The sequence below is a fragment of the Prunus dulcis genome, chromosome 6, assembly GCF_902201215.1.
Source record: "Prunus dulcis chromosome 6, ALMONDv2, whole genome shotgun sequence".
Lineage (NCBI taxonomy): Eukaryota > Viridiplantae > Streptophyta > Magnoliopsida > Rosales > Rosaceae > Prunus > Prunus dulcis.
Genome location: NC_047655.1, coordinates 17078589 through 17150677, shown reverse-complemented (window position 1 = coordinate 17150677; position 72089 = coordinate 17078589). Strand labels below are relative to the sequence as shown.

General features: G+C 36.6%; 4 protein-coding genes across 5 annotated transcripts; 2 read left to right on the top strand and 2 right to left on the bottom strand.

The window, feature by feature from the left end:
- Positions 1 to 11383: 11383 nt before the first annotated feature.
- Positions 11384 to 18347, bottom strand: LOC117632734. The gene is made up of 7 exons (XM_034366294.1): positions 18007 to 18347; positions 17557 to 17642; positions 16276 to 16422; positions 16075 to 16183; positions 13979 to 14102; positions 12586 to 12856; positions 11384 to 11818 (listed from the first exon to the last, which is right to left on the bottom strand). Exons 1-7 carry the CDS (start codon positions 18128 to 18130, stop codon positions 11711 to 11713), a joined length of 969 nt encoding a protein of 322 aa, XP_034222185.1. The 5' UTR covers positions 18131 to 18347; the 3' UTR covers positions 11384 to 11710.
- Positions 18348 to 41389: 23042 nt separating this feature from the next.
- Positions 41390 to 45272, top strand: LOC117632110 (UBP1-associated protein 2B-like). The gene is made up of 2 exons (XM_034365515.1): positions 41390 to 42946; positions 44970 to 45272. Coding segments are annotated over exons 1-2 (1410 nt in total). The 5' UTR covers positions 41390 to 41537; the 3' UTR covers positions 44971 to 45272.
- Positions 45273 to 60052: 14780 nt separating this feature from the next.
- LOC117630012 (transcription factor TGA1-like) lies at positions 60053 to 66157 on the top strand. Of its 2 annotated transcripts, none has more exons than XM_034362710.1 (9): positions 60053 to 60268; positions 61278 to 61446; positions 61540 to 61614; positions 62627 to 62686; positions 62770 to 62847; positions 62938 to 63001; positions 63715 to 63986; positions 64428 to 64655; positions 65544 to 66157. In XM_034362710.1, exons 2-9 carry the CDS (start codon positions 61288 to 61290, stop codon positions 65694 to 65696), a joined length of 1089 nt encoding a protein of 362 aa, XP_034218601.1. In that variant the 5' UTR covers positions 60053 to 60268; positions 61278 to 61287; the 3' UTR covers positions 65697 to 66157. The 2 variants fall into 2 exon arrangements, with proteins under 2 accessions (XP_034218601.1, XP_034218600.1); XM_034362709.1 differs by having other exon boundaries at positions 60081 to 60268; positions 62935 to 63001.
- A 372-nt stretch (positions 66158 to 66529) lies between these two features.
- On the bottom strand, positions 66530 to 71832 carry LOC117630011 (alanine--glyoxylate aminotransferase 2 homolog 1, mitochondrial). Its single transcript, XM_034362708.1, has 9 exons — positions 71444 to 71832; positions 70438 to 70668; positions 69931 to 70101; positions 69102 to 69245; positions 68807 to 68986; positions 68381 to 68606; positions 67749 to 67862; positions 67543 to 67629; positions 66530 to 67133 (listed from the first exon to the last, which is right to left on the bottom strand). The coding sequence occupies exons 1-9, from the start codon at positions 71717 to 71719 to the stop codon at positions 67090 to 67092; spliced, it is 1473 nt and encodes a 490-aa protein (XP_034218599.1). The 5' UTR covers positions 71720 to 71832; the 3' UTR covers positions 66530 to 67089.
- Between the last annotated feature and the right edge of the window lie 257 nt (positions 71833 to 72089).

The following is a 72089-nucleotide window of genomic DNA, read 5'->3' as shown; positions in this document are numbered from 1 at the left end:
CACTTGGGCCGCTATTATCGCCACTGCCACCACCCCGTCATCCATCACTATGCCGAATGTTTATGCCTTTATTTCTTCACATGCTTCTAGTTTTACTTCACCTACTGCTTCTCCTACCTCTATTGTGATGGTTCATACTGAATCGTCCACCAACCTACTCTTGGGATTCAAATTGAATGGATCCAACCATGCAATTTGGGCTTCGATGATCAAACTCTATGCTACTTCACAAAAAAAATTGGATTACCTAACTCGTGACTTGATGCCCTAGATTCCAAAGACCCACAATTTGGAAAGTGGAAAATTGATGATGTTACCATGAAAAGTTGGATGATGCGCACTATGAAACCTAGTTTGTTGAATATGTTTCATACTTACCTACTGCCGAGCAAAAGGGTTTATGTGTTCTGCTTTTATGTGTTCTTATATGTGCCCTATTTGTTAGGGTTTGTCAGTTGTTTCACTTGTGGTTTATGACAAGGCCTTCTCTACAGTTGTTCAATTGGTCAATGCCAAGTATGGTGTTCTATGACTCGCTTGTCAAGTTGGGTATGCGAAATATCTTTGCCTAACTTGAGGGGTAGTGTTGGCAAGTCCTTACTTAGTTAGGATGTTGGCACCTTACTATGTTAAGATTTTTGTTACTGACCCATTTATCTAGTCCTAATATAATTGAGATTATTTTCTATTGTAATTTATATTTATTTTCTTTTGTAATTTGAATTTATTTCTTATTTTATTTAGGGTTGTACTTCTTTATAAATATCTCTATATTGGAGAAGAATAAAGAGATGAGCATATATGAGCATAATTGAATAGTTGCCCTACTTTGTTTGACATGGTATGGGNAAGGCAAGGCAAGGCAAAGACAAGGCAAGGTCAATGGCGGCAATGACAACNACGGAAAGCAAAGCAAGCAAAGACAAGGCAAAGGCAANATCAAAGGCAATGACAACATCAACAGAAAAAGGCAACAAATTCTTTCATATCAACTTTAGCTAATTCACGTGGAGGAATGGACAACTTGGAGGAATAAAGGGCCTTGAAGTTGCTGAAGTTGATGAAGACTAGGATCAATATTTTCTTCTAATTGCTATTTATGAAGTTATGGGTTTTGATGGGAGGTTGGATGAGAACTAGAGCCATTGGTTTGAAGCGGAGAAATAGAAAGCGGTGAGCTCGGTGAGGACCATTACTTGAGTTTCGGAGTCAACGAAGACCGAGCCGTGGTGCGACCAGGCCGACTTGAGCTAGGGCAAGACACAAAACTGGCNAGTCAGCGAGTTGTAGATGACTAGTGACTTGGTGGACTTGGGCAAGTTGGGCAATTCGCCTTAGAGGTCGTAGCCAAGGGAAGAGGCCACAGGTGGAGGGAGTGGAATGGGAGAAAATCTAGGGTGAATATGAGCGATTGGTTATGGTCAGAGTCGAACACATAAAGGCAGGGAGGGGAGGACAGGAGCTAGTTGAAGAGTTGGAGAGTGAGCAGCAGATCATGACCTGATGGAGGGGAAGGCTCGAGAAGATCTGGTGGAGCGTGTCTTGCGGGAGAGCGTCCATGGCTGTGCGGTGGAGCATGTCTTGCGAAAGACTAGGATTATATGCTGGGTCAATTTTCTTTTGTAGATGAAGACAAGGATGAGCGACTAGGAGGAGGTGGTGGGTTGTCGTCGAGGTTGTGGTTGTTGGGCTTTTTTTTTCTTTTTCCTTTTTTGTTTCTTTTTTTTTTAAATATAAATTTTTTGACTTAACAATGTTCAATTAGAGTTCAATTATTGTCTAGGTGTCAACAAATTAACTAGGGTACAGAGAAATTGGGCTTAAAGATTTGAACTCTCTCCTACAGCCTCATCAAACTAATTAAATTAAAGATCAAGAGCCAAAGGTCTCATGAAATGAAGAGCCATAAACTTCCAAACATCACAAAGTCCTTCACAATTTAATTAAATAAACTAAATAAAGTTTGTTATGAAGTATTTCGAGATGTCAAATATCAAACATTAAATTTGAATATGATGGTTTATGTGGAAATTTGGTATAGAATAGGGTTTTATATTTCCCCCCCACATGTCAAATTAAAATATTATTTTATTACATAGTTTTTATTGGTTTATTACTTTCTAGATAAATTAATTGAAAAGAAATAATGAAATAATGAAATATTATCATAAGACCTAGAATTTTTTGCCCACGGGCTTAAAAGGAGTAGGCCTTCAGAGGAAATGAAGAAGCATGCTTTGGGCCTAAGAAAAGACTTTTGAGCCCATATAAGTGGCCTAAATGAGGAAAGAAGTCGAGGTCTTCAAATCAAGAAAAGGTTTGCCTCACCAAGAGAGCAAACAAAGGGAAGCTTGCTTAGTTAGTACTTACGTTTTGAAAGAATTGAGNTCGACCACAAAAGGAGATAGTCTGCTCTTGCATACCAATTATTTGCCTCACCCGAGAGAGCAAATGGCAAAGACCAAAATAATTTTGACCATAGAAGTACTTGCCTCACCGAAAGAGCAACAACGGGAGGCCGAACCAAGGTCAGGGATCCACGTTCAAAGATGTCAGAATCAAGCCAAAGGTTACCTTTTCCACCATCCATTCTAACCAATCACAGATAAAGCATAGAAAAGATGCTACAAAATCTTATTGGAGAGGAGTTGAAGTGCAGTCAGAATAACTTCCTCAGCCGAAGAAATAAAAACCTAAAAATAGAAGGGAAAAGGATGAGACAAGGGTCCAACACTAATCAAACAAATCAAGCCCAAAGGCTGCTCGATGCACTCTTTAACCTTTTATCATGTAGTTCATAATTTTTAATGATTTCCTTAGGATTTAGTGTAACTCTCGTTAAAACGAACTCAGCCACCGTTCTATGTTATTGGGCATTCCCTATTTCGATCGTTCATTCAATATATCAACAAGAAGTTCTTAAGATACCTGTAGTTCTTAAGCTATTTCTTGAGCATCATCTAATCCATCCAAATTTCTTAGGATTGTTGGAATTTTAAAAGGTTTTAAAAATTTAACCATTTTATTTATTTAATTATTTTGGCTGTTTTATTTTATTTATTATGGGGGTTATAAATATTTAATATTTAGGTTTTATTTCTGGTTGGTGAATGCCTTAATTTTATGGTTGGTGGACTTTTATGGTTGGTGAAGGTTACATGTTTTTGGATGCCTATAAAAGGCCACTCCTCCTTCACATTTGAGAAACACACAGATACACACATATACACACAGATACACACTATACACACAATAACACACTATATATTATCAGAATATCACATACACATTCTAATTCTCTCCTTGTCTACTTTTACATATATTCTCTACTTTATATTATTATTATTTTGGGCAATGGTTATGTGACTTGGATACCTATATCTGTCTGTGAATGTGCTCATAGCGGATCTTGAGTTTGTGTACAAGGGGTCGTATCTTGGAGTCTTGTAGACCGTCAGTACCTGCACATAGGGAGGCTACAAAGGCTTTAGGACAGCGTCTTTGACGTGCTTCACCGTACCAAACTCACCTTCTTACTTATTATTTATTTTCCTTTTACTTACCTATTTTTTATAACAATCTAAAGCCTTTGTAAGTTAAAGTTGTTTTCTTCCCGTATTCCTAGCTTTAATATCTTTTAACTCTTTGACTGAAGCTTTTGCATTTGTATTGGATTTTCAAAATGAAAATTACGATTTATTTTGGGTAGATACAGTTTGAAGCTTTCATATTGTCTATACAATTTCAACTACTTTAAATATTGTTGGTACATTTATATGTTTATAATTTGTTGCTAACGTTTGGGAAATTACTGCTAGTGTTTGAAAATAAAACCTACCAACTAATTTATGTGGTATTATTATTATAGCTCAACGTATTATTATTTTATGTGGTGTGTCCGTTTTCTACAGCACAATTGTTTTTAAAATATATTTCAGAATCTTAAAATTGTTAATAGCATTCAAAAGCTAATTAATGACCATTGAAATAATGGAAAATATATATATTGAAGTGAGCTATGTTTTTCTAAGCTACTGTTTGTTTTAAATAGCTTCTATTGTTTCATTATGGATTACTTTATTATTACTCATTAATCAATTTACGTTGAAACATCCAATATTGAATGGTTGAAGTGTTTAAAACCGAAACGTTGAAGTGTTTCAAAATCTTTGGTCTATTTTTCCTTTTAATTGAAATTTCAAAGCAAATATATATATATATATATATTTAGAACAAGTATATATATTTGATTTTATTGTGTTGGGCCTTTTTACATTGCCTTCATTCATTTTGGTTGCCATCAATCTTCTTTTATATAACGGTCCCTTATTTTTTTTGTTGGACTTAATATCATTTTATTGTTCTTACTTTTGGAAGTCCTTCATACCAACGTGAGAAGCAATTATAATATATTCTTAGCACTAAAGTTTAGTGTTTGAAATTACTGTTTTAATGTTGGGTTTTTATACACTATCTTTATGTGGTTTAATGCATTATGAAGGAATAAAGCATTATTGGTCAACAGACAATTAAGTTTTCTTTTATGAAGATAAATTTGATTTGAATATTCAATTGTTGCATCCTTGCAAATCTGTGTAGTATACTACTTACTTTGGTTTCAAATTCTTGAAAGAAAAAAGGTGCAAACAGTTTTTTTTAGTTTAATTCTGAATTCAAAATCTAATATTGCGTCAGTTTTAGATTTGGCCTATCTGTGTATTCAATTTTTATATTGATTCTTATTTTCATTTATATCTATTAATTTTTGCAAAAACGTGCAAAGAATTTATGTGATATTATTGCAAGTTTTATTGAGCCTAATTATTCTTTATTTTGATGGTTGTCATTGCTTTGAATTTGGGAGAAAAACCTACAGTTTTTTTTTTTTTTTAGGATAAATGTATCACTTTAACACCTTGGACGTTAGCTCCTTTTGATTCCAGAATTAGTTAATTGCTCTTAACTTCTTTTGGAAGCTTTTGCATTTCACATTCAATTACGATATTTTATTTCTTTTTTAATTTATGCAGCTTTAGTTTCAAAACTTTAATGTCAATTTCATGACATTTAGAGCTTTTATTTTGGCAGTAAAATTGTTGATATTGTTAGGTGATTATTGCCTTTAATGTTCTAATCATTTATGCAATTTAATTACATCTTTGTTTTAATGCCTTGGATTCTTTTTAAAGTTTCCAACGCCTATATATTTCGATTGTGCAATCCTTCATATTAGTTACTTGAGTTAATCTTGATACAAATATATTGAGTGAACTAATGTTCTTTTGATTATAAAGTCTTGACAGATGTCACATTGAGTTAATTGCCATGAAGTGTACACTGTGGAATCCTCCTGAGAAAACTGAAATGAAATAATAAATTATATCACTGTAAGTGGCATTAATTTTGAGTTTTGGTGTAAGGCTTTCAAACCCTAAATTTTTGAGGCATTTTTTTCTTTTGAGGCTTTCGATGGTTTTATTATATTTACAATGACTATCAAGATGACTGTGAGTACATATCTTATGAATTTAAAATTAAATAAATTTTGGTACAATCTTCACATATTTGAGAATTCCCTTAATTTGTGGGGGTTGAGGTTGTCGTTAACTATGTGAGTATTTGTTGGAATTTTTGTGGGTATTTCAAATACAAAATTAATATCAATACTTATTTTTTTAAATTTAATATTCCAGTTTTTGAGTGATTTGATTACCTCTTTAAAACTGAAGTTATTTTGTACATTTATTATATAAGTTTTCATATCTCCTTTATTCAGATTTATTATATTTTAATTAACGCTCAATGCTTATGTTATTTGCGTTTTGATAATTATTAATATTTTTATTTTAAAACGTGTGGACCAATTTGTGGAAGTTGAATTTTCCTAAATGGGAACTTTAGTACTGTAATTTAATTTGTTAGTAACATTAAGCAATTTTTGCTTTTATACTGGAAAATATTAGATTCATTTCCTTCTCTCTTTCCCATATTTTTGTGTATTTTCAATTTCTTTATGCTCTCATGGGAAAGATTCATTTAGTGACATAATACTTTTTATATTTTATTGGCAAACATACTGTGTCTGTATGAAATTTGTTTCATTATGCAAGTTTATTATGAGACTAATTTATCTTCAATTTGATACAAAAATATTTGCAACTAATGATGATTTTGGCATAAAATTTTGGTAGAGACTTCTTATTGTCTTATAGGTTCATATTGAGAATCGACAAGATACAATTTCAACTTGGATATGTGATCATGATTTCAACCATTTGGAGTGCCCAAAAGGGAGTAAGGGTATCCTAAAATACTCAGTGTTTATAGTTAAATTTATTTAATGAATTAATTGTTATATTGTTGTTCATAAGTGGTAGCAGGTGTACTCAAAGTTTCATGGACTTGAGAGGTACTCTTGATCAGAAGATTTAATGTATGATGTATTTCCATTATACTTAACTATATACCAATGCGTATTTAATTTCCAATTATACTGAGGTGAAATCCATTAATTATTTGTGTGCAAGATTGTGTAGGAAATATTTTAATAACATGCAGGTTTAAAGCGCGCTAAAATGGAGAACAAAGACATGACCTACATTATATATGCCTTGTGAAGGCTAGTTTTGATATGCATGCCTCGTGGAGGAGGCTATTAATGCAAAATGTCGAGGGGGATGTGCTTAAGCCCATAAGGGAGTCACCTAGGGAGGTAACCCAACTTCTGTGATTGGAGATCCCATGAAGGAAGTTCAATGTGGTAGAAACAATCCATATTGCGTGACTCATATAGCACTCATAAAACTATGGAGATATCCTTGAGATATTCTTCTGCTCATCCCTAAGGCAAAAGTGCTATTTTATGTGACGTTAGGAAGGGATTTATCCCTGAATGAGTTTCGAGGCGGGCAAACTCCCACAGGGTGCAGGTCACATGTACTCTTGGAGAACTCACCTAAGTGAGAGACGTCGTGAGGCCGCGACTATGAGAATTGGGCTATTCTCTAGTAACTCTCATGAGAATCAAGATTAGCGCATGGCCATAAATAGCGCTACCCCGCATCCAAGTCTCAACTAATACTATGTGTGGGATATGTTGAAGTTTGATCAAAGGTGCCGAGTTCAATACTATGTACACTCAGGTTCCTCAAATGGAGACTATCATCACTAAGTGAAGGTTCAAGCCCGGAAGGCACCTACACCTATTACATAGTATTATATTGCCCATATATATATTATATATTTTTCACAGTTTTTTTTTGTCATGGTAAAATTTTGAAAACCTTGTGGGGGATTGTTGGAATTTTAAAAGGTTTTAAAAATTTAACCATTTTATTTATTTAATTATTTTGGCTGTTTTATTTTATTTATTATGGGGGTTATAAATATTTAATATTTAGGTTTTATTTTTGGTTGGTGAATGCCTTAATTTTTTGGTTGGTGGACTTTTATGGTTGGTGAAGGTTACATGTTTTTGAATGCCTATAAAAGGCCACTCCTCCTTCACATTTGATACACACAATACACACACACACACACAATACACACAACACACAATAACACAATATATTATCAGAATATCACATACACATTCTAATTCTCTCCTTGTCTACTTTTACATATATTCTCTACTTTATATTATTATTATTTTGGGCAATGGTTATGTGACTTGGATACCTATATCTGTCTCGTGAATGTGCTCATAGCGATCTTGATCTTGAGTTTGTGTACAAGGGTCGTCATTATCTTTGAGTCTTGTAGACCCGTCAGTACCTGCATACATAGGGAGGCTACAAAGGCTTTAGGACAGCGTCTTTGACGTGCTTCACCGTACCAAACTCACTTTTTTACTTATTATTTATTTTCCTTTTACTTACCTATTATTTTGTTTTCTTCAATTTTATTATACCTTCAAATTTTTCCAATTTGTTTATATGTTATTTATAATATAAATATTTTGTATTTGGCTTTACGGAAAGAGGAAAACTATTACTTTTTATAACAATATCCGCATTTCTTAAGCTATCTGAAACCATTGAGCTATCGAGCTCAATGCCACCACCAAGCTACTGAGCTCGGTGACACTATCCAACCATTTGCTCATTCTAAAGGCCTTGTGGTCGAGGCCTAGAACCTGATAGTTGAGAATCTGTTCCTATCCCGGCCACAATCGCTCATACCCAATGCCACTCGTGACCGTGGTACTGGCACGCCATGCACACTCACACCAAGAATAACGTCTTTGTTACCACTTCCGCTCAGCCCAATCAATTATGCTATTCGAATAAAATTGACCTAGTTGGCTGAAAAGGATCATAGGTCAACATAATGTAGTCCTTTTTATTGTACCAAAATACATATTATAGTTCTATTTCTTGAAGAACAAAAAAAATGAGAGATATGAGATTGAACAAGGAGGATTGTTATTTTTTTTAGTAATGTTTGCTAAGCAACGAGATTTCTTCCTCTCTTTTTTTAGTACAAGCAATTGAGAAAGGGGTTCACATAAATATTCATTGGGTACCTGGGGTTTCAAACCTCTGGTCACATGAATAGAAGTGGAAGAGATTTCTTACTTTAGATCTTTTGTTTTGTACAACTAAAATATTAATTAAAAGAACAAGTTAACTTTTACGATGTCGAAGTATCTTTAGCAGCATTTTCTGAACCTTTAATTCTTTCAAAAATGCCAATAGCAGCAAGATAAACTTTCCGCACGATGTATGACGTATTTGTTCACGCCTAGCAATGTAACATTGAAGAAACATTTTAAAATTAATAAAAAAATAAAAGTCCAAATTACATATGCTTTGGGAATTTTGAATATTATAACTATCTTTTGACTAAATTACACATTGAGTTCATGTAGTTCCCGATCTCTTGGACCACAGGAGTCCAAGAGATTGTGGTCACCCACTGTTGGATATTAATCCAATGGTTCAAAATGATATATATAAATGCAATATGACATAAATGATTATTACCCGATTCAAGTGAACCGTTAAATTTACATCCAACGGTGAGTGACCATAAATCTCTTGGACTACAGGAGTCCAAAAGATCAGGACTGTTTGTTTGTATTTTCAATTTCAACTCTATAGTTTTAAAAACCACATCTATACCTTATATTTAAATTTAAGTTACATCTTTTTCGAGTGTCGGCAGCAGCAAAAGAGGAGGCAAACCATCCCAATCACAAGGTAAATTGATTTCAAAATTCCACTCTATAAATTCACAATTTTCATTTCCTTTTTTTTTTTTCTGATTTAATAGCAATATTGGAGTTTAAATCTCACGCATATGTAAAGAAACTTGCATCTATTTCAATGTTTGAAGCACTTTATGCAAGCTGAAACGGAACGCGATCTAACGGTGATCATCTTTCGAATGTGATGACACTTCGTGATATTTACCACACAAAAAAAAAAAGCGATAAATAAAAAATCATATTCATTCAAAACATGTTAAATAAAAAGATAAATATGTACAGATTATCTGAATTATAAAAAAGATCAAATGAAAACGAAGGAAAAGCTGGATATCATGTTACATGTTACATGTACAGCAAGAAAATAAATAAAAAGATCCCCCAAAAAAAAAAAAAAAAGCAAAGAAAATTCAAGCAGAGAAGAAGCCATTGGAGGCCTCAAGACCAATCTGGCTCTTGGGCTCCATAACCCACTTGACAAACTCCATCTTTTCCTGTCCAATCTTCTTGTGGAGGGAGTGAGCCATAACCGAAACGCAGGAAAACAAGTCAGTCTCCAGCTGATGATCTCCTTCAGCAGATCCAGCCTTCCTTGCATTCTTCACCCTCCTCTCATACTCTTCAGCTACCAAAATTGCAATATCTGCCATCTCTCTCTCTCTCTCTCTTTCTCTCTCTTCTGTAACTTGCTTTCAAAATGGTTTGCTTTCAAAGTGGTTTGCTTTCAAAATGGTTTTGCACAGACTGAATTTGATGGAGAAGGTGGTTATGTTGGGGCAAGTATTTATAGGGAGATGAGATGTAGAAGTGGCAGTTAAACAGATGAAGAAGTGGATAAGGATTAGAGGTAAGTGGGCTGATATTCCGACACCTTTATTTTATTTTATGTTATTTTATTTTTATAATGGGGGTGGTGGTGGTGAACATGGCTTTACTGGTTCTTCCCTGGTTTGGTTTCCCGTGGACTCTTTTTATATAATATTTTTGCCATTGGGTTCCCACAGATACCTTTGTTTTGATTGTTTAATGGTAGAGCGCCTGTTGAAATCAAAGCTGAAAGTGGAAGCATCCTCAACTCTCACCTCTGGAGTGCCAACACCTGTCTCATATATTAATTTAATTTCATATCAACTACAACCGACCTCGTTACAATTATATATATATTATTAATGTGGTATTTGAAGAAGACAAATGTCGCTCAACAAAAACCTAGTTGATTTTGAAAGTGGATTTATTGACCATTTGAGACAGATTAAATCCATTGCACCGAATATTCGGTGGATTCGTTGATTGAAAAATAATATGGATGTACTAAGAATCTAGCCCAACCATTGAAAGATCAAACAAGCCTAAAACCATAGGTTAAGGAAACCACACCTCTTTCACCAAAAAGAAGGAAACCACACCTCAAACCTTCCTTTGTCGGTCTTTGATTCTTCTCTTTTCCATTTCCCTCTTTGGTCAATCTGCTTTGTATTTTTCTTTCGGCCTGCTTTCTAGTTTTCAGTCTTTTCCTAGAGTTACGGTAAGTTATCTGTGTTAGGCTGTTCAGTTATTTAGGCGATGCGTCTTTAGTAATCAAATGCGTGGCTTAATTATAGAGATGCGTCTTTAGAACTTAAATGTGTGGCTTAATTATAGCAATGGGCCCGGAGTTGTATTTTGATCTTCGAATTCAAATATTAGCTCATGTAGTGCTCAAATTAAGTCTCACATTGCACGGTTGGTGACAAAGGGGTTTGTGTAAGTTTTTCGTGAGTTTTTGTAAGGGTTTGTAGGGTTTCGAAGATTGAGTACCAATTTAAAATCACCCTAAAGTTTAGGGTGTTTAATGTACTTAATCCTTTTTTTCTCTCGACTGTTATGCACCATATACCATCTGTTAGACTAAATCCTGATAATAATTAAATGAATAAAAAAGATTATATTGAAGCACATATAAAGATCAACCTTATCTCGGCCCCCTCGTTTGTTTGATTAGAGAAATCATACTTGGTTGAATATATCTACGGAGGGCACTGCTTCATCATACTGTCATACAATAGCTATACACATCAGATTTCTTATTGATGTTGCTTGCCACCCCCAAAAAAAAAAAACCCAAACACAAAGACAGCAGAAACGGTGTTGCGTTTACTACCAAGGGAAAATTCAGTCATTCCCCAAACTAAGAAATGCAAAAAGTTATTTAGTAGCAATTTATGGATTGAAAGCATCATTGATATACATGTTAGTTATTTGATATATCCTATTCTTGATTTCTTACACTGATAGAGAGGGAGAGAGAGGCAACACTTTTCACAAATTCACGTACAAAATTTTACAAATATAACTCAACCAGGAAGAAATGACTTTGGGATATTTCCAGAAACCATATACTCATTTTAGATTAAAGCGAATGAGACTCAGAAGCCCATAGCAAAGACTGACCCCACCAAATAGAAAGGCAGTCCATCTCAATATCATGTTATTTTGGTGAATAGTAAGAATACCCCTTCAAATCTATAGCAGGCCAAGCGTTTTCAGCTGCTGAATATGCTCAGGTGGGAGAGGTGGTGGAGACCAATCAGATCCAGTCATCTCACCATCAACATCCTCGACAACATATTCCTACGAGTAAATAAATTTTCAAATAAATATCTGGTAACATATGCAGTAATGACAAGATCCAGAAGCGTTAAAACATCCAGAAATGATAAATTGTTGATCTAGTGTATGCAAAAATCTGTTTAGCCATTCAGTACGGACTTGAGTAAACCAACTAATTCTTCGAAAACAACTCGCAGATCAAGCTAAGTAGAGGACATAAGATCCCAAAGTTAAATGTTTCTTGTTCCGTAAATGGGACAAGAAGACATGATTAACATCTTATCATACAATGGAGGGACCTTGGAAACGCATCTTAATCCAATGGAGGGAACAAGAAGACAAAATGTTTTCTTTTTGTGGCCATATTGGCCACCACTGTATTTTATTGTTAAAAGCAATAAAATTTTGTTTCTTTTTCAAAAAAGAAAAAAGAAAAAAAATGCATGTCAGTTGGTAAAGAAAGGACAGCCTCATAAAAGCAGGTAGATTCAAAGTTTAGTCATCCTTCGCCTTAGAGAATATATCTTTAACTAAACTATTTCTCATCAATCACATGTTTGATCATGTATGCTTAGTCTGCAAGAGGTGTCCCCTCTACTGAATTTGGCTACAATTTAGGCCCTAGTAGTTAGGACAAAACTTTGTTCAGTTGTTGAGCTTCACTTGTTGACTTAGTGCTCGATAAAATGGTAATTTATAGTGTTGCAGTGTGCAGACAATATAAAGCATGGCAAAAAAATATTTAATTAAAAAAAATAAAAAAAAGATAGAAGATGTCCCTAACTCACTTTTGTCAGCATCCTTTTTGCAAGTATATGGTAATGCCGCTGCCAAATCCGTTGTCCAACCATTGTAGCTACCAGCACACTGTAGAATATGCCAATCACTGTAAAAAGTCCCAGCACAATCAAAGCCATTATAAATAGTATTGGCAGCCCTGCTTCACCAGCACCTCCCAAGCAACCACATTCACCTGCCATACTTGCACAGCTACCCCAGCACGTGGTACAGTCAGTCCACATACAAAGTGTGCCTGGTAAATGACAGTCTGCGCATACACTGCAGGAATTGTGTAAAAATGAATGACCTTGTAAACATTGATTTCAATTAATACACCCTAATTGTCATACGAACCAATGAATGGACATTATCTCCTGCTAAGCAGATAAATGGAGCGAATAGATGTAGCACAAACTATTAAGTATTTGGGTTGTGGTAGATAATACAACATCCAACTCTTCAGGCAGTTAACCAAAAAAACAAAACAAAGAAACAAACACAAGACTTAAGTTCATGTCATCAGGTGTCAACTCACATTTCCAAACTTCCAGAGAGTTCATATTAATAATAATATAGTATTGAGCAGTAATTAAATATTTAACGCATCATGTTGTGCATGAACCAAACTCACCTCCACAATAAGATTTTGAGCACAAAGGAAGAAAGTTGGAAAATGTAATTAATTAAAAAAGTGAATACCTAATACAACATTTGAATCATGATGATTACAAGTAGAAAGTTTGGTCTATGATAATATGTATGAACCCTATCTGCAGTAAATAGAAAGCCAACAAAAAGTGGTAGTAACATGATTTTTGATGAAAAATATGCAAAATAACCATTTTAGTATACCGTAGAATATGTCAGGAAAACACATTTCCTGATCTGCCAATGAGACTGTTAAATGATAAAAGGTATCAGATATGCGTTTGGTCTTAAGAAAGCTGGTTTTAATAATGCGTGATTGCCCTTCTCTGACCCTTACTGCCCAACCTGAAAGTGGACAGCTAATGAGGTCCACTTATTGAACAGGGTTCAATGGTGCGAAAATTGTCAAAATAAAATTTAATAAGCTTGACAGAAATAGTTAACAAAAAATGTCACAAAATAACACAGTGCTAAATGGACATTCGTGCAAATCAGAACCTATCAAAATTGTTTTGGCCTCTCAAAGATAAAGGTTGTTGAAAAAAATTTAGTCCAAAGTGCCTTTGGTTTTAATTCGGTGCTATCAATCTATAGATCTATATCGTAGAAACACTCCCTTGTAAATATACAGGATTAATTAATCCATTCCATTTAGAGGTGATAATATGATGATAATGATGATCAGGTAAACAGTCAGAAGAATCAAATCATGTGTAGCAACTGGGTCAAAGATTTCCAAATGTAGACTTATACCCAGGCTGACAGCAACATAGGCATAATTCTCGACAAGGCTGAGCCAAATCATTGCGCACTCTTCGGTCATAACAAGTAATGAAGCACCCAGACAACCCAAGCAAAGCGAAAAACAACAGAGCTCCTGTATTCAACAATAGAAGTACGTAAATTACCAAAACTGAAAAAGCAAAGAGGTGTTACTGCAGAGAACAAAGGAGCAAGAATGTGCCCTAACGTTAGAGTAAATCTATATTACAAAGTTTTAATCAACTAATTCCCAAGCAAAAAAACTGAAGATATATAACAAGCAGCTACAGCCAAGATTTCATCATTGTCAAAGGAAACATAAATTTTCTTGATTTTCAACCATAAGAAATAAAAAGATCTCCACCAGCAACCACTTAAAACAAGGTACTACTTGTACTCATAGGTAGCAATGACACTCCACCCAAAGAAACTTCCACTACATGAAGACGAGTTTCCACAAGGATTGGAGAAACAGAGTAAAATGTAGAAATAATATACATAACGCATACAAGAAGTTGTAAGAGATAAATAAAAATCATTAAAGAAAAATTTATCTAATTATACATAATTGTAACTATCTTCAAAATGTTGTTATTTTGTGCAAAATAATAAAGTACCAATGTGATTATCTAACAACATGGTGTTCATCATGATCTTCCATAACAAATCTGTAACCCAGTCACACTAATGAATAAATCTACTTTCTCTTCAGTTTGCTCCTTCCTCCACTCGGTACACCATGCAGGTCACCTCCCTCTCTGATTTTTGACCGTTTTATTCTTGGGGGTAAAGGATTATCTGGTTTCAACATGGCTACAGAAAGTAGTACTAGACTGTATTTCCACATCCTTATTATATATTTCCTAAACTTTGACCGTCGTAAACTGATTCTTTAATTTCAGAAAGGTGACAAACACAAACTTTATACAGTCGACCATGATAAGATCATGACTTTGGCGAAACCACCTTATCAGAATTCTGAAAACATGAAAGCGAGTGAAACAAACCCATGTGCTCGCTTGGGAACTAAAAATATTCACCACTTCCTCACATAAATGGCAATTCTTTCAATCAGCATCCTTCAACACATAAAAACAATAAGTTCCAAAGAATCCAGCTGGTCAATTTTTAAAAGTCATATCCAGTCTCCATTTTTCCACCTCTATTTTACTGATCAATTAGACATCTTAAAATGTAGTGATCTTATTTCCAAACTTATCTAATATGACCAGGCCTTGATCAGTGTTTAAATACCCAAACAGGACCCACTGATTCTATGGCCCTCACTGGTCTAATATTGGTAGCAATACCGTAGTGGGCCATGAGGTCCAAAAGTTCTTATAAAAATTGAACCACGACCTCGCTAACAGGTATGTTAGAACCCAGGACCACTTAAGTGGTAGCAATACAGAGGTCCCTGCCATGGCAATTAAGGATAGAGTTGGAAAAAAAAAAAAAAATTTGATACATTTTTACCCTCCTGAAAACATGATGTAAGGATACATACATGCATATACAGACCAATATATATTCTTTATTCTTCTTATTCTTTCTCTTTTCTAACTTGCTTACTTGCTTACTGGGTTTTTTTTTCTTTCCCCTCTTCTCTTTTACTGTGTTTGGATGCATATTCTCATTCACATGCTGATTCAATATCATGTTACTAAATCTTCATGTTTTTTATTTTTGACTACGTCATTTTCAATTTAATTTTTAATTTAAAATTAAATAAAGACATGAAAATGAACCAAAGATGTTTTAAAAGGGTAAAATAAGTGTATTAATGCAATCAAATCAAATCTAAATATCTAACAGTATCTTAGAAGTGTGATCTTCCTCGTTTTTCTTTTGCTGGACAATCTGACGAACATAAGAATCTCAAAAACCTTTATCACAATCACAGAGATCAAGTTCTGAGCAGACATCGGTCACCAAAAAGAGGGAATTCGGGCTAAGATGCCATGCATATAATACCACAACAAATATATGGTAACCAACACGGGCAAAAAGACACATACACGTATAACAACATTGAATACTATTTATTTTTCTAGTACAAGCATTCACATAAGAACTTGAATTTTTACCAGATATATAGTAGAAACTAAGCTCACTGTCAAAGCCCCATGCAAGACGAAGCCAGAATTTCTGGAAACCATCTATTAGATACACCAAATATGCCAATGAAGCAATCACCTGCATAAATGAATAGAAATGTTTCAAAATGCACATCCAATTCCAGCTATCAAAGTGAAGAAAGCAACTAAAGTAAATTACTAATGACCTACAAGCTGAACGGCCAGAAATATAAAAATAATGTCTCTAGTGACAAAGAATCGGAATTTCAAGGTTCGCCATTTTCTATCAGCAATAACATGAACTCTCAAATGGTAAGGAGCCTTGCAGGTTGTGCAATGAGCAAATGCAAACCCTTCCTGAAAAAATTAAACCAAGATAGTCAGATACAGATGGGAAACCACTAACGAGCAGAAAAACCTGAACATGTGTATATATGCTGTTAGTTTGTCTTAATCAGCTAAATCCTACACCTGATTCAAAGACCATTAAAAGCCCACTTCTGAGTTCTCCAAAGATGATCTTACTGCAATACACTAAAAGTCTAAAACTTAGTGAATTAGTCGTGCAACAAGGAAAGAAAAACTAATTTGCTACCTGTTCCTACACCTGCGAGACACACTGTTGTAAATATCCTCTTAACACAACAGGAGATAAACGAATCATGACATTGCAACCCATCAATATGTCGATTCCATTTCATTATGCTAGAGACATTGATGTTGAAGGAACTTCACTTCAATAAACTTCATTTCATATTTTAACTGCAACAAGCACATTTTAATGTGCATAAATGACACATCATTCTAGATTCCAAATGGCAACTATGTGCATTCTGATTTTTTATAATTTATAAAGTAAATCTTTTTCTTTCTTTCTTTTTGTAAAAGAAACAAATGCGTAGACACGATTCTCTGTGTCTCTCTCAATAAATTCAAATTACACCCATGCTATAAGTTCAAACATAAGGACAGCACCTTAGAATCAAAGGGATAGTTAGGGCTCGTTTGGGAGTGATTCTAGATAGGCCAAAAAGAACTTATATGGAGAATCACTTCTCCATATAATCACTTGAAGTGATTTTAAGTGATTTTATGGAGGGACGTGGGAGATGCTTCTTCCCATAAGTGATTATGGCCTATCCAGAATCACTCCCAAACGAGCCCTTAGATGACAGCAAACACAGGATCTCAGAATCAATCTCTCTCTCAATAAATTCAAATTACACCAATACTAGAAGTTCAAAGACAAGGACAGTGTCCCAGAATCAAAAGGGATAGTTAGATGACAGCTAAAAGTGGGTTTTAGTGAATTCCAGAACATCCTCATACACCATGGCTTTGTTTAGTAATAAAAGCAAGAAGCAATCAGAAACGATATAGTAGATGGATGGGATCACTAAGCTTGCATGCCAAACTATAATAGTATAATATGGGGTTACATTACTAATTTTGGAAAAGAAAAAGAAGCAAAAATATAGATGGCAACCAAACCTTTACAGCTCTCCAATGATCCAAACATTCCCGGTGAACATACTTTGAAGTCCCTTTGCATTTGCAAGGAGCAATGAAGTCCCTACCTGAGTGGAAATAGAAAGCAAAAAACCCACTGATAAGCTACATTACTTTACTCAACACTTAGCATTTAAAAGGAAAAAAAAAGTACAGCTTTACACTTTTACCCTAAAATTAACAATAAATTTTAACTATGTAAATGAACCATCACTCTGAAAAGAGTTCTGTAACATTGCCATTTGCAAGACTAATTGGTTAGTTGACTTGAAAAGAGAAATGACAATTTTCCAAAATCCAAGCCAACAGAAATACATGAACTCAAATTTACAAATTCGACACTCCTCCTTAATCTTTTTATCAGACACCAAACACCCAATTGAGCGAATTGTCAAAACCTAATAAAACAGAAGTAAATTGGACAAGACATACCATCACTTTCAAGGCAAATTCGGCATTGGATTTGTTCACCAGGGCCCGCTTCCAGGTCGATCTCGCTGGGCTCGGCGACCGGCGCCGGAGCGATGAGAGGCGAAGCGTCTGAGTGATCCACCATTGAATTACGAGCGAGTGAACCAAACAGTGAAATTGCTCAAGGGTTTATATTTAGACTGATTGCATTAAGCAAAAAACCTAATTCCCCGAATTCTACCTCTGTTACTCGTCTGTTGAATGGTCTTATGACAACCGGGGGAAACAAAAAGAAAAGAGCAGAAGCAAAAAGTCTCTGTCTGTGAATGGTGGTCCTAGTTTGGTGCGCTTCCTAAAAATGATTTCTTCTTCTTCTTTAATTTTTTATTTTTTTATTTTGAAGGAGGGATCATTTGGTCCGCCGTGCACTCGGGTCAAAGTGAGTAGCTCGAAGCTCGATAGGCCAAAATCTGACTCAACTCATTTTAAAATTGGGTCGGATTTGAGCTTACAATTTGAAACTCTCGGCCCACCCGCCTATGCCCTTCTTTTTGAAAGTTTTAATTGATGCAATCCTAAACCTCATTTTATACTTAATTAAAATAATGTAATATGCAAGGTCTTGAATTCGAGTCTTATCATCCGTGTTATGTGTGTGAGTTTAATATGTTATCACCCATTTCAATAGGAAATGTCCTTAAAAAAAAAATTGTAATATGTATAATAAACTAATAAATTTCTTATTTTGTTTACACATGTTATAAATTAAGTTAATTTTGTAATGTTAAAATTTTGTAACAAATAAGCAATTTATACACTATATCTTTTAGTGCCCCTTTTTTATCAAGTTCAACTTTAATGGTTCAATAAAGAATTTGAAAGCTTATTTTGGTTTTATTAATTCTAATGGCACAAATTGCTTTAATTTTCATGATGTCAATCCTAGTTTGGGATAGAAGTAACACATTTTCATAAGATTCATTTTTAGGTATAATATTTTTAAAATATATTGGCTATTGCTTGGTCTAGGTTTAGTAAAAGAATTTGGCTATTATATATATATATATATATATATTTTAAAGTTATGTAGTAATCTTTACTGTTGTTTAAGAGAAGACTCTTTATCCATCAATTTTGACAAAAAAAAAAGGTGTTTAAAAAAAAGATTTAAAAGATTTAGGAAAAAAAAAATTAAATAGCCCAACCCGTTTAGGTCCATGGTGGCGCCCATTAGGCATGTCCAAGCCCGACTCGATGGGCAAGCCCTTTGAAACCTCATCCCGACTTGAAGAAAAAAAACCCTTAAAACTCGACCCGAACCTAAAAAATTTTATCTGGGCGCAATGACGAACCCCAAGACCATGGCTCTATATGATATAAATTGTGATAAATACCAAAATGGTCCATTTGTTTACTCAGTTCGTCAATTAACTTTAAGTATAGGTGCGATTTAGTTTGGATCGCTACACTCTCAAATTGTATTATTGTTGTTATGCCATGATCCATGTTTGGTGACTAGGATTGGATTGGATAACTTACTATATTTAAGACATGTTGAGTGAGGACATGAAGAAATGTTGTCCAAGTTGAAGGTAGAAGAAGGATCACTCATGAAGGAATCTTATCCCATGCAATCCACTCAAATAATAGGATAACAACACTTTATAAGTTATCCCTTCTAATCCCCTCAAAATGAAAAATCCTTAACATCTACCTGCATTTCCTCTTCCAACATAGCTTAAATTGGGTGAATTATCCAATCCAATCCAATACTAATCATGAAACCTTACATATTGCAAATTGTGAAACGATATAAATAAATGGGTCTGCTTCGGCCCAATTTAATTCCCTCTCATTTCAGTAAGGACAGATTGGTCCTTCTGCTCCCTAGTAGCCCCAAGTGGCATGCTCTGGGCTATGAAGTGAGTTTATGGTTCCACAATGTAGTGCCCTTCTTTTTGTAAGAAAGGAAGTCAAATTGATGTTACCTATGATAAGAGCGTGCAAATGAGTTGTTGGTGTCGAGTCTGATGATCAATGGTCTAGGCAGGGCATCGATTTTCAAAGATAAATGTGGAAGGTTTTTGAGTGTGTTAGTGTTGACTGCTTTGCATGGAGTGGAGAAGAAGAAATAGTTGGGTAGTGGGAACAGTTTTGGCATTGTGGGTGTGTAATTTTGGGTGTGGGTTTAGGATAACCATACAAAGGTATGGAAACTAAACAAAGAAAGATCCCTAAACAATAAAAAAAAGATCAACAAGCCACCTTCGAGAAACTATTTCAGTGCAGGGCAATGCAGGCACGTGAAAATTCGTCTCGGTAGACGTATGAATTAAATAAATAAGTCCAATTAAGCAAGAAAACATGTTCCAAGTTAATTATGTAGAGTTATGGGGAAGACTGACTAAGCATAAAGCAAGTGAAAAGACCATCAATCATGCACAATATCCCTCCCTTCTCATTATGTATACACAAGTTCAATAAAATTCCTCATCGAAAGAATATGAAAACTTATTGAAGCTAAAATACATAAACAACACATGCTTGCCTTTAAAACCAATTTTATGAAAGCTCTTAACCAATTGGTAGTATTTAAAGAAAGCATAAATAAGCATAGAAAGAGCAAGAGCAACATTGGTGAGTAAATAGATACCTCATCTAGTAAACTTTGACCTATGGCAAGTAAATAAATACCTAAATTTTTCAATAGTATAAACCACAGCTGGTACAAGTTATAATCTTGCTATGTACAACTCTATATGTGCACATACATACAAAGATACACAAGAATATACATTTTAGGTAGAATTCATGTTTGATTATGGAAATAAAATAATCATATGATAAGTCTTATATCAGTCTATTCCACTTTGAGTTAGTATGCATGCATGTAGTTTCCCTTGCTTGTCACATTAAGCCTCTACTTCTGGCACCTTTCTCCTCTTCTTACTTGGTTCATCTTCCTATATATTCTCCAGTGCAGTTGTACCATCCCCTTGTCAATCCCAAATTGTAACTTGTATTTAAAAAGAAAAACAAAATACAAAACAAATATCAAATAGACTTACGTGTCCCAGGTGCATGTTATGAGTAGGGTGGTGGAGCTCAACCTCATTTCATAGGTATAATTACAAGAATCGATGGAGATGGGGATGGTGTTCTAGCCAACAATCTCATCACCAAAGGCATTTTTGGTAAAATATAACGGCCTCATAGATCTAGACACTAGATACACATAGCTTCCTTATATCCATAATAGAGATTTGGAATAATCCAAAAATAGAAAAGATTATTTTGGAAAAATATGCAGTAGAGAGAATTGAAAAATGGACTATTTTGGAAACATGTGAGTGTTTATTTAGAGGAGATTTGAACTGTAATTGAATTAAGGGTGGCATATTTGAAATCTTTTATAATTGAATTAGGGGGGTGGGAGGTTTGAAATTGAATTAAGGGGTGTCTCGTGGGTGTCATCAAGGTTTCTCTCTCTCAACTTGCCTAATGTGATTAGACCAATTGACCACAATAGACTTGAGCCTTTCCTCTCAAGGGGATGGTTCCATATACCGTGTGTCTCCTCCAATGAGTAACCTAGTTGACTTCCATTGGTTGAGGTTGGGCCTTTTGTCTGTAGTTTTCCCATTTTTGTAGGTTCTTTCTCCTATACCCAAATGGTAGTTTTTTATGGCTCTAACTTTTTGGTACATTTCCCTCATTTTCTGCTAGTCCTTATTAGCTCCTTTTCTCCTTTACGCTTCTCTATCCCTCGGGCCCTTTGTCTTGTTACCTTATCTCTTTCCCTTGATATCCTAGTCATGTGTGGTCCTCACCATGAGCTCTGCTGATTCTCTTACCTTTCAGCTTGATGACTCTTTGAGACTTGATAAGGTCTGTTCAAATGTTGTGTTAGTGGGAGCAATTATTGCATATGTTACTCTTAATATTGGGAGTATAAAGGTGTATTTACGTCTACATAAGCTGAATTTAGAAGTCTTATGATAGCACACTATAAGAAGAATCTCTTTACTATCACCCCATCTAATGAGGGTGGTCTTTGGAGTATCATAAACTATTGCTTCAATGTGGTGGTCTGGTCTTTAAACCTCACGATTGAGGAAGTCCAAGACCATTTGGTACCCTATTAGGTTCAAGTTTCAACTCTTACTCTTGAAAAGATGAACTTAGCAAATGCAAAGATGATTGGGACAAGATTAGGAAGGTTATTGATGTGGAAGATCACATGACCCTTTCCTGAGAGGATATCTCAGAGTGAAGGTTGTCATTGATTCCCTCAAGCCTTTTCCGACGCAGTTCTAGCTTCCAATATTTTTTTACCAATCCGTCTGGGTGGAATATTTTTACTAGGGACTTATTGACTTATGCTACATGTGTGGAAAATTAGGCCATTGGGAATGAAGAAACGACATTGTCTCCCCCATCTCAATTGGGAAGTGAATGGCAGCCAAGAGCTAGCCGGTGTTGTCCTTCGACTTCCTGTTTCTGATATGAGGTTCCAGTTGACTCATTCGTATAAGACAAACATGCAATTTCTTCTCATGTCATTTAAACAACGTTGGAGCTTGACTAGTCTCTATCCTCGATAGAAACTCTGAATTTGACATCCTTGCAAGGTCCAGCGATCCTTGCTCTCTAATATGCTCCTCTAGATTGTCTATTTCGTGCTTGGCTCGAGAAAGGTATTTATCCACCAGGTTTCCTGGTGCTAATAGATGAGGCCTAACTTTGCCTCCACTAGGCCCATACTCTATTTAGTAATTCTAAAGTGTCGGTGCTTATACACCATGGAAGGAAACAACTCCCTTCCAATGTGGGACTAAATGCAAGTGTATTTTTCCTATAAAAACTCTAACAATTGTAACTCATATAAGGAATTGTAATTCTCTTGTAAACCTATTATTTTATTTTGTGCTTATATATAATGTCTTTGTTGCACTAAGATGGCAGAGAAGAATAGTAACTTCATCACAACTAAAAACGTTGCAAGTAGATCCCAAAAATTGTCAGCATTATGGAATTCTCAAACTATAGCTATCTTCATTGACCTTTGTATCAAATAGGTGGATCTATGCAATCATCCCGGTACTTACTTTAATAAAGTTGGATAGGCAAGGTTGGTCACCCACTCGCTCTCCCTCTTCCCCGTTGATTTCTTCTCCCTCTATTCACCCATGACCACCAGCCGCAAGCTCCAACCCCCAAACCCATCCCATAACCACCCTTTATCCCGGCCCGCAACCCCCCTCATTCCTCCTGATTTCTCTCTCCCCAACCCCCTCCCCCCGAGATTTCTTCTTCTTCTTCTTTCTCTCTCTCACCTCCAACACCCACAATTCCGAGCCCAAAATTACTCTCTTCTCTTCGATCATACATGTGTTGAGCATAAAGACGAAGACCGGCGATGGCAAAGATTGAGGGGTAGCTGAATCGACCGACACGACATACTGGAGGGTTATGTACTGAGGGTAGAACCCACAAAGTACAAGACCCTAAATATGATAATAATGTTGGGGGCAATTCAAAATGAACTATCGAACTTTATGGCAAGTGGCAACTTGAACCCTTGGATCAACCTGACGCTGTTAATAAGATTGTGCCAAAGGTGAATAGCTTCTAAAGTTTCCATGGATGTTCATTCATATTGGAAGTGTAGATGAGTTATGAATAAATTATCATTTTCTTCTTTTGTTTCTATTTTAATTTTTTTTTCCACCATGCAAGCTAGTACTGTGTTTTTCCTTCCATTTTGACAAAATTGTATTTATGCACAGGTTATATTTTCAGCATTCTGCTAATTAAAAATGTTGTTATTTAATCTATGCCTTTCTCACTCCTCTTTTTTTTTTTTTTTTTACATTTTCTCAAGAATGAATATTAGTAGTACCCACTTCATTAATAGTAAGTTTGGTTGTTCTTCAATTCTAAATGGAGCTTCTTGTTACTGACAAATTCCATTTTTGATATATAGAATGACCACGGTAATGTCGACACGCAGGAAGTAATTGCGATGGTAGCTGAAAAGGCAGATCCAGATCTTGGCGGCGAAGTCAACACTTGAGAAAGGATTGAGGGCGGCAGAGAAGGGAGCGTGGGGATGTGGGACCGGGTGGGGGAGAAGGGACTTTCTTTGCCATCTCCGACATTTTTTCTAAAGTCTCAGCTCCTGAAAATACAAATTTTTTTTTTTTTGGGTGAGTTTTGGGGTTTGATCGGATTGGAATTGGAATTAAAAGTGTGCCTTTGTTTTTCTGATTTTTTGGGTGAGGGAATAATGGTGGGCTCGAAATTGTGGGTGCTGGAGAGAGAGAGCGAAATTGTGGGTGCTGGAGAGAGAGAGAGAGAGAGAGTTGTGGTGGAGGGAGGGGTGGCTTGGTGTAGGGAGGGTGGGGGATGCGAGGGAGAGGTGGTGCAAGTTGTGGTAATGGGGGAGAAAAATTAACCTTTTTTTTTATAACTATGTTTAAAAATTCATTATAATATTTGTATGTGTCATAATACAAGCATAATCCAAATATGCAATATTCCAACTTGAGGGTATTAGTCCTGAGATGGAGGAGAAGTTAGATATGATGTTTTTGAACATCACAGCCACTGATAAGCATTCTTGGGCACCTTTATCTGGTGTACTTCTATTTGAATGTGATGATTATGTCAATCCACTTGAAGTTAACGATGATTCGAAGGAGTTTGTGTCAATTGAAACCACTCAAACTACAAACAATGTGCCAAGAAAGAGAACTAATCAATCACTTGAAATTCAAGATAATAATTAGAAGAAAGGTAAATTATGGGAGAAAATGAGAGGTGCTGCAAAATTTCATTGCAAATTGAACGTCTGGTTAAGGTGGTTAAGAGTATGAGTACTGGAACATCAATGGCTAATACAGTTTCACAAGGAACTAGTATTGTTGAAGTGATGAATGATGTTGCAACTTTACCTGGGACAGAGTGTGGTAGCAAGTTGTGGTGGTTTGCAACTAAGTTGTTTTGTGCTCAAGATAAGATAGAGATGTTTATTGTCATGGAAGATCCTGACCTCAAGCTTCAATTTCTTAATCATGAGTTAGCTGAATGCTAGAATTTGATAGTTTCGTGACTTTAATTTATGTTTTGTTGTTGTGTTGTTAATTTATTTGAATTTGTCAGTGATATGTTAATTATTGTCATATTTTATGTTATATAAACATGCATGCACAATGAAAATGATATTTGAAGGAAATAAACACATTTGCATGTTATTTTAGAACATGTCTATTCCAGAAGATGAGGAGGAGATCAACTAAATTATATGCGTCACTGCCCATTTTATTGAACTTTATTATGTGAAATATATTCATAAGACCCCGTGTATGAATGACCATCATACAAGAAATATTTGGTTGACAGAAGTGTTATAAGGAATTGAAAGTCGTTACTATAATATGTTTAGGATGGAAAAAGATGTATTTATAAAATTGTGTGATGAATTGCAAAATAATTTTGGGTTAAAAGGTTCAAGAAGAATGAGTGATGCTGAGATGTTAGGGATGTTCTTGAACATCTTAGGACATGGTTGTGCAAATAGGCAAGCATAAGATCGTTTTCAACATTCTAGTGAGACTGTGAGCATATATTTTAGTATCCTACTTGATGTTGTATGTCGTTTGATTGTGGATGTAATTAAACCATTAGAAAATGCATTTAACAACACTCCAAAAGAAATCCCATAAGATTCTATACTATTGCATCTACTACTCTTAAATATTTGTCTATATTTTATTTTGTTATAATTAATATTATGTTTGTCTTTTTTATCACTTGTAGGATTGTATTGGTTCTATAGATGATGTTCATATTCAAGCCACAATATCTCCTTATAATCAAATACCATGTATTGGTAGAAAGGGAATACCTACCCAAAATGTGATGGTTGCATGCAATTTATATTTGCATGCGCCGGATGGGAAGTGACAAGACCTGACCCAAATTCCACTTTAATGCGTGTCCAACACCTGGCAAGTGTCAGGCACGAGTGACCATCCCAAAAACTAGCAGAGTCTCCTCTGAAAAAGGCTCAAAACCCAAAAATCTACTTGCACAACAAACACAATTGTTTTCTAAGCATTCAGCAAGCACAAGGTATAAACCACACATCAATTAGCAAAAGTTTCAATGGGCTTTAGGCCCCAGTTTTCCAACATAAGAAAGTAAGCAAAATCAACGTTACAAAACTGAACATAACAAACAAATCATAAACTTGCGGCTGCTTCTAGGTTAGCCTAGGTTGCCTACATACCCTTACAGAGGGATCAAGCCAAACGTAGTTCCTTCTACCATGAATCACAATTCATCTAATATAATATTGTTCAAGAAACCAACAATAAAATCTAGAATCATTCTTTACTTTTATTTCAACAAGCTGTATAATTCAATATCATGCCTGGAAATTATGTACCTAACTATTCAATTAGTTTATCATTGTACATCCAAATACTTACATAACCAAACCTTTTACCAGAAAGCCATAATTGCAACCATCCACATAGTGCATATATATTGTAATCACCCACCAATTAGTATATGGGAATACCATCAAATCCGAAGGCAACAGGGGAAGGGGAAACAAGCTAACTACCTGTGTAGACAAATTAGGCAGGTGGATAAGGATCCTGGCCAACCCTGTGCAGATAATATGAGTAGGGTGGTGAAGAATATCTTGTTTGATTTCAACAAGCTGTATAATTGAATATCATGCCTGGAAATTATGTACCTAACTATTCAATTAGTTTTTCATTGTACATCCAAATACTTACATAAACAAACCTTTTACCAGAAAGCCATAATTGCAACCATCCGCATAGTGCATATATACTGTAATCACCCACCAACGGGTATATGGAAAAACCATCAAATCCGAAGGCCAACAGGGGAAGGGGAAACAAGCTAACTACCTGTGTAGACAAATTAGGCAGGTGGATAGGGATCCTGGCCAACCCTGTGCAGATAATATGAGTAGGGTGGTGAAGAATATCTTGTTAACTGTACCACACATTGGTACTACACTATTCTCCACATATATGTACCTTAAATATAATCCATCAATTTCAATAATATACCGTCAATTCCAAGTACCACACATGTGTGATATATCCTCGCATAACTTGAGGGACACAAAGTCTGCCCGAGACGCAATCCTCTCAGAACTCAGGGAAAACATGGTCGGCCTGAGACGCATTCCTCGCAAAACTCAGGGAGATATACTCAACTTGATAACGAAATGCTCGTAGAACTTAGGGAGATATACTCAACTTGACAACGAAATTCTCGTAGAACTCAAGGAGATATACTTAACCTGAAACGCAAATAATCCATCAATTCCCCTCACATGATTCAGGGAGATATACTCAACCTGAGAACGCAAATCCTGACATGTAACATCTAGGAAAAAAATTTATATATTAAATTTATTTTAAAATATATTTTTATTTATTTATTTAACCTTAATTATGAGATTTTAAATATTTAAAAAAAAAATTGCAACGTGTAAGCAAAACCATGTTCTTCCCTTCATTCTTCCCCTTTTCCCTTATACATTCCCTTCAAAATCTGATCTTGATCTCAAATTAGGGTGAGTTGTTCATCTATTAGAGATGAATCACCTAGTCTAGGCTAAGGGTAATAATTGCTTGAACTAAGATAAGATTGTAGGATGAAGGAGATGGAATTTGGGTGAGGAAGAGAAGGTAGAATAGGAGAAAGAGAAGAAAAAAACTCTAAGGTGAGTCAATTTCGAATTTTTTGTCTTTAACTTTGTGGTTGTATGATTTTAGTCCCTTAAAGAGTAATTTGAGTCACTTGAGTGTTGGGGAAATTGAATTGGAAGAGTTTGAATTTCCATTTTCGGTTGGGTAGATAGAGCAATTTTTCAATTGTGGGTGTTGATGATTTTGGTTTCATTTTGAGTTTTTGATGAGTTTTACGAAGCCTTAGGAACAACCTGGGGGTGATAGAATGGTTGAAAACAACTTAGAACAAAATCTGAAAAATGTAATTTTCTGAAAATTTTCAGCTCGCGAGCCTCATTTTGGCTCTTTTTTTCTCCCAATACTTTGAGTATTTGAGGAAGTCATTTATTGGATTTTAAACTAGACATGGCAAGGAACAAAACACAATTGGTTTCATTGAATTTTGTTGAAGTTTGATACGTCAAACACTAGTGCAAAATGTTGAAATAAAAAATTTCGTACCTATCAGATTAATTTGGATAGGCATTTGGGCTATAACAAATCAATTCTAAATCAAGTGAGGCCCAAAATGAAGAACTCAACAACAAAATGACGTGCCTAGAGATAAAATCCCATATATTTATCTCTAAGAAAAAATTCCCATTACAGCCCCACTCTCAAAAGAAATTAAAAGAAATAAAAAAGAATGTCAAGGTGAGATCGTGCATGGAGCAGTTTATCTCCCACCACTCCACTTATCAAAACGATGGCACAATTTGGGAAGAAACAGTCTCCCTCAACTGCCACTCACCTATTTGCCTATAAAAAGGCATGAACCAAAGAAAAAAGGGGAGGCAGAAACAGAGGCAAAAAAGTAAAGAAAGCAGAGGCGAGAAGTCTGAAAAAGACAAAAATAAAAGCTGCTGCAGGAAAGAAGGCAGAAGACCGGAGTGAAAATGAAGAGGCTGCTGGGATTCTGATTAAGGAGGAAGAGAAAGAAAAGGGTAGAAGAAAGGGAAGGTGTATAGTTTATTTCTTCTGCCAGGAAATTTCATCATGTTTCTCTATGCAGTATATTCCCTTGCTGCTCAAAACTCAAACATCTTATGTGAAGTTTAATTAAACAAGCCTCTGCAAATGACGTTTCCTGAGCATCCCACAGAAGTTGACCTTTAAAATAACAGTCATAGGGCACCAAATTGATGATACATTTCCTATCAAAGTTCAAAGTCCCCTTCCGATGCTGTCTGCCATAAAGGCTTTGAGAATGTGTGCTGCGAAATTCCTCCATGTCTTTGCTGTCAAAAAAGTCTCATGAGACTACTGCAAGCCAAAGAAATTCATCATTCTCAAAAAATAACTGAAGAAACCATGTCTCTACTGTTAGAGAAATCTCAAGAAATCACACAAGAGGGAGCTCTCGCAAGGACCTCCCTATTGTGAAAATATGCATATGGGCTTCTGCCAGAACCCCATTGTATTAAGTGCTATGAGCACCTTGCAGGTGTTCATAGGCATACTTGATGAAAATCATGCAGGTGTTCAAAGGCAACAAACACAAACACAAACCAAAGAGAGAAGAAGAAAGACTTGCCAAAGCTAAATGGATGCACAGCTGGCTGCCAGCAACTTTTCTTCAAACCAAAATTTGGTCTTTAGACCAAAAAAAATCAAGAAACTCGTTGCTCAAAGTAAGCTCTCCTACCATGCCCAAGATTCAAGAAGAAAGCAACAAAAAAAGGGAGTTTCGTATTACTGAAAGAAACAAAAAAAAAACAAAACAAAGAAGAAAAAGCAAAAAAAAGGACAAAGAAAAGGAAAAGTACCTCTGTACTTTGACAAACAGACATTGTTGCCTTTAAGCTCCAATACTTCCAATTAATATTTTAATGGTTTATGTAGCCCAAGTCTGACAGACATGAGCAAAGGAAAGGTCTTGCCTTGGTTTTAGCGTCTCAGACCCAAGGCTCTGTATTGATTGTGGCAGATGAGTAGTCGAAGAGATATATAATTTGGTCCAGTTTAAATTGATTTGAACTACTCCATATAAAGATGGGAGTGACTCAGTTTGGATTGATCTCTACTACTCCAAATAGATATCGGTTTCAAATGCAGCTGGCTCTCAAAACTTTTCTGACCTGGACTTTTTGATTATGGGCCAATTAATGGAAATGTTAAGGCCCGAAAACAAATTGATGGGTTGACAAAACAAATTACCCATTAACTCTCAAAAGCCAAAATACTTGATGGGTGGTCCAAATAAATTATGTGGTTAATGGATCAATTTTCTTGAATTCTTAAAACCATATTGAGTAAATTAATGGGTTAATTAAAATGCCTTTTAATTTTCTTTGGACATTAACAATAAAAAATGGTACAAAACCATTCCAAATTTTTCTCAAGGGTCATCTACCGTGCAAATTTCAATGAGATCAAATTCAAATCTCTCAAACATAAAATTCTTTCAAGGGGTCATTCAGTCTTTGAAAGTCCAATCAAATTTTCAAGGAACTACGTCCGGTTTGATTCCGCCAAGGATACGTAGGCAATTTGGAAATTCAATCCAAATACAACCTCAAGCCCAAACAGAATCCCTGGTGCACCTTAACCAAATTCGCCCAAACACTTTTCCAACCACAAATCAAATTGAATCCCTGGTCCAACCACATTCATCCAAATTTCATAAAATATTTCTCATACCACAAATTCTTTCAAGGGGTCATTCTTTCCTTGAAAGTCCAATCAAATTCTCTCGAGAACTACAAAAGGCTTGATCCCCAAAATGGGGTATGTAGGCAGTTAGAGTTCCCTGGATGCAGCCATAACATCAAATTCCATTATTTATTTCACTCTTCACATTAGAATCAAAGGGTTTTCTCTTTCCAAAGAGATTATAATTAAGAGATATTTTTATCTTGAATGGGTCGTACTCAATTAAAAATAAAAACTCTTATTTGTAAATAAGAGTGAGATTATGTTGGGTGAATTTTAATTTCTTTATTACATTTTTTAACTAACACAAAATTTGGACAAAAATCTGTTATCTGTAGAAAACCAGCCATAAGTCCAACTTTGGAGCTGGTTTTCTCCTTTGCTTTAGCTCCGTTTTTAGTGTGGTTTATTGTGTTAGAAACTAGAGGTATTAAGCTTCAAACTACAGTTGTGTTAGGTTTGTGTATAGTTTAAGGTATATCTAAGGGGTGGGAGAAGGCTTCAGATATATTTGAGTATAAAAAAAATGTGGAATATGTTCAAGTGACAGGAGCAGGGCTTGAATATATTGAGGTGATGGGAGTTGGGCCTCTAATGAAAAGTGAAAGTTGAGAAATTCGTAAACAAAATAAATATGGGGTAAGGGACAGAGGGGTACTAATTTATATTTTAGGGTATTCAGAGCCACAGTGGTAAAATGCATGGTATGGGACATGCAGGTTCCCTAAAGTATGAATTAGTGGGTTTAGAAGGGAGTGAGTTCATGAACTCATCGCATATGCATAACACATTTATCAGGTAATTGTTTAATGCATGCCACTTTGATTAGCAGTGATAGCTGGCTTTGAGGGAGGATGTTACAGTACCTTACTGGGCATTAAAATGCTCACACCCTAATAGATGATGTAGGTTCTAATGCAAATCCTGAGGAATGAGAAGTTCCACTAGAGGACTAGATCAGTGTTGTTAGTTACTGTTTGTAAAATTATTAAGGAATAAATAGTTGGAATATTACGCTAGTGTGTGTAACTAACTATGAGTTACTGCGACTATGACTTTGTTTTTATTAAATAAGTTTGTAATATTATTGACTCTATTTCTATCATATCATAGTTATAGGAGTTTGTTTCTATAACTGTGGTATGATTCAAGCCTTAATTCGGAGATAATCGCTATTCTCGAATCGGGGCGTAACATGGCACCACACTGTTCCGGCGTCCCGAATACTCGTGGGGCAATGTCATATGCATGTAGACAAATCTGAAAGCTACTAAGGTGTCTGAAGACAATCCGAAGGCAACCATATGTCCGAAAACATTCTGAAGGCAACCATATGTCAGAAGACAACTGTATGTCCGAAGACATCAATATTTCCAGAGGCAACAACATTTCCGAAGGCAACCAAGATGTTTGTAGACATTAATATTTCCAAAGGCAACACAATCCAATTATTAATCCATTTAACACATGTACAAAAATAAACATAGGTATAACATGCTTGGAAAATGAAAGCGATAGAACAATAATTCATAAACAGTTAATACAACTCTCATAGCAAAATACCAATTTAAACTCAAACAAATAGACCACAAACACCTCATAACAAAAAGGGTCTCAATCAGGCCAACGAGGCCCACCATCTAGGTCAATTAGGCCTGTGGGGTCCACGACCTTTGATTTCTGATATGAAAGTTCTTATAGGTCCAATCAAGTCTACTAAACAAGTCTCGGAACTTTGATCTCGATCGAGCAATCGAATCTATGCCAATCGGACGATGATTGGTTCGCATAACCTTGGAATCATAGACTCGGAGTATCTGGGATTCTGAATCTCGATCAACAAGTTCCTACACGATTCTAGAGGTACAGAGAACAACATATTTGAAATTGGGACCAATTGAACGGTTTGAACCTATCGAACCCGGATATTGCATAATAGGTGCAATATTCGTTCGACTGTCAAATGATAACCAATTTCAAATTCGAGTATACCGTCGTACTCAGGACAACAAGGGAACAATTTAGAACACAATAAGCCACACACACAGTAGCCCACCCGCTGCCACCCGCTGTTGGCAGCTCGTGGGTGTCTTGAGAAATTTTCAGCGACATAAATTTGTCGAAACACCCTACAATACTAATACCAATAGATCAAGTACACCTAAGGGAACATTTTTGGTTCTTAAACCATTGCCAAAATTGACCGGAACTAGTCAGAACAAAGTCGAAACCATTGGCCAAAAAATGGGTTTAAGAATCGATATGTAAAACCTCAAAATCAATCCAATCTAATTACATAAACAGGCAGAACATGATGAAGGGATGAATTTTCATACCTCATTCGATGAATTTGGCAGTCGGAATCACCTGAAATAGCATAACTTCGTCGGGTGACGAACGAGAATTTCGCTTGGTTTCGGTCCAAAATCGCGACCAATCTTGGAGTTTCGAAGGTAAAAATGGATATGGACGTGAAGAGGAGGAATAGATGAATGTTTTGTGAGTCGTGGCGTCACCAGACGAAGGAGAAAACACTGGCCAAAGTGGCCGGTCTATTTTCACGAAGGAGAGAGAGTGAGAGAGAAGCTGTCCAGCTTTTTAAAATCTAACTTCGTAAAAATTACGGTTGTGCCACTACACTTCCGTATATCATAACTTCTTTGTTTTAACTCCGAATTGAACCTGCCGCCTATCTATGAACTCGTATCGGCAAGCTCTAAGCAACGGTGCTACTCAATTCCCAAATTCATTTTCGAACAAAAAGTGGCTAAAGTGCCCTACATCCTAGGGCAAAAATGTAATTTCACAATAAATAATCAATTGTACAGTGATTTTTGGGACGAGGTGTTACAAGAAGACACAATCCATGGCACAAGGATAATTCTATCAGCTTTATGTGATGAAAGTTTGAATTTTCCAAAACCTCAAAATGGTACTATTTCTATTTTTTTTTAAAATTCACATAACTTATATATATGTTTTTTACATTGTGAATAATGAATTAAATTTTCTTTTTAGGAAAATATTATCTAGTAGATATGGGATACCCATAAATGAGAGGCTACTTAGGACCATAAAAAGGCAAAAGATATCATCTTGTTGATTTTCATAGGGGTGTTCAACCGATGGGTCATAAAGAGGTATTCAATTATGCACACTCTTCCCTTAAAAGTGTTATTGAACACACTTTTGGAGTATGAAAAAAGAGATGGAGTATTTTACGAGACATGCCTAGTTATCCTTTTGCAAAACAAGTAAAAATAGTTATTGCAACCATGACACTTCATAACTATATAAAAAGACATGCCAAATGTGATTGTCATTTTGATGAAAGTGAAGACAACCTAAATAGTATTCAAGGTGAAGAGATTGAGAGATAGGTTGATGCACAACAATAAGATGGTCTTATTACACAAGAAATAGAGGCATTGAGATGTAATAACCCAAAACAAAATATCTAAAAATTAGGATTAATTTATTCTAGCAAAAAGATGATTTTGCCCTCGCATTATTTAATAGGGAAAAGTTGACTTTTCGATCAAGAAGGAATTTGGCAATTCCGCTTACGCCGTTGCGTAGAGCACGGCGAAACGAGTCCGTAGACTTTCATTTGTTACACCTAGTTTTGCCCACAACACTAATGTCAGACTTTCAGTTCTACGGGATGAATTAGCGATCTCTGTACCTACAGGAGAGATCTTTCATGTAGGTACAGTGTATCGCGATAGTGCAGTGTTAGTAGAGGATGTGTGTCTGGAAGCAGATCTGATTCCGTTGGAGATGGTGGGCTTGGATGTTATCTTGGGCATGGATTGGTTGGACAAACATCATGCCTCAGTGGATTGTTTCAGGAAAGAAGTTGTATTTCGTAGTCCTTGCCGTCCTGAAGTGACATTTTATGGTGAGCGTAAAGTGCTTCCAACTTGCCTTATTTCAGCAATGACGGCAAAGAGGTTGCTTAGAAAAGGGTGCTCAGGATATCTAGCCCATGTAATTGATACCAGGAATCAGGAGTTGAAGTTGGAAGATATTCCAGTGGTTCGTGATTTTCCAGATGTGTTTCCGGATGATCTTCCTGGGTTACCTCCTCACCGGGAGATCGAGTTTACTATTGAGCTCATTCCAGGAACGAGCCTATATCTCAAGCACCCTACAGGATGGCGCCAGCAGAATTAAAGGAATTGAAGGTGCAACTGCAGGAGTTAGTAGATAAGGGCTTCATTCGACCCAGCTTTTCTCCATGGGGTGCTCCAGTGCTGTTTGTGAAAAAGAAGTATGGTACCATGAGGTTATGTATTGACTACAGACAGCTGAATAAAGTTACGGTGCGGAACAAATATCCGTTGCCCTGCATTGATGATTTATTTGACCAGTTGAAGGGTGCTAAGGTATTTTCTAAGATTGATCTGAGATCTGGGTACCATCAGTTATGAATTAAAGAAGAAGATGTGCCTAAGACAGCTTTCCGAACGAGGTATGGGCACTATGAGTTCTTGGTGATGCCATTCAGATTGACAAATGCACCAGCTGCGTTTATGGATCTGATGAACAGAGTGTTCCGACGCTATTTGGATCGCTTTGTGATCATATTCATAGACGATATACTGGTATATTACAAAAGTCAAAAAGCACACATGAAGCATTTGGAACTGGTGCTAAAGACCCTGAGAAGGAAGAAATTGTTTGCTAAGTTCAATAAGTGCCAATTCTGGCTGGATAGAGTGAATTTCTTGGGGCATGTCATCTCTGCAGAAGGCGTCTATGTGGATCCCCAGAAGGTTGAGGCGGTAGTGAATTGGCCACAGCCAACCAGCGTTACTGAGATACGGAGTTTTCTTGGATTAGCCGGTTATTATCGTCACTTTGTGGAAGGTTTTTCTACTATAGCGGCGCCTCTCACTCGTCTGACAAGAAAAGGAGTTAAGTTTGAATGGTCATACGAATGTGAGAAGAGCTTTAATGAGCTCAAAACCAGGTTAACCACTGCTCCAGTATTGACACTTCCAGATGATAGTGGCAGCTTTGTTATCTACAGTGATGCCTCCCAACAGGGACTGGGATGCGTCCTGATGCAGCATGGTCGGGTGATCGCTTATGCTTCCAGACAGTTAAAGAAGCATGAGATGAATTACCATGTTCATGATTTAGAGTTAGCGGCAGTGGTTTTTGCTTTGAAGATTTGGAGGCACTACCTGTATGGAGCCATATGTCAGATCTTCACAGATCATAAGAGCGTGAAGTATTTATTCACTCAGAAGGAGTTGAATTTAAGGCAAAGGAGATGGCTAGAGCTGATCAAGGACTATGATTGTACCATAGAGCACCATCCGGGGAGAGCTAATGTGGTAGCTGATGCACTCAGCAGGAAATCGTCTGGTTCAGTAGCTTATCTCCGAGGGAGGTATGTACCATTGATGATAGAATTGAGAAAGCTCGGAGTTGAGCTGGGTGTAGATGAGCAGGGAGCCTTATTAGCTACTCTCCAGGTACGACCAGTGTTGGTGGAACGAATAATAGCAGCTCAAGCAGAGGATCCTTTGATTTGCACACTACGAGCAGAAGTGGAGAGTGGTGATAGAACGGATTGTTCAGTGAGGAACAATGGAGCTCTGATGGTGGGTACCAGATTGTATGTTCCTCATGATGAAGCTCTAAAGAGGGAAATTCTTGAAGAGGCCCACAGCTCTGCTTTTGCCATGCACCCTGGGAGTACTAAAATGTACCATACCTTGAGGGAACACTACTGGTGGCCTTTCATGAAGAAGGAGATAGCAGAATATGTCAGAAAGTGCTTGATTTGTCAACAGGCGAAAGCAGAACGACAGAAACCTTCTGGGCTGTTGCAACCACTTCCAATTCCTGAGTGGAAGTGGGAACATCTGACTATGGATTTCGTGTTTAAGCTTCCTCGAACACGGAATAAGCATGATGGAGTTTGGGTGATTGCGGATCGACTCACGAAGTCTGCTCATTTCTTACCGGTAAGAGCAAACTATACATTAAATAAGTTGGCTAAGCTCTTCATAGATGAGATAGTAAGGCTTCATGGGGTGCCAGTCTCTATTACTTCGGATAGAGATCCACGATTTACCTCCCGATCTTGGATGAAGTTGCATGAAGCTTTTGGAACCCAGTTACAGTTCAACACTGCTTTTTATCCTCAGACAGACGGTCAGTCTGAGAGGACGATTCAGACTTTGGAAGATATGTTGAGAGCTTGTGCATTACATTTTCGGGAGGACTGGCACGAGAAATTGCCACTTATGGAGTTTGCATATAATAACAGTTACCAGGCGAGTATCAGAATGTCCCCATTTGATGCCTTGTATGGGAAACAGTGTAGAACTCCATTTTATTGGGATGAAGTAGGTGAGAACCGTTTGGAAGGGGCAGATGACGTCGAACGGACGAAGGAACAGGTGGAGATAATCCGAGAAAGACTGAAAACGGCCCAGGACAGACAAAAGAGTTATGCAGATAACAGAAGAAAAGACCTACAGTTTGAGGTTGGAGACTGGGTGTTCCTGAAGTTATCGCCTTGGAAGGGCGTAGTAAGATTTGGGAGGCGAGGAAAACTAAGTCCTCGCTATATTGGACCTTATGAGATTGTGGAGCGTGTAGGCCCAGTAGCTTATAGACTTGCTTTACCTCCAGATCTGTCTCGGTTGCACGACGTGTTCCATATCTCGATGCTCCGGAAGTACATTTCGGACCCCTCTCATGTGCTAGAAGAGCAACCGATAGAACTACAAGAAGATTTAACTTATGTCGAACAACAAGTTTAGATTTTAGATCGAAAGATGCAAGTGTTGCGTTCGAGGGAGATTCCACTCGTGAAGGTCCTATGGAGGAGCCATACTATGGAAGAGGCTACATGGGAACATGAGGACCAGATGCGGGAATAGTACCCGTATCTCTTCGAGTAACAGGTACGTAAATTCCGAGGACGAAATTTTCTTTAAGGGGGGTAGATTGTAATAACCCAAAACAAAATATCTAAAAATTAGGATTAATTTATTCTAGCAAAAAGACGATTTTGCCCTCGCATTATTTAATACGGAAAAAGTTGACTTTTCGATCGAGAAGGAATTTGGCAATTCTGTTTACGCAGTTGCGTAGAGCACGGTGAAACGAGTCCGTAGACACGGCGTAGACTCGAATCGGAGTTATAACAAAGAAAATACGGTCAAAATACCGCGAAGGGCAAATTGGTAATTTGGAAAAAAGTCAGATTTTTATCTTTTCTCTCTCTTTCCTCCCCTCAGCTTTCTCTCTCCTCTCTCTCTCTCTCTTCCCACGCGACGCCAGCCGCGTCTCCCTCCTTCCCATCGCCACAGCCGACGCCACAGCCCAAGTCGATCTCCGGCACCGGTACCAATAGCTTCGTCTCGTCGCCGCCGTTCTTCCCGACCCGTCGCCCTTGGGCCGCCCATAATTGGCCGAAAAATCAAGTTTTCCGACCGGTTTTCACTTGAATTTCAGACCTCTCGTTCTCCCTCGTTTCTCAACCAAATCGTTCGAGTAAGGTATGGTTTCTCACCTATTTTTCGTGCTCTAACTGATGGTTGGCTGGGTTTTGATCGATTTTAGCTGTAGAACACTCGATTTTCGAATTGAAAATCGGGCGACTTTCGGCGTCCGTGATCGGCCATTTTCGGCCACTTTTTGGGATATGTCCAAGAACAATAGTGACTCCAAATGGGGTGTTTTACTTAGGATAGGAGTTTGGAGTCTTGGTTTTGAGTTTTTCCGGCGAGCCGTTATCGCTTTGGACACCCAAGCTGCCGGCGCGTGTGGCAGCGCGTGGGTGAGGGTACAGTAGTAATTCTGTGTAGTTTTGCGATCCTTGTGTTGTCACGAGCGCGTAGGATTTCGCGGATCTCAATTTGAAGTCCGTTTGAGCCCCGAACGGATTTTCCATATTGCGCGATTCCTGGGTGCAGTGTCGGAGCCATTGGATCGCACTCAATTTCAGATATGTCGTTCTACATGATTTCAAGATGGTGTAGGATTCGATGGATTGCGAATCGGAGTCCCTGATACTCCGAAATCGCGAACCCTGGGGCTAGGGTTTGGATTTTAAGCGATAACGCGATTTTGACTATTCCGACCGTCCATTTCGGGCCAAACTCGCAGGATATGGGTCTTTCTCTGTGAGAAACCTCCAAAGAATCCCAGATTGGCCATCGGAGATCGTGGACCCCACGGGGTTTCGGATCGGCCGATCTGGCAATTTATCGCTTAGTAATGCTTCGGGTCTTTCAAGGCCATTCTAATTGTCTGAAAAACTAAAGTGGGCATATGAGTGACTTTAAAATGAGTGCACACATTTCTAGGAGCTGGGGGCAGGCTGTTTAATTTAATTCTTTTATTGAGCAATTTTATTAATTTACTCTTCATGGTTAATCAGGCACCAGAGGCCAAACTGAACCACTGGAGGGACCTTCAAAAGGTCCAGCTAGCTCGGACCAGCAGTGAGTAGACTTTTCTTTTCTAAACGATTTTTATAATTAAATTTCATATTTGATCTTGAATAAGTATTATTACGTGTTTTTCGAGCATGTTTTATACTGTTAAATACTTTGATTTATATATTGCTTAGTTATTGTTGCTCAGGTGATATAAAAGACAGAGTTTCAGAAGTTACCAGAGAAAATAGCAGTTTACTTTTAGATTTACTGAAAGGTAGCTAATTAGCAGGCTTTTCTACGATGTGATATTTTAAAACCACCTTGTACCCGATTTCGGTGATTACCCTCCGTTGGACCGATGTCTACGGACATCCAGTCTATTTACAGTTCTGTCAGTGCACTTGACATTGCCTCACGAGTTTCAGGGACGCTCGAACCGTGAGTGCTAGGATTTGCGGCTCGGCAGACTTGGTGTCCCGAGACCTGCCAGGATTGCGGATCAGGCTGACTACGGTCCCCTGAATCCCGCTAGAGCGGCTCGAGTTGACTTGGTGTCATCAAAACCTGCCAGCGGATCAGGCTGACTATAGTCCCCTGAATCCTGCCAGTTTGCAGCTCGCATAGACTGTGTGTCGCCGAGACCTGCCAGGGAATTTGACGGACCTTATAGGGGTACATATAGGTGGCAGTTTTAAAGGAATTTCAGTGCTTTTATAAAATTATTGTTTTCAGTCATCTTATACCAGTTTTCTTGATATTCGTGCATGTGCTATATCTGTATTGATACGTAGACATATCTATGTTTTATATAAATGCCTTGTTTTTTTATTACAGTCAAATTATGGATTTACTTACCTATTTATTCGTTAATGGGGATTACTATGTTATAAATTGTTTTTAAGAATATTATTTTTGTCCACTCACACTTTCAAACTTGTTTTTCGCCCCCAGGCCGTAGAACTACGAAGGAATCCACCACGGGCCACTCTTAGCTTCTGCACCACCCACCAAACGTAGGATTTTGTTGTAAAGTTCTTGAAGTTTTGTAAATATTTAGTTTTTACTCTGATATCTGGTTGGAACTGAGAACCAGAGTTGAGAAACGTTTATTTGAGTTATTCTGGCAGTTGGTGTGGAATTATTTGCTTGTTTAACAAGTGGAAAAGTTTCGGGTTTGGACAAATTACAGGGGAGACTTTGCCGAATTTTCGGCAGGAGTCTAAAAGAAGTTTTAAACGTATTTGAAACAGGAAGGGTAAAAAGGTCATTTGTGCCCGACATTCGCCAGGTGTCGGACACGCACAGGATCCGGCTCGAATTCCAAAGCGAAATTGGGATCGGGTCCTGTCATGAGAAATCATATAGCCGCAAGTTTAATGAGTTCATCTACTTTAAAATGTATATGATTGTTTGTTTATGACTAACTTAATTTTTGTTATGACCATATTATTGACAATATATTTATTTTTAATGGAATATTTTATTTATTTTATAACTAAAATACATTTTAGGGTGTGATGGAAACATATTTAATACAAAAAATATATATAAGATAAAGTAAAAGTGCTTTTTCCTTTTACCAAACATTTAAACAGAAAAGTCATTTCAACATAATGAAATTTTTAGTCATTATACACAGCTAACATCACTTTCACACAAAAAATTTACCAAATACTCAACAACTGATTATTGTACAAACAACACTTATAACAAAAAGTTTACCAAACGCCAAACTACTTTTCTCATAGCAAATCTGACAATGATTATTTTAATAGCACAACAATGCTAAACTAGCTCTAAATCCAGTGAGTCAGGCCGAGCCCGGCTCAAACCCAAAAAGACAAACCATAAGGCCATCTTGAACCCAATGACCTAAGCCCAAAATATTGCTCAAAACCTCTCCCAACCCAAGAAAATGAAGGACCCAAAATTTGAGAAAACCCAAATTTGGACCTAGGTCCAAGTATTGCCTGGATCCAACACTATTCAATGGAGCCCACTGCACCTAAAACAGCCCCATGTGCACAATATCTGACGTGGGCCCCAGCTGACCTGCTGGATTGTTGTTGTTTGGCTGCTTGTCCAGCCACTTGTCAAGCTGCTGTTTGTCTGCTTGTACAAATGAATTTGGTTTTTTTTTTTAAAAATAAATTCTAAATGTAACTTAAATCAATGATCTAGATTAAATCTAAACTATTTTAGTGGTAAAAAAAAAGATTCAACGGATGAAATTTAAATCCAATGGTCAAAACAATATTTTCAATTAATCTAGGTCAAATTATATTTGTGGAATTTTTAATTTTTTTAGGTGAAATGGTTCAAAAAATTTAATTATGAAGTTATTTAAAAAGATTGAAGGAAGAAAAGTTATCCTTAAAAAAAAATTCGACTTAAATAATTTTTAAATAATTTAATAAAGTTGTGAATTTAAAATTTGAATTTAGAAGGTTGAGAGAAAAAACTTTTTGAATCCGGACAAAAATCAAATAGTTACTTTTTAAAGAAACCTCATGGATTGGAGAAGCCCTAACGACTGATAATTGTACCTTTCAAAACGCCTTTTGTATTCTAAAAACCGAGGGATTCATTGTACCTTTCAAAACGCACACAACACAGCAATAACGTCGTTCGCAGTCTTCTTCCGAGCCAGAAAAAAAAACCTGCTTTGCTCTTCTCTGCTCTGACTCTGTGGGTGGCTGTGGCTCCAATGGCGAAGATCACAAAAACGAAGAAGCGCAGGCTCATCAAAACATCCGACAAAACCATTGAGAAAAAACCCAAAACCCAAAACCCCAAGCAAAAATTCGAAGAAAAAGAAGAAAGAGAAGAAGAGCACCCTAACCCTAACCAGAAACAACCCCAATCCGATTCCGATTCCGGTTCCGTCTCGGACTCAGACTCAGACTCGTCCGAGTCCGACGTAGAGAACCTCCCTGAACTACTCCAAGCCTACACCAAGGACCAGCTCATCGAGCTCATCGTCGAAGCAGCCTCCAAGGACTCGGCCCTCTTCAACCGCATTCGGGATGCTGCAGACGGCGACGTTTCGCATCGAAAGATCTTCATCCACGGCCTCGGTTGGGACACCACGCGCGAAACCCTTGTCGCTGCCTTCGAACCCTTTGGCGAGATCGAGGAATGCAATTTGGTGTTGGACAAGGCCACGGGCAAGGCAAAAGGCTATGGCTTCGTCCTCTTCAAAACGCGCCGTGGAGCCGCCAAGGCGTTGAAGAACCCTAAGAAGAACATCAGCAATAGAATCGCTTCCTGTCAATTGGCCTCGGTGGGTCCGGCCAACAACAACACGACGACTTCTTCTTCGTCGTTTAACGCTCAATCGGACTCGGCATCGAGAAAAATATACGTGAGCAGCGTGCCGCATGATGTTGATGGTGAGAAATTGAGAATTTTTTTTGCTAAATTTGGGGAAATCGAAACTGGGCCAATGGGTTTCGATTCGCAGACCGGAAAATGCAAGGGTTTCGCTCTGTTCCTGTACAAGACTGTGGAGGGTGCGAAGAAGGCTCTTGAAGAACCCTTCAAGGTGTTTGAAGGGCACCAATTGCAATGCCAGAAGGCGGCCGAAGGTTCCAAGAACAAGAACTCAGCTGTGGCGCCCCCGCAAGGGCAAATGCAGCAGCCGACACTGGCTGCTGTAGCAGCAGCGCAGAATATGGCTTTGTTCGGTCAGCATCCGAACCTTAACCCATTGTACGGTGGATTAATGGGCAATGTGGGTGGTGGGTTTGTTCCTGGGTCTGCCAACCCGGGTATGGTGGCCCGAGCATTGAACCCGGGTATAATGGGAGGGGCATTGAACCCAAGTGTTATTCCGGTAAGCCAAGTGGGCCAGGTGGGTGCTGGTGTTGGTGGGTACAGTGGAGGGTCTCATGGGTTGGTCAATTTAGGTGGAGGGTCTCATGGGTTGGTCAGTTTGGGTGGAGGATCTCATGGGTTGAGTAACCCCTCATTGCTTGGTGCATATGGGACGAGTGGGTCTCTTCCTATGCTCCAGGGTCTGCAGCACGTTTACCCAAATACGCAGGTTCAGCAGCCGGGTTCTGGTAGGCCTCAGAGGGCTGGTGGGTCATTCGCTGGGTATACATCATATATGTGGTATGCCGTATTGCAATTACATTTCTCATGTCCTAGTGTCGTGCATATGTTTCTTCATCTTGCTTTTTATGCATATTCAGTTTTAGTTTTTGGTAGTTTTGTGGTAAAAAAAATTTTGCACGATGGTTTATATGGATTTAAAATGTCTAATTTGGTTACAAGTACTTGTATTTTGACTCTTTCTCAAATATCCGGTGTTTGCTTTGTGGGAACTGAATCAATTTTTCTGTATACATGTAACTCACTGAGATTTTATGAGTTTCATAATTTACATAGGTTGTTATGAAAGGTGAATTTCAAGATGAGAATTTGCATGTTATCTATTGAAAGTAGATAGTTTTGGTGAGCTTAAATAATTTCAGCATACAGGAAGTAAGCCAAAAACAGGTTAGAATGGTTGGGTAACAGACATTACTGTTTCAGTTTGTTATGGTATGCAGAAAAAAGGCCGCGTCCTTCTAAGTCTCTGAAGAAAAAAAATTTATTTACAAAACCTGAATGCACATAGCCAACTGACAAGGTACTTAAAATTTTATGTTATGGGGTGAAAGTAGATGATTTTGGTGAGCTTAATCAATTTCAGCATAGAGAGAGTTAGCCAAGAACAGATTACCATAAAAGAGGCTCTAGAACTAATAGATGTAACTGTTTGTTATGGTAAACAAAAGGTCATTTTTCTTCTGAGTCTCCGAGGCATATTGTTTATGTTCTTTACACGCGGTTAAGTCTGTGAAGTCTAAGGGTTTACTGTTTTTGTTCTGCAATAAGCCTTGCTGCTTTGCATGTTGCTTCTTCGCCAGTTTCCATGATAGTTCTTTTCTTGGAAGTTTGGTTTTCTGTTGCTAGTTATTTCCTATCCCACTTATGTGGTGTCAGGTTCTTTTTTTTCTGGCTTCCAGCTGGATTATGAACCTTTCTTTATTTCTATTATTTTATTATATTTTACTTCTTTCTGCTGGGTTCATGAGTTTGAATTTTATCAAACCTTTGGACTAAATTATATTCATTTGAGTACTGTACCAGTCTAAGATGTACTGTTTTGTTGTAAACTTCTGTGATTACATGAAACTAAGCATTTGTGTATTCACACGTGGAGCTCATTTGTGGATTAATTTAATTCTAGTAAAATATGATTTTAAGATTCTTAAAGACTCTTCTTCCTACATTAAATTGAATGAGATAATCATCCTCATACTTTCATCAGAGGATGACATAACATTGTATTTAAGAATCCAACCTTTTCATGCACACACACATGCACGCACGCACAATATTTGTTGATCAGATTTATTAGAATTTCTTACATGTTTTTTAAATATCAGATACTTATTAGTGCAATGAGAATTTACAGAATTTATACTGAAGTTTGGGGTTATTCGGTCAGACTCATGACATTTTTTTATAGCGTTTCCCAAATTTCCCCAAATGATTTTCTCTCTGAATATTTCTTTTCACATATTTATAATATTCATAACTAACGAAGGTATCTTTAGTATTTTGTATTCTATGAATAAAAATGTTCGAAAGTCTTTTAAGTTTTTAATTCCCTCCTGGATAATTTCCATTTCCATTTTCAATTTTCTTCTGGTTGTTTTTTTTTTTTTTTGGTAAACGGGCTAAAGTGTTTACCGTCTTTAACTTCATTTAGGAAATCTGTTTTGTAAACTTGTGCAGTTGGTTACTCTAACATTAACTAGCCACTTTTCTTTTTGGTGGTATACTATACTATATTAAATGTGTACCTTCTCTTTAGTTTCTTTTGCCATTTGAATCTGATATTATGTTCACTGAATCCTTGTATTTATACCATCATGATGCCATGGCTCATAATTTTTGTAACAGGGATCACTTGGACATATGTTTTAACTTCTTTGAGCATGAATGTTTTTCTCAATTTTTTCAGTTTTTTTTTTTTTTAAATATTTAAAGCTTTAATTGTTTTGATGCTTTAGAGATGATAATTTCTTTGAAAGGAAGATTGTTGTGTTTCTTGGCATTACATTCTTGGGCTGTATGTTTGCAGAGTAAGTGTCGCTGAACATCAGGAAGGATGATCATGTCTCTAAGGAATATTTATCTTAAAGCTTGCTTTGGATTGAACACTTTTTCGGGAAGTTTTTCTTTGGGAAGACTTTGTATTTTAGTTTTCTCATGGTCCATAACTTCAAATTTGGCCAAGCTCGATAGCAACTTGGTGGACGTTCCTTTTTTGTTTTTTTCTTTTAATGTTTTAATTCATCACATCTTTGACATCCTTTATTTTGTAAGAATTGACAACATCCAGTTTCACCTTAATGTTCAGTTTCTTTTTCTTTTTCAGTGACTATTCTTTCGTGTTTCACCCCATTTCCTGCCCTTTTCCCCATTTTTATAATATATTATTTGCTTATTAATGTATTGTGATTTTTGTTTGTTATTATCAGTTTGATATTGGATCTTTGTTTTATCTTTATTCCCTCCCATCATTTCTATTTTTGGTTTCTTTTTCTTTTCTTACATCAATCAATTCTATCCCCATGTAATGGTTTTTAGTTTTCACGTTAAGATAACTCCTCTTAGCTTATGACCTTTTGAGGAATTGTGTTAATTCTCTGTTATGGGAAACATTCTTTTGTTTGGTTAAACTGTTTCAAATATATTGAAAGTTTACTTAATTTGCTAGTTTTGAAATTATGATACGAGATTGCTATTTCAATATTTTAGTTACCTGTAGCTAGTTGAGGAGGTCTTATTATCTTAAATATGCAAAAGGCTGGCTGACTGCTTGGCAGGTTTCTTTCTATCTTTTTCTTACACCAAGTTGTAGCGGCAGCGTCTTGCCTGAAATACATATTTTGGGAAAGAAAGAGGCCTTTTGTTCCCCCTATATTTTGTTTTTTTTCATTTTTTTTTTTATTCATGCCTGGAGGTTTAAGGCTGCATAGAAATTTAGGTCTGGGGATTCACAAAGTCTTTAGTATATTAACAGGTCCATGTATTAAATTTTATAAAATAAAAGTATGTACATTTAGTGTGTATGTCTATATTTTAAGAATACAATCGGAGTCTTAGTTCTGCTATCATCCCATTCTAAAGTATTATTTTATCTTTCATGTGAATGTTCAACCCTGCAAAGTCAGAGATATTTGGATAGCAGGAAAATTGGAGAACCTTTTTTTTTTTTTTCATAAATTTAAAATTAAGCCTCCATTATTTCGTTTTCAATGCTTTTGATGCATTCATATTTTAACCCTCTTTAAGCTTTGTTTTGGAATATGAATTACTGTTTTTCTGGATGTTACTTTCTCTTCATTGTACTTTTTGAATGATTTTTCTCCTAGTTCTTGTTTCTAGATTTTGCTTAATGATTTCTTCTTCTGTCTCTTTTCTTCTCAGCCTTATTCACAGATAAAAGAAATAATTAATGAGCAATTCAGGCAATATGCCTTATACATTCATTATTTATTTTCAAGGGGTTCTACTGAAACGAATCTGAAATTATACTAATTGGTTTTTAGTAATAAGTTTAGTGAGTCATTAGGTTAATTGTGGCCCCTTCTAGAGTTCTGGAAGAGTATTCCTGTATGTAAAGGCATAGTAAGATAGATGGGCAGCTTGTTTCTCGAAACATCTTTCAGTTGGCTAAAGAAACTATTTCGTCTAATGGCATTATCAAGGCACATGAATAAGCATGAGAATGTTGTATGCCACAAGAATTTTAGGTACCTGTACGATACCAGTTCGGAAAAGATTCTTTAGTTTTTCAGAAAATTTTTATGACATTCCCTCAGTTGGGTTGTTGTCTACGGGAGGTAAATTTCATGTTGAGTTCAGTCGTGATGTTAGACACAGTTGATTTTTGTTGAGGTTCTAACTCTGATTTGTATGTTGATAAATGACAATTGACAAGGATATATGATTTGCTCAAGTTTTCCCTCATCTACTAAGTGAACTCTGTAGCAGGCTAACAGCTAGCTCTATGAGAGGAATTTATTGAGTTCACCTTCACTGGCTAGCAAGCCAACTTGATCTTGCTAATGGCCGAAGCTTCAAGGTTGTACTTGTAATAAATTTGTTGGCTGCTTAGATTTAGAATTTGGCTTTCTTACACGAAGTAAGAGGCTTCATAAAATTGGCTTTCATATCATATACGTGGTATTCTCATAAATAGCAAGCTTATTGCCTGCTTTCGGTGCTGAGGGTTGATCCTCCAATTATGGGAAGGGGAATTGGTAAGAAAGATTGTATAGAGGATGCCTTCCTGGTTTGATGGACCTTACCTTTCCCTTCCGGCTTCATCTAAGACTGGAGTATAAGGTTGGTCCGATATAAGTAGCAAACAATTGTCCAATTATGTCCAAGCATCCATAACACTCATGATATGCCCACAAGTAGAGATGTCAAGTGGGTCGGGTCAAGCCAGTTTGAAGTTGGCCTTACTAGGGGTAAAACCCAACTATTTATGAAAAAGTAAATTTAGGTTTTAGCCACAAAAAAATTTTCACTTTTGGAAAAAGCCAAATATTTTTCAAAAAAGGACAGAAAAATCTCTCAATTTTCAGACGAAAGACGTGCAAATGTAAAAGATTCTTTAGGAAATACAAAAATAAATTAGGGCAATTTTGTTCATTTTGGCTTCTTTTAAAAAATTTCTCTCTCCTTTTGCTTTTTCAAAAGTCACCCTTATGGAAATTATTAAGTTCAGCTCTAGTCTGTGGCCCTAACCCATATAGGGATGGGTCGGGCTTATATGGGCCCACACCAAGCCTGACTTATGTATTTCATGTTTTGTAAATTTCTTTTTTTGACAATTTCATTTCAATATTTTTAACTATTATGTATATATTAATAAGATTTCTTATTTTTCGGAAAAAGAACCAATGACTCTTTTTGAAGTACATGTAGATAGAAAATTGCTAGACTCATATTAATAAGATTTCTTATTTTTGCTAGACTCTTGTTTGAGCTTAAAAGATTTCCACTTGAAGAACAAAATAATTATTTTATTTATAAAGAAAACATTGTTTTTTAAAATCTATTATTAAAAAAAGGAAATAGACTTAAATTTAAGATATAGATATAGTAATATTAATATTATTATTATTATTATTATTATCTAGAAACAGTTATAATATAATAAATGGACTTTAAATGGAATGGTCCGTTGGGCCTCGTGCAGATATGGCAGATAAATGGCTTGGGACCAAAGGCTCAAAGCACAAAGAAACACTCACCACCCAACATACACCCAAGGGATACAGAAATCACCACCCAAAGTGTTTATCTTGGGATATAGGCCCTGTTTGGTTCATAGAATGAATTTGAGGAGAAATTATTTCCTATGTCATTCCCCAATGAATGGGAATGGAAGATTCCTTTTCCATGTTTGATAATTCTGGGAAAGTAACTGGGAAATATCATTTTATTTCCTTTCCCATGTTTGTTTTGAGTAGGAATGGAAAACAAAGTTTGTATAAAATTTTAATTATATCCATATTAAATCAAATATAAAAAAAAATGCATTTAATGATATATTGTAATTCTAAATTGTTAATGGGGATAAAATGGTCATAAAAAATATGTATTTAATGTTAGCTTATTTTCCCAAACTTTCCCATGATGAGGGAAAACAAAAACAAAACCAAAGTTGGGAGGATGGTTTCACTTTCCCCCTTACTTTCCCATGAGCCAAGCAACGATTTCCTATACCTAGATTTACCAAACATGGGAAAGTAATTGATTTCCCATTCCCAAGTCTCCTTTCTCATGAACCAAATGGGGCCATAGAGTAAATGAACTCACCACTCAATGGAATCCTCCAAGGAGATACAGAGATACAGAGTTTAAGGATAATAGTTCAAAAGAACATAACTTTTCATTTCAATACTCAATGTCCCAGCATAACACAATGGGGCGTAGGGGTGGGCATGGTACGGTATGGTACGGTATTAAGCCTGTATTACTATCGATACCGGAAATTTAAATCGGTATGGTACGGTATGGGATAATGGTTTGCCAAAATTGGTACCGTATCGTACCGTGCTAAATCGGTATCGGTACCATTTCGCTACCAAAATGATACAACTAAAAAATGAACCAATTCAATATTCAACATATTCATTCACCAAAATAAGTGATGCCTAAGTTACAAATTCAAAGATATTTTAGCTACTTATATTTTAGGCAGGGCTCAGCCCAGGGTCATTCCTTGTTAGTTTAGTTTGTTGTCGGCTTAGGCCTGCCATTTAACCCAAAAAAAAAAGCCTCCATCTTAATCAAGATTTTAAGTGACTTTTCTACAAACAAAAAGTAAAGAGTCCAAAGATAATCCTAAAATCAAACGGTGATGGGCACTAATTTTATTAAGAGATAAAAGTACATACTGTTTCTTTCTTTTCTTTCACTCAAAGGGTCTTGGTTGAATATTTTACAACTATTTTATTTATTATATTTTCATCATGAAAACCTTTTTACCTATAAATTAAAAATTACTAATTGAGTTGCTTGAAGAAAGATGACTTTTGCCAAATAAATCAAAGAAAAAGCTTTTAATTATCAAATGAATCAAAGAAAAAGGCTCTATAAACACACACAAAGGCAATCAAAATTATATTTAAGTACTATTCGGTACGGTACGGTATTGACCAGTACCAAAATTTTGATACCGCTACCATATCATACTCTATTGGTATGGTACGGTACGGTACCGAATATCTCCCCATATCAAATGAAACGGTGTGAAATCGGTATAGTACGGTACGGTTATGGTACAGTTTCGGTATTTCGATTTAAGATGCCCACCCTTAATGGGGAGTATAAAAAGAAGTAACTCCTTGGAACAACTCTCCAAAGATAGGTGACTTTTGTCATTCCAAAACAAGGATAACTAGGAAATATTAATAAGACTCCTAGACTAAACAAATGATACCTAGAAAATATGAAATATTCGAATGCAAGACTAATTCCTTTTGGATTCTCGCATAACTTCAGACAGCATGCACTACCTTCATTTAAAACAATTCCAGTACTTCAGTTTGGCCTGGGTAGAAGGCGGCCCAAGCTCCAAGTCGCAATTCCACCGGGCTTCAGCAGCTCGAGCAGAAGGTTGGTCTCAACAAACAGGGCAAACCCAAAGGCAAAACGAGCTCGAGCTCGTGCTTGGGGGCTGCTAACGTTAGCGGTGACGTCAACAACCAAATTTTTTTTTTTAAAAAAAAAAAATTTATAAAACAGAAAAACCAAAAATTTCAAAATTTTTTTAATAAATAAATAGCTAGCTATATTCTTCAATTCCCACACCAAAACTCTATATAAATTCCTCTCCTCATATCTCATGGGAATAGTGATTGTCCTTGGGTTGTCATGACAATGGGTGGAAACACAACAAACTTTTTACAAGGGCTGCCACTATTCACATGAATAGTAACAGCACTTGCCCTTTGCCATGGAAAATGGATGAAAGTGCTCTTAAATGACCATAACTTCTTCTAGAAAACTCTAAATGGGGATTCGTAAAAAAACAATGAGTTCCAGATAGACTTGGCTTCAAATTAATCTTGTATGCAATTAATTTTCAGTCATAATAACACCTGCTTTAATGTCTTGCAACCCCTTCAGCTTGAGTGAGTGATGTAAGTATTTGGAATTCCTTTGGGCATGATATTAGGAGTTTGTTTGCATACACTCCCTCGGTTGGAAAAGACTCGATGTCGAGTCATGCTGGTTTTACTTGCAATGAAACGGAGAAAGGTCTGAAACATTGAAAGTACTTGAAACGTTGTAGTGATCTGGAAGCACAATCTCATAAGAATTATTACCTATGCGCTTAAATACTTTGACTGGACCATCAACCTTAGGCTTGAGTTTACCAAACTTTCAAGGTGCACCTTCCTTAAATTTTGCATCTTTGCGATGCTTGTTAGCACTCTTCTTGTACTTTTCATTTTGTTGAAGGATTTTCTTGTAGACCTGTTCACGCAATCATTTGATGCTTTTAGCTCTTTCTTCTACATCACCATTGAACTGATTCTTGATTGGAAGAGGAGTTAATTCCAAAGGGCTTATAGGATTTTTCCTATAAACAACCTCAAAAGGACTACGACCAGTGGTTTGACTAGTAGAATGATTCTAAGTGTTTGTGCAAATTTCTCACGGGAGAATATTCGCATGTAGATTTTTCTCCCTTTGAGCTTCCTTCTCTCTTTTTCTCGATGCCTGTGAAATAAACATGAGTAAATAGACCACATCCGGGGGTTGTTGGACAAAGGCCTTCCGATATCTAAGTTAGTTCAATTGGATCTTTGATAAAAGATGCGGCAATAGCTAAAATGAATGAAGTTTTCTCTCACGGGAAGAGCCGAGTGGCCTTAGCCGTGTGTGGTGGCACTTAGCTGTGTGAGAGAGGGAGAGATGAGAGGGGCGACGACAAGGAGAGAGAGAGAGGGGTTTTTCGTATGATTTGGGAATTAGAGAAGAATTACCTTGAATGCCTTGTGTAGCCATGTATTTATAGCCTTCTTGTGTGCTAGGGTTTTAGGACAATAATCCTTATTTGGTTAGGATTATTCTTCCCCAAAAAGATGATAATTAAGAATTACTCTAAGAGATTTGGTGGAGATTGGTTCCTTGATTTATGGAGATATTCCTATCTTAAATTTAAGATAATTTCTCTAATTAAATAGGAATTAATTAGGATAATTTGTTTGACCTAAGGAATATTCATTTTTCACGTATCATCTTCTTATTAGCCTTCGAAATATATGTCTCTACAAATACCCCTTATTCTTGGAGTTGGACTCCCAATGGGAATAGGCTTGTGATTCCTCCTTGACCTAGGATGTCCAACCTTTATAAATACAAGGCTTCTTTTCACTCCTATTCAAATTGCAAACTTGTTTCCTCTACTTTCTAGCTTGTGAGAGAGATCTTGGAGAATTGTACTGCTTGTTGAGGAGAGGAGTCGTCGTGCACACCAAGGTAGGTCGAATATATATTCTTTTTCTTCATTTTTCTTCACGGCGAGGACAAGTTGGGCAGGCCCAACTGGTTGTTGTTGTCGCATGGGAGCAGCACGGTCGTAGTTGCCGCTGTTGTCGGCGGTGGCTATGGCAGCCTTTTCTTCTGTCGAGAGTCGAGAGGAGGACCAATGGGGTGGGCCCAACTGCTTGTCGTCATGACTGCAAGAGATAACCGACGCGCCTGGGTGGTGGTAGCATCGGTGGTTGCAATGGTGGCTACTTTGGCGATTGTCGCCGGGTATCTTTTTTTTGTTTTTTTTTTTTTGTTCCGCAGTTTGGAGCGTAGCATGCTGATTTGGAGGAGTGCGAGACACGTCGTGGCCTAGTTGCTGGATAGCGGCTCTTGCAGCGGTTTGGCAGTTAGGCTGCATCTAGGTCTGGGAAGCGTTCGTAAAAGGATGTCTCATGCCTCCTAATAATGTTGACCTTTTAATTTAAAGTTGTTGCTCACAAATTTGAAAACCTTTTACTCGAGTAAAGGCTCGCTTACCCAAATCAAAGCTCAAAGTTGACTTCTACAACTAGGAAGAAGTTAGGCGGCAAAAGAAAGGCTGAGCAACCACATTAAATGCGACTTGAACCATGAGCTTCTCCTGAACCAACTTGTCGAAGAAAGGCAATGCTTGGGTAGTTCTCACTAGGGGTGGGCACTCAAACTGGCAAACCGGAAATCCGAGCCGAACCACACCGAACCAAACCGAAAAAAAACCGAGTTGACCAAAAAGTCAAAAACCGGTCAAAAACCGAACCGGACCGGTTTGGACCGGATTCGGATCCGGTTCCATGTCTTCAAAAACCGAACCGGGCCGAACCGAACCGGTGAAACTAAAAAAATATATAATTTCAATATATATTTATATTTAATGCTATATTTTTAATTTCACTAAAAAAAACCTAATATTTATCCAAGTTCAATGTCAAAATATCTCTCTTTTCTCACTTTAATATTTATTAATTATATGAAATTGAATAATTTGTTAATTTTCAAGTAAAAAAATAATATTTCAGTTGAGAATTGTATTACAAAACAATTTAAAAAAATAATTTTTATAATCCGGTTCAAAACCGAACCGGAACCGGAACCGGACCGAAACCGGTTCAAACCGAACCGGACGGTTTTTGAATTTTTTAATTAAAACCGAACCGAACCAAACCGCATGAATAGTATCGGATCGGTTCTAATTTGAGGCAAAAACCGGTCCAAACCGAACCGTGCCCACCCCTAGTTCTCACCGTCGGCACAAAAATCAAAGCACTTAAGTTCAACAGTTCAACCCGCAAAGAAAGGATTCACAGTAGATTCAACCATCCCTTCATCAACCAAGGAGCTTATATATACTAGCTGAGCACAGCTCTATAGCCACACAACTGTTCTCCCAAAAAAAGATTTCACACTCAATCAACACTTGATCTCATTGAACTCAACTAGTTTCCTCTGTATTAAGATATCCAATTGACAACTCCTGAAGTTTATTGCTCTGCCAACACTTAGTATGATTCCTAGTTGCTAGGCTTGCTTTTTTTTTTTTTTTTTTTTTCATGTACCAGTTTATCAGTTTTTCAATTTATCAGTTTATCGTTTGTTTTCTTTTAAACTCCTGCTGTACATAATTGAATTGAGAAATCTTTAGCTCTAAATTATGTTTTTTTGATTGCATTTAAGTTTATAAATTGTTCTTTTATCATTTTATGTATGTTTCAATTAATATCAGACTAGAAATTGCTAGAACCCTCCATAAGGAAAGCTGGCCCAATCTTAGGAAAAACTACAAGAAACTCCTTCATACCAACGCCACAAAAGTAGCATATTGAAGTCCTTATTTTCAAGAAAGCCCAAATACAGGTTTGATGTCGGTGAGTATGTGAAAAAGGAATGAAATTCACTTATTTTCAACAAAGCATACATAATTACATATTCGGGGACACAAGAAAAGGAAAATCGCATCCAAACTTGGATTGAGAATCTAAATTTTTCATGATTTTTTTGAATCTGAAAATTGGTGACGCCAACACTAGCCATTCTTAGTGGCAGTGGCACGCCACTTTAGATTGCACTTGAGAATAAGACCACAAACAGTAAAAGCAATTGTTTACGTGACGTTTCTTTTGTTTATTCAAACAAATACACAGGAAAATATGAAAGGGAAAATCACTAAGGAATCGGCCAACCATTCGTAGGGCACCCACCACCATCATCCCAACTTTATACACATCATTGCCACCAAGACCTTATTAATTATATAATTATTATTAATCTTATCCTCCTTGTTTTCTTTTTCAAATCAACTCTTCTCTAAGATAATCCAATCCTTAATTTATTCAGACGTTTGGTGATGCCAATGGACTCACTTCCCAAATCGAACTTGCCCTTTAAAGACAAGATTTATTAGCAACAAGTACAATTAATACTCTCTCTCTCTCTCTCTCTCTCTCTCTCTCTCTCTCTGAGTTCCCTGAGCTCCTTTAGTCAATTGGGTTCCATTCCATGCACCTAACCCTAAATTAGAAAGAAAGAAAAAGTAATACCTCCTGTTTTTTGTTCTCTCTTAAATAGTATTGGCACTCCAGATATAATATATTATCAACTATAACTCTTCATGGTAAGTCTGTCGATACTTGAAAAGGTTCGACGTTGGAATCTCACTATTTGTATCCAAAATGCTCCAAGTGTGAATTCAGTTTAAGATAATATAGATTATTTTCCTAACTTAAGATTGTGGAAGCCTGTATGTATTGCATTGCACAAGGACGAGGGGGCCCATACATTCTGTTTTGGTCTCTCCACAGATATGGATATAATCAAAAGTGAGAGTAGTGAGATTTCTATTCTAAAGTAAGACAAGCAGGTTTATTCTAAAGTGCTACGCAAATGCAACTTTTACTGTTGTTTACCATATAAAACAAGAAGAAGATGAAGAAGAAGAAGAAGAAGAAGAAAGTTTTGTGCTATTGGTTTGTTAAACAAGGCAAGTAACTACCTTTTCTTTTTAATGTTTTTTTTAAAAAATTCTTTTTTCATTGGTACGATAACCATGAAGAGCATAACGATCCCCTTTAAAAAAAAAAAATAATAATAATTCTCATGGTTTTTTTGGCAAGTACAATATTTAAACAAAAGATACATAGATCAGATGACATCCATTCGAAGGAGCCGGATCATCTGCTTGTTTTTCGAGTGCCATAATTTGCTTAACTTCTATTATAAATACGTCACTTCATTAAAATTTAATTCAAGGGACTTTAATAACCCAATTTTCTCATAAAATAACCCTACTTGAAATAATAGGAAACTTAACGTGTTAAACTTTTCTCTAGAGCACGTCATCCCTTCTTCCCCTTTCCTACAAGACGTAATCCCTCCCTCTTTCATACAGATTGTTTTATTGTTTTTTTTCCTTCTAAATTTCATAAAATAACATACAATTCTTACTATGAAAATCATATACCCACAACAAGAATCATCAAAATCAAGAAAATTTCAGAGAACAAAAAAACAGAGAATAAAATAATAGGAAGATCAGTTTTTATTTCCACAAGAATAAAGGTGCTCACGAAATCAAACAAACAAACGGGATACAAAGACGTTTTACAAGAGGAAGGGAGGAGATAAAAATATCTGTGCAATAGGGTGGAGAAGCTGCAGAGAAGAAAAAGAAAAAAGAAGATTAGAACAGTGGGAAAGGGAGAGGGATTATGTGCTGTAGAGAAAAGGAATTAGAAAAAAAAAAAAAAAAAAAACTATGGAGATGCAGAGAAAGAAAGAAGTGAAAAAAAAAGGAAGAAGAAGAATAGAACGGTAGGAAAGCGGGAGGAGGGATGACGTGGTGTAGAAAAAAGTTTAACGGTGTTAAGTTTCTTGTTAGTTCAATTTGGGTTATTTTTTTTATTTTTTTTAATATGAGATAATTGGGTTCTGTTTTAAAGATGATGTGTCAACTTAAAGTCCCTTGGATTAAATTTTAATAAGGTGGCGTATCAAGAATAAAAGTCAAGCAGATCATGAAAGAGAAAAAAGAAGCAGAGGATCTAGATCCCCATTTGAAAGCCATATGCATTTATGTGAATGGTCTATAAAAGCACACACACTTCTTAACCTAGTAGAGAAAATTCAAGCACATGATCGGATCCTCATAATAACTCTTCATTATCTTCGAACAAGCATGTGTAGATTATTATTATTATTATTATTATTATTTATACAAGGGATATTGGGGGAGGGGGAAATCGAATCTAGGACTTTGAGTGTATGAGTAAATACTCTTAACCAATTGAGTTACAAACCCCTTGATGTGTAGATTAATTTTAGTTGGTGTTTGAGCCTTAAAGTTGGAGAAATTATACATTTTTACCAATCTTATCCCCCCAAATTCGAGATGACAAACTCCATACCTTAACAATAGAGTGCATTTATCGCTAAACCAACATGTCATTAACAAAAATAAATAAATAAATAATAAAGACATTAATTAAAAATAGAGTTTTTTTTTTGTTGAGAAATTCTTGGATTGCATTCATAATTCAGCCAAAAAAGCTATTGGCCATAAAGCCACAAAGGGCCATTACAATGACAGTGATCTAACATCAAAATTAAGACAATCTGGTGCACCTTCACTAACACAGGATTCAAGAAACTCTAGTATAGACATCCCAACTAATATTGCAAACTCATAATAATCAAAAAAAAATAAAGCTTGAAAAAACTGAGCCATAACAATACAAACAAGGACATATCTACATATAGATTGGAGTGGGCTCCAGTCTAGGGCAAGGTTTAAAAATATTGGACTTTGGTGCAAATTTTACAAGATGTCCCTACTCCCACAAATATTAGCCTATCCCTCCTTGCCACATGTCGTCTCTTGTGTCCCATAGTGCGGTTGTTTTTTGTTTTTTAATCTAATAAACTAATCAAAATTTGGCTGCTTTCTCAACTCTCTATTCTTCTCTCTTTTTCTCTTCTACTTGTTTTTTTTTGGGTTTCTCTCTGCTTCTTTTTTGTCTCTCTATTTTCTTTTTTCTTCCTCTTCTTTGTATTATGCTTATTTTCTCTATGCTTCGTTCTCTTCCTCTCTTTGTGTGAATCACAACTTCTCCCCCTCAATCTCTCTCTTCCTCTTATCACTCCTTTTCTCACTGACTCTCTCAACTCCTCCCTCTCCCTCCCTCTATCCCAACTCTCACGATCACTCTCTCTCTCTCTCTCTCTCTCTCTCTCTCACACACACACACACAGAGAAGCGGATGCAGAGTGAAGAAATCCTTCTCACAGTGATAAGATTTAGGTTATTGTTGTTAAATTTTGGGGGTTTTTTTTCCTATGGTATTTGAAAGAAAATTTTTTTTTGAGAGACGGAGAAAGGGTTTGTTTTAGATTATTTGTTTTTTTAATTATTTTATTTGTCATTTTTTGGTTTCGAAATATTTTAAATGTTATTATTATTATTATTATTATTATTATTGTTGTTGTTGTTGTTATTATTATTTTACTTGGAGTCCCCAAAAGCCAAAAAAAATATTAGCTTGGTCCTTACAAAATTCCTGGGTTTGTCCTTGAATACAAATAAAACTTTCACAAATGAGTGATAAAAAGCTATCACAAAGGACTGAAAAACTCTCACAAAATGAGAGGTGAAAGCTACATACAGAACCCAAAGAGTCTCTGCAACTTATTCCAAACATAAAGAAATTGCAAAAAAGATAGTAGTGGAGATCCGATACAGAAACACAGAGAAAAATAAAGTTAAATGTCATATTTAACTCCATAGGTGAAAGAGCCCAGCACAAATGTGGTGGAGCAAATAGGCATCGTACTTAATTTTTGGCTCTTTCATTTTTTTTTATTTTAATACAAGTGATATTAGGAAAAAGGGATTCGAACACATGACTTCGGGTGTAGGTATAAGTACTCTTAAGCACTTGAAATACAATCCCCTTACTTGACTCCTCTATTTGACTCCACCAAATCGAGGTAGAAATATTATTATTATTATATTCTTTTGATTCCATACTATTCACATACTCCATAGTCATTGACATTTTTGACTCCTCTCCCTTGTTCATGCTATTACTGTTTCTATCTTCCACTCCAGTACTAGTATCGAGTGGCAGTATGAAACTAGGGCATGATAAGACCTTTTTTCCTTATAGAATAATATATTTTCTTCCATGATTTGAAGTATTGTAGAATGGCAGTATGAAACTATGGCAATCACAAGACCTTTTTTCCTTATAGGATAATATATTATCTTCGATGATTTGAAGTATTGTAGAATGCAGTATGAAACTATGGTAATGATAAGACCTTTTTTCCTTATAGGACAATATATTTTCTTCGATGATTTTAATTATTGTAGAATGACACTTTTTATATATATATGCAAAAATAATTTATCACAAATTTTAAAAAAAAGTTTATGCACACATGTCAAACTTTAACTAGTAGGAAAACGAAAGTTTCTACTTCTAAGAAAATGAGGCAAGTATTTCCCTCCTAAAAATTAGAGGTGGGCATCAAAACCGGAATACCTAAACCATCTCGAAATCGTGCCAAACCATGTCAATCTCGTGTCGCCCGTTTGGTGTTGACGTGTAAACGGGATGATACCGTATCATCCCGTTATTATTTGGCACGACATCGGTTCCACATTTGTGATCCTGGTTGGTATCATATCGTACCGAACAGTACATGAGTTTTATTAATCCTAATTTAATTTCAGTTCCATCCCTACTCTCCAGAGACATTTCTTCGACTCCTCTTTGTTTCTCTGCATCATTTCCTTTCCTTTCCTCTGTCTATTCTTCTCTTCTCCTTCCTCAATCATGATTTGAAGCCGTAATTCCCAAATCCTCCACCATCAATCGATCTCATCTTCTTCTCCTCCTCCTCCTCCTCCTCCTCCTCCTCTCTCTATGTTCTTCTCTAAGATGTTTATTAACTATTGGATTATTTTTGGTGCAGAGTTGGTCATACCATCCGGATGGAAGGTTCTTTCAATCTTTTCTGGGTCGCATTTGGATCAAGCTCTTCACGAAAATCCCATGGAATTTGATCCTTGGAGATGGGCAGTATGTAGCTTTTGATTTTAACTTTTTTGAATATCAATGGTGACAAATGTTTGAAATTTATTGATTTAAATATGCAGGAAGATTACAAAGAGATAAGCAAACAAGTGATAGTGTTTGGTGGTGGAGTGAGGCTCTGTTCGGGAGCAAAATTGGCTAAAGTATAGAGGGAAGGGATTTTTTACGGTATTAACATTGATACTGAATCATACCGATCCTGTTTGGGTCCGATATAGTTTGAACGTGTTTTCAAAAACTCTCATTCTGTGTAATCCTATTTCGATTCCCCTATTCGAAATTGACACCAAAATAACCTCCATCCTGTGTCATATCGTACTGTACCCAACCCTACTAGAAACTAGGATAATCCCCTTTTTGTGTGCAATATCAAATATCAAAATATGCATGGCCTCAAATTTGAAGTAGTCAAAATTCAGAAAGCGAATCATCACGTTCATGTAGCCGTTACTGTTCCCACTCTCAAAAAGTTCAAAACCTAAAAAAGTCAAAACCCAAAAGTTAAAAATATTAAAATTAAAATTAAAAACCAGTTAGACAAATTAGAGAATTAGACAAAAACACGCTAAGCCGACCCCACACCAATAAACTGTCACTCCATTCCCGCGAAATTATCAACTCCCACTTGACCCCCGTACCTCTCCACGCGCTCTCCTCGCGCGTTAGCACCAAACCCCAACCGGAACCCAAGCCCTCGCTCATATCTCCGACGAATCCCAAACACCCTGCGAGGTAACATGCCGGAATATGACGTCAGCGAATCACTCGCGGGGAGTGCGCAGGTTAAGGAAAGCGTTGCAGAGCGATCCACCTGGTGCGCACATTAGCAGTGGGTGGGATATTATAGTGGGAGGAGGATGAGGATTACGACGCTCTCTTTCATCTTCTCTGTAGTCTTTGACATACTCTCTCTCTCACACTCAGAAAAATACAAAATTTATTTTCTATAAAAAAATTTGTATAAAATTATAATTAATGGATTAAAAAAAGGGAGAGGAAAATGGTCAATAATTGTAATTTATTTATTAATATCTTAATGAAAGATTAGAAAAGGGATTAGGAAGTTTGAAAGTTGTCTATTAAGCTGTCGTGTTCTCTCACTCGATTCTTCTGCGAGATGATGGGACTTGCAGTGAGAGCTAGGGTTTCCATTGCTACTCTGCAGAAGGCTTGGTCTCCCTGCTTGCTCTGCTTCAATTTAGAGCGGGAAAAGTAGACTTGACTTCCTCAGACTGGCCTTTCAAAGGTTCACTTTCTGTTTTTGCTCTCTCTCTCTCTCTCTCTCTCTCTCTCTCTCTCTCTTTTTTCCTCAAATTCCATTTTGGGCATGTTTGGTTTCCGAGAAAAGAAAGCAGAAGAAAGAAAAAGGAAGTCTGCGTTTTGGGTTTTTTTTTTGTTTTGTTTCAGTTTTTAGTTTTTGATACAAAGATGCTGCAGCTTTTTTTTTTTTTTTTTTTGGGTCGAAAATGAAGATGCTGCAGCTTGGCTTAAGAAAGTAGAAGTTTTTCTTATCTCAGTCCTCTGTTACATAGTTTTGCTCTGTTATTGTTATGATTGATTGTCAATACTGTTTTGGGCTCTCATGGGTTTGATGAAGAAAGTAAGAAAAGGATTCTCAGTTTTCATTTGTATTTATGTGGCTGATAAGAGGAGCTGAGTATCTTGTACTAAAAACTTTTACTGTATAGTTGATAAGCAACAAGTACAAAATCCATGTCAAACTTTTACTGATTAAAGGAACTGAGAGTCTTTGGTGGTTAGGCTTTTTGGAACCCTGCAAAGTTCTAAACTTGGCTTGTAGTTACCATTTTTTTTTCTTTATGAGAAATTCAGCATGACAAGGTGAAAGGTACCGATCATTTCATAAATTCCACCACCCACCACCCCCAACTTCTGTGTTTTCTTCATCTTTTTGTTGTAGCTGTGTTCAAATATTGGCCTTTTTACCCCAACTGCGAGTCATACTCTAATTGGGATCATAACAAGGAGATTTCAAATGTTTCTACTGTTGGTGCAAGGACGGAATTTAAGCTGGTTTTATATAAATTTTACAATTATGTTTTTCGTAATTGCTGTATTTTATTAGTTTAATTGGACTGCATATAAAAGTAGGCCATTTGTTTTGGATTTCAGTTTTCGCATATTGATTGACATTACAGAAATATGGTTATCCTACTTCTCTCTCTGGCAATTCTTCTAGGTTCTACATCACATGTTTTTATGTCAAAAATTCATTGGATTCCTTCCATTGTCAGTTGAAGAAACATGAATTCTCCATCCACCCAGTTTGTCACCTCAAGAAGGATGGGGGCCTATGAGCCTATCCACCAGATTAGCATGTGGGAGGAAAGCTTTAAGAGTAATGGTAATTTTAATGCCTCAGCATCAATGATAGTTGATGCAGACACAAAACTAGATAATCAGGTGAGTATTTGATATTAATTGTTTTGGTTCTTGTTTCTTGGAGTGACATTAATCCATTTTCTGTGCGTTGTGTTATCATTTAAATTTATCTAGTCAGAGGATGCTTCTCATGGAATCCTGGGACCTTCTAGCAAGTATGACCAAGAAGCAACTAAACCTACAGACAAGGTATGCAAAATTGAGCTTCTGCATCACTCGCCCTGTGATCTCTTTCTTTCTTTAGCAAAACATAAGGCTAACCATACTGACATACAAACCTTGGTTGAAAAATTGAAATTTCACCACACTGGCACTATCGCTTCTGACTTTCTAAAACTAATAACCTAGTATTTTGACCAACTGTGAAATTTCTTCTTATAATTGGCTGATGAATATTGTATACAACACATAGATATTCATTTCCAAATATGTCCACTTGACATACTTTGTCACAGCGTGTCGTTTTCTCATTGAGTGTAGTAAAGGAGTAATATATAACGGATTCAGGGATCTCTGTAGTAAAGAAGTATAGTTCAAGGGATGGATCCTTTTTTATTTTCATCCTTGTTTTATTACTGTTCATGATTTCAGACATTAGTCATGAATGGAGATTGAGATTTGTGAAATACTAGTTGAGATTGTAACGTTCATTGATATGTATGGTTAAATCAGGAAAACAAGTCTATGGAGTTCAAATGGGTAAATGTTGTGCACTTTTTTCTTTTTGAAGAAATTTTTTACTACTGTAAACTCTTCTATAATTTATTTTTCCTTGGGATTTGGGTGCTAGACCTTAGCTCCTTGTCTAATTTCGTTTATCAAAGTTGATTTTGGTTTGGCCACCTTTTAAATCGTATAAACTAGATAGAATATTCCGTACAAACCTCAAGTCCGAGGCTTGGTTTTGAGGTATAGATTAAAACAAAAAAGGTAGACGTTAGTTACTGCTCGCATGCCTACTTTGTGGCTCTTATTAGATTCAAAATATTATTTGTGAATCATATGGTTACTTTTGGAGTGGATTTAAATAACTGCGGATTGGTCATGTTCACTTACCAATTTAAGACTGAAATTTATGTTTGTGAACTAAAGATTTACTGTATTCTTCCAGATGCATTTTGTAGTAATTCATTTTAGGAGTTCAATGGTGCGAACTTTCAAACCAGCATCTTATACTTTGGTTATGTGTTAAACTATTTAGGTGCAAAGACGTCTTGCACAAAATCGGGAGGCTGCTCGTAAAAGCCGGATGCGAAAGAAGGTAGGAAGTGGTATGCATTTGAAAATATATCATATATGCAACTAGTGATGTATATGGACTATATGATGACTTTTCCTATACAGGCCTATGTTCAGCAGTTAGAAACAAGTCGTTTGAAGCTTATTCAATTAGAGCAAGAGCTTGACCGAGCAAGACAACAGGTCAGAAGAAGATTAGCTTTTCTACAATTTATTACTAGATTCAATAGAAAATAAAAAAATTATAACTTCTCTTCTTGTAAATTATAGCAGGGTATTTATATTGGCAGTGGACTGGATGCTAGTCCTCTAGGATTCTCGGGCACTATAAACTCAGGTTTGTTTGTTAGTGTGCTTCTGCCATATCTTTGATTTTATCTTGTCAATCTAGAATGTTGATATTTGTTATAGGGTTGCATATGAAACTTGGGGTGGTCAGCAGCTTAAACAATTTATTGATTCTATGCAATAAAACGCTACATCTTGTTGGAATTTTCCTTTTCCTTTTCATCCCTTCTGGTTATGAGTTTTTTTTGGTATTGTGATGATGAGAATGGATAAGTGCTCCATTCTTCAACATCAAGTGTCTGTGCAAAAGGCTATAAAGTCTATACATTGTTAATAATAGAAAATTGTGGACGTGTCCACTACATACAACAAAGAAGGCATATAATTCCCCATGAGCCAGCCATCAATAATACAAAAAATGGTGATGGAAACTATTTAACTGCGCGCTCAATCTACAAGAATAATAGAAAGTGATAATTTCCAAAACTCAGGACAACCTGAAGCCTGAAGGGAAGTCCAGACTCTTACTCTATTCAAAAGGTGTATGTATATATATACAGGGACACATTCATGCTTCCTGTAAAAACAAAGCTCTCTAGAAGGTTTACCTGGGCGTCTTTCGAAACATCATAATCTCTAATGTTTGGATGCTTCTTTATATATCTTTATGCGTACGTTTCCTCTAGTACATTATTGTATTGTATCATGATTTTTTTTCTTCATGTCCTTGTAATATAAAATTTGAAACTCCAAGTTATGCAGGTGTAACAACATTTGAGATGGAGTATGGACACTGGGTGGAAGAACAAAATAGGCAAATTAATGAACTGAGGACTGCTTTGCATGCTCATATAAGTGATATAGAGCTTCGATTCCTTGTGGATAGTGGCATGAGTCACTATTTTGAACTTTTCAGCATGAAATTAACTGCCGCAAAAGCTGACGTATTCTATGTGATGTCTGGGATGTGGAAAACATCAGCTGAACGGTTTTTCTCGTGGATTGGAGGGTTTCGCCCTTCAGAGATTCTTAAGGTAATGTATGGTGTGTTAGAAGTCATTAATTGAAGATAATGCATTTTTTGTTCCTGAGACTTGCGCGTTGCTGTAGAACTTGTAGGATATTAGAGTTATTCTTTAAAACCGAATCACCAATTATAGGATGAAGGGGAATGAGAATTGGTTCATTTTAATCTAATATTTTTGATGAATTTTAAATGAAGAGTGTTGACTGTACCAGTAGTGCAGCATAGTTTCCATTTCGGGCCCTTTTTTTTTTTTTCTTCCCTTTTTCTCGTTGAGAATGTGGAAAGTTGGAGGCAGATCATCCATTACAGTTCTGATATCTTTGCAAACTGATTTATTTAGTGGAACACTATTATACTTTAAATGATTTCATTTGGCATATTCTTTCAGCAATAACTTCCATAAGTGAGTTTAGGGTAAAGCTAGTTCTTATATTTGTGTTGATTACAGGTTCTTCAGCCTCACCTTGACCCCTTGACAGACCAACAAGTTTTGGATGTTTACAATCTTAGGCAATCATGTCAACAAGCAGAAGATGCTCTTTCGCAAGGTATGGATAAACTCCAGCTCACTCTGGCTGACACTGTGGCAGCCGGTCAACTGGGTGAAGGTAGTTATGTGCCACAGATGGCTAATGCCATGCAGAAATTGGAAGAGCTCGTTGGCTTTGTGCAACAGGTAATGTACTGCATGTATCCATAGACCTGTTGGATGGTTTTGTTCCAAACTTCGACTCAAGTGTGTTTTATATCTAATCTTGCAAAACCGTCTGTTTAAATGTTGGAATTGTTGGAATTGTTGGTGTTTTCTATAGGCTATAATTTGTAAATGTAGGTGCCATGAATTATTTTCGGCTTTATCAAAAGTGAAGCCATTTAGATTTCATATTACAAATGGAATGAATGGGATATAACTTTGTCGGTGAATGAAGAAAACATTTATGCCCCTGTTTCCTGTGGTTATAATCTACAGCTTGTAAACTTTGACTAGGCCCATCTTGGTGTTGTTTATTTTTAACAAAATCTGAGTTTTAAAAAAAAAATTAAGACAAGTTTTTCACCTCAAATTCGACTAGAAAGAACACCAATGTCAAAAGGAAACCTTATTAATCTCTTACATCTCTCATGTCTCGATAGAAGCTGAAAAAATGAATCTTTTGAATTATTTGGTAGGTAAGATAGTACAGACTGACTTGTATTTTTATGAATGGATTAACTAACGATAGAGGAACAGTTTTGTTGGAAATTATACTGACACGGTGAAGTTGTGATATTAACTTGATGAGAAAATATGTTTAGAACTACTCAGCTATTTGGTAATGTACAGCTTCCACCAGGACAAGGCAGAAAGTATAATGAGTTCTATGTTAAGGGGTGGGGTACATTTCATTACATCCGAATGCTGTTGCCTGAGATTTTCATCTAACGTGAATCATTGTGATATTTTTGTTTTTGTAGTATTTGGTGTTAACTTTACGTAATTTTCCTTGTAATGTTAGTTCTGTGTTAGTTTTCTTAACATTTCAATGACATGTTTTCTGACTAAATGATCTTTTTACCCAAACAGGCTGATAATCTTCGGCGAGGAACCTTACAGCAGATGTCGTGCATCCTAACAATCCGCCAGGCAGCTCGCGGCCTTCTTGCCTTGGGGGAGTACTTCCAACGCCTTCGGGCTTTGAGCTCGCTCTGGGCTACTCGTCCTCGTGAGCCTGCCTAATCTTAACACGAAGAGCATACAATGCCAAGCTCAATATTCAACAAGATAATCACCAGCAGAAAAGAATCATGCATCAACAACCACAGGTCCCTTTGGTAATGTTGTTCCATGCATATATGTAGACATAATTGAAGCTGCTGACATTTTTCAAGCAGCATCCCATGTTTTGAGAAGCTGTAAATATGGGTAACCATTTTGTCTGCAGGAGGTTTGTAAATAAATTATTCTCAATATTTTTGTATATTATTTTGTCTTAGAAAATATTTCTTTAGCACTTACATTTTGAGTCTGCCAACGGAACTGTATCATGTAAATGTTTGTTTGAGGGTTTCTCTGTATTTCAAATGGGTCAGGTACATTTGTAGTGAGGGTATCATTGTGCTTTGTAGATGGACAGTCTTGTTCTGGAAAAGTTAAAATAAGACATTTTGGTATGTATGGGATATGCTCATTTTCCGGTCTGTCTTTGAACTTTTCACAGAGCACTGCAGACTTCAACAAAGATAGTTTTTACTTATTACAATCAGAGCTGTGAGCTGAGCTCCTGTTATAGGATCACTGCAATATTTAACCAGAAGTGGCATGGAAGCTCCGACTGCCGGAGCTTGCTATATGCATGTTTCGGCTGCAAGGCTGTCTTTGACTCAATGAACAGAGTCTTTGCTGCGAGCCAACTCCAACTGTTTCATTGCTAAATTTATCAGATTGAGCCTACTTTTTCATGATGCGTTTTTTATGAGAGAAAAAATTTCGAAGTTGTAAAATGACATCCTTTACATCCGTCTAGCGTATCTAGAGGCCCCTTAAGTTATAATCGTTGGGGTTACTTATAATTACTTATAACTTTAGCTGTAAGAATTGAAAAGCTATTTGGAATGTAATTTTAACAACCCTCTTTGGATCATGAGGTTTGTGAGTGTTGAAAATAACCTACGCAGCACTGACAATTTTTCTTTCTTATTTACAGAATGTTGGTTGGCTCTCTATTCAACACTTTTCCACTTTGAGGTGACAATTTGGAGGAAGAAAAACCAGAACTCAAAAATATTCTCATGTAGGTAGTCCCTCTTCCATGTGAGTGTTGGAGTACTTGAATTGCAAATATGAACTTGATAAACCAAAATTCAAAGTTGTGATGTTCCCCCACCCCCCTTATCTCGCTCTCTTAATGACCTCTAATGATAAGCTAGCGGAATCCATTTTGGTGCACAGATTGGCATCCTCACTCGCCGTACATGGATCGATTTCATCCAACGGTTGCTAGACACCTTCGGGGAGATGACCAAGCTGCTATTTCTCATGTAAAATGAGCACAAACTCTAGGAATTTAACTTTACATTATTGGAAGTTCTTTACAAACCACAATATCATTTGGTTCTTCATGTATTAGCCCTCACAACTTTGACATGGAGTAGTCCAAAGCATCAACAAGAAAATCTGCAGACATAAAAGTTTAACTTAAGTATGTATCTCAACCCAAAAACAATTATTTCCTCTGTTATACGTCACCACACGAGCACACCCAAATGCACGCTCACAGTAAGTATGCATATGAACCATTCATGTACAATATGTAACAGTTGAAAAACATGTCTTCATTGAAGGACCTTCTTCGGGACAGAAGTTATGGACCTTATTAGAAAATAATTATTATATTTGTTTCTTCTTTTTTGTCATTCGCTAGGGAGGGGGAAGAGACGGAGAAAATTATTATTATATTCACATGCATACATAATATGTGTGTGTGTGTGTCTTGTGTTGATTAGGCTGTTGTCTCTCAGCTCATAGAATGCTTTCCAGTTACCATTTGGGCTAATTCATACCAAGCGTAAGACATAAAAAGTACCTGCATCATCTTTGGTAAAACACATTGGTGGCTTTATCCTAAAAACATTTCCATGTAGTCCCCCTTTGCCAACTAGAACTCCGAGCTCTTCAATCAATAACCAAATTATGATTAGTATGTAGAAAGGAATTCATGGAGATAAATGTAATTTAACTTGGGAATTATTGAAAGAATTTATACTATGAGCTGGGAGGGTGTCTTGATACCTCTGAGTTTCTCAAACAAAACTGTGGTTTCTGCCTTCGCAGGCGTCTTCTCTTTCCTGTCGGTGACAAGCTCTATCCCCACCATTAAGCCTCGGCCTCTGACATCTCCAATGACTGACATAGAATATTAATATAAGAACACTTGTAGTAATATTTAACAGATTCAGAGACCAAAATATGGCACCAGAAAGAGGAGCGCCAAATTGCAAACAATCAGTTAGGACTCAACTGATTCTACAAGGCAAAGTATAGAGCGAGGCAATAGAATCAAGTCTAAGCACAATAAAGCTCTAATGAGGTTAGCTAACTATATGTAGGGAAATTCAAGGCAAAGAGTAACTCCATCTTTTGGAATATAATGTTGGTGGAAGACCAACTTTCTGTCATTTTTAACATTTTTGAGTAGCGAATCATACCAAAAGGAGTATAGGTATCATAAGACAAACCTTAGAGTAGTTCAGTGTACTACTACAGAGTAAGCTTTGCATACATTCAAAAATATAAAACTGGCTCAGCTGATTTCCCCATTAACAAAGGGCCATGACATGGGCTATAGATAAATATTTAAATTCCAGAGATATATGCCTATAATAGAGAGAATTCTAAAGACATTGAGTTCAAAGGGTAGTTACTTTCATATCTTTGCTGAAGATCTCTCAAACGCCCAAGCAAGTGAGAGCCAACATCAGCGCAATGAACTTGACGCTTCTCCTTATCAATAACTCTGAGCACTGCCAGCCCTCCAGCAGAGCATACAGGGTTTCCACCAAAAGTGTTGAATTGAATCTTCTGGGCTAGTACACTTGCTATTTCTGGTGTTGTCACCACTGCTCCCAATGGCAACCCGTTTCCAATGCCCTGAAATTTTTGAACAAAGGAATAAAGTGGTAAATAGTTCAGTAAATAAGTTATTGTGTTTCACTAAAATCAAAGTCATCTATAGGAAAAGGCTGATAGTGAAAACATACAACACAACCATATACTACTATTGTAACACCAAACCGCATGAATCAACTTTTCAAAGATAAAATACAAACTATCAATTGATATTTAAAGACCTTAGCCATGGTAACTATATCAGGAATGACACCCTGCGTTTCAAAGCCCCAATAATGGCTTCCTGTGCGCCCAAAACCAGTTTGTACTTCATCAGCAATGCAGACACCACCAGCCTTGCGAACAATGTCATAAACCAGTTTTAAATATCCAGGTGCCAATTCAACTGCTCCTCCAACTCCCTACAGTTAGATAATGTGAAGAAAAAAAAAATTTGAATTAAGTATCAGATTCCTAAGCACAGGGCATTATATGTATAAATTTAAAGCCACATTTGAAACAACATTCAGTACCAACCTGAATTGTTTCAGATATAAATCCAGCAACTTTTCCTGAAGTTCCATAATCAATGTGATCTTGTACATCTTTAACATAACTTTTGGCATCCGAGCCAAAGATTCCATGGTATGGATCTGGATTTACAACGTGATGAATTTCACCCTGCAATGATAAAGCAAGTAGTAAGTAGATAATACAGAGAAGTTGGTGTCTCAATAGTGTTCATGTATGATTATTGCATAACTTAATATTGGTGACACTGAAAAAAAAGGTAATGAGCCAAAGACTGAAGACTCGGCAAGAGTATGAATTGATCAATGTGCATTGCATAGGCATGCTTTGCTATGTTAGAATGAGTTACAAACAATCTCATCATGGAGTAGAAAGTTTGTGATGAGAGGACATTATCTATAGTGAACTTCCTGCCATGCGTATTTATAACTACTATTAAGCGCAATGGAAAAAAAATAACTTAATTAAATGTAGTCCTATTAACATTTTTTAGAACTTTTATTTTGAGAATATTGTGCCTGCAAAACCATAAATTGTGTCAGAAGGATAAGAAACAATTCTTCCATAACCCTGGTTTACATCAAGAGACCAAATTGAACAGCATAGACGCATATCACAGGTAACATATGTTGGAACACTAATAATTTACATGTTATTGTAATTAAAATGTGATAAACTGGTTAATGGATCACCTTGCCTACCTCTCTGGAAATGGAACTCTGGTTCTCCCCAGTTTCTCTATAAAAGTAATGACATATCAAATTTGGATGTATTCTAAACATAGCAGGCCAGAAGATGGATCTTTGGAGCTATACTGACTACTGATTGTACAAACCTGTGGAATTGGATACTTCCATGTGTTCAAAGCGGTCAAACCAATTGTATTAGAACTTCCCCCATGATATGCATTTCTCAATGAAATCATATCAAGACTGCCACTATATAGACGAGCCATCAACATTGCTAATTCATTTGCTTCTGTCCCAGAATTCACAAAGTAAACAACCTGCATTTTACAACTGTCTATTCAGTAGTTGGCAAGTTTTTTTTTTTTTTTTATTTAAAAAAAAGGTGATAAATGAGGCACATAAAATGGATTACACCACAGTCCCAGAAGTCTTCTGTCCTTACAGTAATTGAGAAGTATCTCAAGTTTTGAAACCAGATAAACCATAACACTGTTGCTCTATTCAATACTATTACTTAACATTTCAAAGGGAAGGCTAAAATATAATAGCTTACGCAGCCTGTAATTAAACAAATATATAATTGTCTACCATTAAGAAAAAAATAAAATTTAGTCTCAGAAATTGTCTGGAAATCTAGTTTGAAGAACTTGAACCTTTAAATTTCCAGGCATTTTTGAAGCTAATGCCTCGGCAAAATCAGCTATTGCATGGTGCAGGTAAATGGTTGTGGCATGCTGCAGAAGCTTGCTCTGCTCCATGATAGCATTTAAAACTTCCTGATGGCAATGTCCACAAGAAACAGTTACTATCCCAGCAAAAGCATCAAGGTAGCGCCTGCCATTCTCATCGAACAAATATTGCATCTTCCCTTCAACAATATTGAGCTGTTTACACAACGATAAATAAAACAAAGAAATCAGTTTCTGCATAAACTGTGTTAATATATCAGTGGACATCCGGTAGCACAAAAGCAAATGCAACATCATACAGGCGGGGAGACAATAATTTCCGTACACTAGCAAATAAACTGGTGGTGTTGAGCAAAGGCAATAAATAATACAGGATCACCCTTATGCTTTGGAACCAGAATTTTTCGACTACGAAATACATGCAACATAAGACTCTACCACAAAACTTGACTGAATAATTGCTCGGCAAGCAGTTTTACCAATAATACAAGATTGAAAGAGTTCGGCTAAATGTCAAAAGTCACTCAAATTTCACTTCTTATTGATTGGTGCATGGCAAGAGAAGTAACATGATTCTTTATTTTACCAGACAGAGCCATTGTAAAGCCTCTTTCAAACGATAAAACGAACCAGCCACAGAGAAAGTGCATAATGAATTCAAATGAACATACATGTGTAACACAATATAAATGGGTCCTGAAATTCAAGGTCAAATTGAAAGGTACCAAGTCTTGACTAAAAAAAGGAATTATACTATGTTTTATATTATAGGCAGTTCCCTTTAAAATTTTCCCATGAAAATACTGTTTGATTAAATTTTCCTCTGGTTTCTCAGCAGCCAAACTGCCGCAGAGATTGAAGCCCAAGAACAGAGAAACAAACAAGTTATCGCAAATGATTTCAACCAAAATAGAAAAATGCGGCATTTAATCCAAATGGTTAAAGAAAGTGTAGGGATAAACAAACATACAGGGTTCTGATAATAATGGAAAAGAGAAGGACCCAGAAACTTCTTTCGCTTCTGGAAGACCTCATCGCCCCGAGGTCCACTGTAAGGCTTTGGCTCGTAATCAAACGGCGGCAGCAAAGGCAGAGAAGCCTCATGATCAGCACCAGCACCAGCAGCAGAAGAAGGAGCCGTAGAGAAAGAACAGCAGAGAGACGGCCTGTGACGAAAATGGTAGCCACCAATCTTGGTCTTGGCTTCCCCTAGAGCTTTCTTTAAGAACTGCCTCTGCAATGCCATGGCTGATTCTCAAAGAGACCAGAAGGCAGAGAAAATGTTGGAGAAGAAGATGAAATGTGAAAACGGGTTTTCTGAGTTTCAGTGAGAAAGTGGATGTGTTAAACTGAATCCATGTGTGTCAGGCAGTGTGTGATGACGTGGACTTTCCATATTTTGAGATTATCTGGATTTGTTTAGTTGTTGGTGAGGAGGAACAGCGTCAGCTAGTGTTGCGTGCTTCTGACTCAAAAGATTCCATCATATGAGATATATATGATTCGCTTCACTCGGGGCATGTTTATTTATTAACAACAGAGCAAGTCATGAATCGAGAAATCTAATAATCGAGAAATGAATTGAAGTTAGATCAACCATTCCCTAGTTTATTTCA

Bases quoted from the DNA above. Each gene is read 5' to 3' on its own strand.
- LOC117632110 (XM_034365515.1), top strand. From the start codon at position 41,538: ATGGCGAAGATCACAAAAACGAAGAAGCGCAGGCTCATCAAAACATCC.
- LOC117630011 (XM_034362708.1), bottom strand. From the start codon at position 71,719: ATGGCATTGCAGAGGCAGTTCTTAAAGAAAGCTCTAGGGGAAGCCAAG. The intron at 68,607-68,806 runs GTCTTTAAATAT...CAAAAATTTCAG, and splicing joins ATATAGTTACCATGGCTAAG to GGCATTGGAAACGGGTTGCC. The intron at 67,134-67,542 runs GTACTTTTTATG...TTATGTCTGCAG, and splicing joins TTTTACCAAAGATGATGCAG to ATTTTCTTGTTGATGCTTTG.
- LOC117630012 (XM_034362709.1), top strand. From the start codon at position 61,288: ATGAATTCTCCATCCACCCAGTTTGTCACCTCAAGAAGGATGGGGGCC. The intron at 62,848-62,934 runs GTCAGAAGAAGA...TGTAAATTATAG, and splicing joins TTGACCGAGCAAGACAACAG to CAGGGTATTTATATTGGCAG. The intron at 63,002-63,714 runs GTTTGTTTGTTA...CAAGTTATGCAG, and splicing joins CTCGGGCACTATAAACTCAG to GTGTAACAACATTTGAGATG.
- LOC117632734 (XM_034366294.1), bottom strand. From the start codon at position 18,130: ATGGTGGATCACTCAGACGCTTCGCCTCTCATCGCTCCGGCGCCGGTC. The intron at 16,423-17,556 runs GTTTGGTTGCCA...TAATTTTTTCAG, and splicing joins ATCATTGGAGAGCTGTAAAG to GAAGGGTTTGCATTTGCTCA. The intron at 14,103-16,074 runs GTAAAAATTCAA...TGTTGAATACAG, and splicing joins TAGTTTCTACTATATATCTG to GAGCTCTGTTGTTTTTCGCT.